This window comes from Sciurus carolinensis, chromosome 8 (assembly GCF_902686445.1).
Source record: "Sciurus carolinensis chromosome 8, mSciCar1.2, whole genome shotgun sequence".
Classification (NCBI taxonomy): domain Eukaryota; kingdom Metazoa; phylum Chordata; class Mammalia; order Rodentia; family Sciuridae; genus Sciurus; species Sciurus carolinensis.
The window spans coordinates 5,746,260-5,817,827 of NC_062220.1; the positions used below are offsets into that span (position 1 = coordinate 5,746,260).

General features: G+C 43.5%; 2 protein-coding genes across 2 annotated transcripts; one reads left to right on the plus strand and one right to left on the minus strand.

Annotated features, from left to right (window-relative positions):
• The first annotated feature begins 6,774 nt into the window (after nt 1-6,774).
• On the plus strand, nt 6,775-55,048 carry Rheb (Ras homolog, mTORC1 binding). The gene is made up of 8 exons (XM_047560972.1): nt 6,775-7,214; nt 29,486-29,557; nt 35,915-35,982; nt 43,650-43,732; nt 50,496-50,552; nt 50,672-50,719; nt 51,398-51,479; nt 54,533-55,048. The coding sequence occupies exons 1-8, from the start codon at nt 7,163-7,165 to the stop codon at nt 54,623-54,625; spliced, it is 555 nt and encodes a 184-aa protein (XP_047416928.1). The 5' UTR covers nt 6,775-7,162; the 3' UTR covers nt 54,626-55,048.
• Nucleotides 55,049-69,035: 13,987 nt separating this feature from the next.
• LOC124991711 (cytochrome c, somatic-like) lies at nt 69,036-69,403 on the minus strand. The gene has a single exon (XM_047562463.1). The coding sequence runs from the start codon at nt 69,348-69,350 to the stop codon at nt 69,036-69,038; it is 315 nt and encodes a 104-aa protein (XP_047418419.1). The 5' UTR covers nt 69,351-69,403.
• Between the last annotated feature and the right edge of the window lie 2,165 nt (nt 69,404-71,568).

Genomic DNA, 71,568 nt, shown 5'->3' on the forward strand with positions numbered 1-71,568 from the left:
GGAGGAGAGAGAAAGAAAGTGAGTAGGAGAGAGAAAAGCAAGAGAAAAGATGGCACTGTAGCTATCCTTAAGCAGTCGAATTCCGCAGGCTAACAGGGGACCAATAACGGAGAAGGATACTTGCAAGCTGACTGATGAACCAATAGCTGGCTAGGATGTTCACAGACTGACAGTAGTTGGGAGGCGGGGAAATGGCTGCAGTGGAAAGGGTGGGGCGAGCAGCTTTCAGACTGACAAGCTAGGTTGTGATGCAGTGTAAAGGGCGGGAGAGCAGCTTTATGTTACACCTAGGGCATTATCAAACTATCTAAGATACATGGCGTTAGAGTCTCCCAGTGAGAGAAGAGAGTATGGACGGAGAAAGCACTTGGAGAAATATTGACTGGAAAATTTTCTAAACTACATTAAAACCAGCAATTCAAATTTAGAAACTCAGTAAAACTCAAACAGCATAAAAGCAAAGAAAACCACAGATATATCACAGTCAGACTGCTGAGCACCAAAGATAAAGAGGCAGCCTGGAAAGCAGAGGGGGAGAAACACAAGAAAGAACAACAGCAAGATGTTAGCTGGCCTCACATCAGAGGGAAAAGATACCAGAAGAAATAGAACATCTTTAAAGTACAAAAAGAAAGCGCACAGAGACACATATGACCACCACTGTCTACACAAAATTCTCTGTCCAGGGCTGGGGGTGTAGCTCAGTGGTAGATGGTGTGGTTAGCATGATCCAAGCTTTGGGTTCTATCTCCAGTACTGAAAAAAATTCTATATTCAGTCAGAACATCTTTCAAAATTGAAAAGAAATAAAAAGGATAGCATGAGAGAAGATTGTATAATGATGCAAGAACTCTATCTGGATGGTAGGTTTGGTTACACAAATCTACGCAAACAAGCACATGTGAAACTGACGCCATCTGAATAAGGTCTGTGGAGTTCTTAGTTTTAATATTATCCATGTTTACGTAAGATGTTACCATTGGGAGAATGGAACCTTTCTGTCCTATTTTTTGAACCCTCTGTTAATCTATAATCTTCAAAATTAAACTGAATATAAAAGATAACTTCAAATAAGTAAAGGCTGGGAGAATTTATTTCCGGGGGAGTGGAAGACATGCTAAAGGAAATTCTTCGGGTAGAAGGGAATGGGGTAAAGCATTAGTCCCCACTCCTCATGGGGCGGAGCAGCATGACTTCCTCCCAAAGAGCGCAGTATGGAAAAGCAGAGGAAAAGATTTTTGTACTTTACAGTAGAAAAACTTAATGCACTACTTCAGTCAGGTGATCAAGGTATCATGTTGACAGTAAGTACCCTTGAGATAGTGTGATGAAAATGGTCCCATACCTCTGAGGTTGTCCTCCTCAAACTCCGTACGTCCGTACGGATTATGGTGAGGGTGCACAGTCAATTCACACATCACATAAGCATTATGGTGATGGTGCCATGGTCAATCCATGTGTCCCATATGGATTATGGTGAGGAAGCCATGGTCAATCTGTATATCCCAGTCTAAACCTGACAGAAACAGAGAAGTCTCAACTGAGGAAAATTCTTACAAAACACCTACCAAATACTTACAGAGACAGACACTATCAGAGTCTAAAGGAGCCGCAGGAGACAAAAGCAATATACAACATTCTGAATACTAATTAGTGAGGGCCACACTGCAAATGCCTCCCTGCTGTGAAACCTCAGTACATCATAACACGCCACAATCACACACCGAGATTGTGCCTCAGTCAATCCACGTTATATGGGTACTATGCCAAGGGTGCCACAGCCAATCCACTTATAAGGACTATGGTGAGGGTGCCACAGTTAATCTGTGTACCACATACAGATTACAGTGAGGGCGTATTGAGGTTTGGATGTGAGGTGTCCCCCAAAAGCGCATGTGTGAGATAATGCAAAAAGGTTTAAAGGTGGAATTATTGGATGATGAGAACCTTAACCCAGTCAGTGAATTAATCTCCTAATGGGGACTAACTGGGTGGACACTGAAAGGCAGGTAGTGTGTGGCTGAAGGAGGTAGGCATTGGGGGCCTGCCTTTGGGGCATATATTTTGTAACTGGCGAGTGGTACAAAACTTTTTGAGGGGCTCTCTGCTTCCTGATCATGCCCTCAGCCACTTTTCTTCACCACACTCTTCTACCATGATATTCTGTCTCATCTCGAGTTCCAAGTCAGTCTATGAACTGAGATCTCTGAAATTGTGAGACCCCCCCAAATAATTTTTTCCTCTTCTAAAATTGTTCTCGTCAGTCTTTTAGTCACAGCAGCAAAGAAGCTGACTAAAACAAGGTACCATGGTCAATCAGTGTATCACAAAGAGATTATGGTGAGCACACCATGGTCAACCACGTACCACACACAGACTATGGTGAGGGTGCCAGGGTCAGTTCCTACATCGCATGTGGGTTATGGTGAGGGGACCACAATCAATCCCTATGTCACATATGTGTTCTGGTGAGAGTGCCAATGTCAATTCATATAATATGTATTAGCAAAGTTCAATTATTTTACTTAACAAAAATGTTTAGAAAAATAGTTGTTTTTCTTTCTGCATACCAACCAAAGAAACTCCCTGCAGCAATCCAACACTGAGACAACGCTTCACATAAGCTGAACCAATGGTGAATGTGTCCCTCAAATGTTAATTATAGCTTTCAGTGGCTTTATAAACACTGTAACTAAAATTCCACATCTAAGACACATTTGAAGAACATATGTAATCCAAGCTAGACTGGCACAAGTTGTCACCTGTTTTATTGCAAGGAATCAAGCCCTTTCTGAGCATCCCCCTGGTGTCTTCTCACAGGTCCTTAGGAATAAACCCCACAAGTTCTGCTCCAGTCACCTTGCCTGGTCACTGGACTTGTTTTGCAGGGCACTGCAGACTTCTGCTGGCAAAATTCCTACTGCAAACATTGTCCTAGGGGTTGTGGGGAGGAGTCCAATAGAAACCACAGCCCAGCAGAAACCAGATTTGAACTTTTAATAAAACTTTATTGACCAGTTGAGGATATCTGTATATTAGTATTCTGTGGCTGTTGTGACAAACTACTACAAATTGGGTGGTTTACAATAACAAATTTTTTTCTCAGTTATGGACACTGGAAGTCTAAAATCAAGGTGTTGGCAGGGCCCCACTCCTTCAAGGATAGGATACATTTTTGCCTCTTCCAGCTTCAGGTATCCCCAGAAGTTCCTGGGCTTGTGGTAGCATACTCCAGTCTCTGTCACCTTGACTCTCTTCCTTCTGTTTCTTCTAAGCTCACCAGTTATATTGTCTTAGGTTCCATCCTACCCCAATATGACTTCATCTTAACTACATCTGCAGCAGCCCTATTTCCAGATCATGTTCTGATAGGGATGGGACTTCAACATATCCTTTTTGGAGGGGTACAATTCAACCCACAATAGTTGAGAATAATTTAAAACAACTGCACAGTCCCAAACCTTTCCTCAGAGTGCCTTGTTAGGCCAGCTTCCTCACACATGGCTGCCTCTGTGGATTGGGGCTGGCTCACTCCGCTTTCCCTCCTCTTGGAGAACCCCTTGCAATTCCATGCTTCAGAGGGTAGATCGGGCTGAGCCCCTGCCTTGGAGAGGGAAGGATTTTCTTTCATCCTGATGAAAGTCAGAGGAGTTGCCTTCCCCCAGATGACTCTCATCCTAAAATGCTGAGGACAGGACCAATTCCCTGCAGAGGAAGCCCCTCCCACCCACAAGTAAAAGCTGACTTTTTGACTCAACAACTTGATCCCATAATAGAATGACAGAATGTTTTCCCAAATCTGCAGTTGGATTTTGAACACCTTACGTGAGACATAATAGATTGATCTGATTTGGCTTAAGTCAAGATTAAGATGAGTCTAGTACTTTTCCAGTCTTCCCTCATCAAGTATTCAAACAATAGCAAACCTCCTTAATGTGTATTTTAATTACGGCCATCCTTTCCCATGCAAAATAATTTTTTTTTTTTTCCAGTGCTGGGGATTGAACCCAGGGTCTTGTGCTTGCGAGGCAAGCACCCTACCAACTGAGCTATCTCCCCAGCCCCCAAAATAATTTTTGAAATGTCCATTTGGTAAAAACGAAAACAGTAGTGATTCGTACTTAGTTAGATCCAATGATAGCAAAAAATGTTTTGAATGTTATCTCTGAAAATTAAATATATATATATATATATTTTTAAACACATTTATGTGCGTATATGCTCACAGAGGGTAATAAAAATATGACAATAGCAGACAGGTTAAATTTCAAATAACTTCCATAGACACCAACATCAGAGGCTAGCAGAGACCTACCTGGCCAACCACATGTTTAACATGAGCTCCTCACTCAAGGGATGATGGTAATTAATTGAAGCAATTATGTCTTCTCTCTGGGAATTTAAATAGGAGACCTCAAGTTCTTAGCTCATAGGAAAAAGGAACAAAGTGGAAGAACACACAAAGAGAAGACATTAAGCAGAGACCACAGGACAGAGCAGAACCTGCAGAGAAGTTGACTGGGGACAGATTGATCTTCCAGCTGGTTAAGGCATTATTTCAATTGATAGAGTTACTTTGGATATAAAAACAAATCCCTTGGGCTGAGGCTGTAGCTCAGTCGTAGACGCTTACCTAGCACGTGTGAGGTACTGGGTTCGATTCTCAGCACCACATTAAAAAAAAAAATTAAAATAAAGCCTGCTATCCATCTACAACTACAAAAAAAAAAAAAAAAAAAAAAAAAAGTCCCTTTCAACCAACCAAGTTCCTGTCTGACTGCAGTCAGGTCTCTATATGACTCTGGATCATTGATTCCTATTATTTTAGGTAATCTAAGTCATTTCTTGTACCAAATTCTCTCAACTATGGAATAAAGGAATCTTCTGAATTCTTGAGTCTGACATAAAAGGGCTTTAAGATAGCAACTGGAAAACTTGAATGAATTTGTCCTTTACAATTGTTCTTCTCTAGATTAATATTAATATTCCCAGGCTTGGGCAGTGCTTTCAAGCTTTTTGAGGCAACTCAAGGTAAAAAATATATATTAAAATGGATCCCAGTGCCAAACACACACACACAAAGTACATATACACAACACATTCTTACCCTTACAATACATAGTGTATCCTTTTCTAATCTTTTTTTTTTTTTTTCCTTTCAGGTAACACCCATTAAATGAATTTTACAATCCACCAAGGAATGTGGTGCCATCAGTTCAAAAAGAGTTAGGAAGGTTCATCCAAACCCATAGGATAAACATGATACGGTTTTCTGGAGAGTCCATTTTAAGACCCGATGTTTTAAAATATTTAAATGGAACTGGAGATGCAGCTCTGTGGTACGGTGAAGGCCCTGGGTTCAATTCCCAACCCCACAAAAAAATAATGAAATGTGTCAACAAATTAAACAGCAGAATGCAAAATTTCATTAAGCTAAAAGATAGAACTTCGAAGATATTTGTCGCTTCCCACTGGTCGCCCAGGGCCTCAATCTGTGGACCTCTGAGGAGGCAAACGTCCACATCTCCTCTGCTAGTTGGACTGGGGAGGAGTCTTCCTCACTCAGTGTTTCAACTGCACAAGGTCATCTACAGAGCAGACCCGCCAATCCCAGGCGCTCACTAGGCACGGGAGGGGCCCTGACTTCTGGTGGGGCGGGGGCGCTCGGAAGGGTGACCTCCACTCAGAACCTTGCAGGTAACACGCTGTCAAAAAGGCCAAAAATGAGGGTAGATTCGCATTAGCCGTAGGTCGTTTGCATGTTCAGCAACCACCAAGGTCAAGAACGTCCACCATGAAGGACAAGCAAGCGGACGTCCAGGTCTCTTAACGGCATCCCCACGCCTCGGGCCCGGCTTTCCACTTGACTTCCACCACCAAGGGCCGGGTGGGCGACCCTTCCTGCGCGCCACCTGGGGCGGCGCCGACTCCTCCCCGCCACTTCCCCAGGGACCAGGGTCTGCCAGCGTCCCGCCCCGGAGCGGCCCACCCGCACCAGAGGCAGCAGCCTCCTGCCTTCGCCGTTCCCGATCAGAGTCGGAAGCCGCCCGGGCCCTGGAGACAGGGCTCCCACGCGGGCGCTATCTCGCGGGAGGCGCGCCGCGCCCCGCGTGTCCCAGCGGATGACTCCACAACCCGCCGGGCTCGCGCTGATTTTAATGACATTCCTGACATTTTCAATGATCGCAGATTCCATTCTTCCCACAGTCCTTCAGCCACGATGACGCTTAGTCACCACCTACAGCAAGCCCAGACTAACTAACGCTAATACAGCAAGACGGTAATTAAAAAAAAAAGAAAGAAAAAAAATTAAAAAGGAACACAGAGAACCAGGGCGGTGCCAGCCAACCCACAGCCAGCCCGCAACCGCCACGCACCTCACGCCTTTTAAGGGCTCAGGAGGCGCGAGTCTGCCAATCGCTCAGCATTTCGCCAATTACTTCGTTTCCCGCCCCTTGCCCCGCCCCCGCTTCCCACTTCAGCCAATCGCTGGAAAGACACCTTCTCTTTTCCCCTCCCTTCAGGCGCCCGCCCTCTCCCGCTGGTAGTTCGAAGCCTTCAAACCTCGCCAGTGATCAGCAGTGCTTTCGCAGCCGGGGTATATTTTTAACTCTCAGGCCAGCAGCCCCGCCCCCCGTTCCGCCTTCTGTCCGCCCCCAATGGGAAACGGAGTTTCCGTCGCGTCATCTCGCGGGCAGGCTGAAGCTGTCCAATCACCGCTCGAGTAGAACTGGCGTAATTAAAAAGCGGCGGAAGAAGGTGGGAGGGTCGTGACGCAGCGACTTTCAGTCGTGACTTTTCCGGGGCATTTCGGCGTTCCCTTTTTTTCCCTTTAAAGTAAAACGTCGCCCCGACGCACCCCCCGCGCGTTTTGGCGGGCGGAGGCGGTGGCCGCGGCGGCGGGAGGGGCGCGACGCTGACGCGGGCCGGGAGCCGACCGCCGCGCGGGGTCACGTGGGCGTGTTGTGGGGGGAGGGGCGCCGTCGCGCGGTCGGTTCCGGGCGGTTGGGCGCGCGAGCGAAGGAGCGAGAGGCAGCCGCGCCCGCCGCCGCCCCTGCTCTGTATGCCGCTCTCCCCCGGCGCTGCCGCCGCGGATCGCAGCAGCAGGAGTCGCCGCCGTCGCGGTTGATGTGGTTGGGCCGGGGCTGAGGAGGCCGCCAAGATGCCGCAGTCCAAGTCCCGGAAGATCGCGATCCTGGGCTACCGGTCTGTGGGTGAGTGGCGGTCGCCGCGCGGCCTCCTCGCGCCCCCGGGTCGGGGCCGGCGCCTCGGCCTCGCCTGGGCGCCGGACGCGGCCGGGCCTGCGAAGTTTGGGGCCGGCGCAGCCATGTGGCTGGCGGGCGGGCGGGCGCCGCGCGTTTCGTAACCACCATTTTGAGCGGAGGTGGCGGCCCGGGCGGCGGCCGCCGGGGCAGCGCTGCGGGAGCGGGGCCGGCGGCGGGGGCCGCGCGCTCCGAGCGCCTGTCGCGCCCGTCCCCGCCTTCGCCGCTCGCGGTGGCGGCCGGGGTGCAGCCGCCCCCGCCCCGAGTGAGAGTCCTGGGATCTTAACAAAGGCGACGGCGCCCGGGGCTCCTTCCGTCTGCGGCCAAGTTCGGCCTCGTACGGGAGGCCGGGCGGCCGAAGGCGGTCGGGCCGCCGGGACCAAGTTTCCTACCGGAGACCGGTTCGCAGGCCCGCCAGGTGACGGCCACCGAGGAAGGGCGAGAAGAAGGCGTTGCTGGTCGCTCGCTGCCCTATTTTTCTTAGGGGAGGAATAAGGTCAGGTCCTTGCCAGGCTGGCGAAGTAACTCAAAAGTCTTTGTTGTCTTCTTATCGGAAGCGTTGGGCGTATTCATTCTCAAGTGCTGCTGGCCAGTGGCCTTTTCGCTGGACAGAGGTGGTCCGGGTCGGGCTGGGCGGTGGACCCGGGGTCAGAGGAGTGAGTTCCTTCTGTCCTACGCGGAACGGTGGAACTTGGCCGCGCTGCGGGGCGAGTCTTCATTGTCTCGGGCCCGCGGGCGCCTGGAGAAGTGGCGTCCAGCCGCCGAGCCGGCGTCAGGAAGTAGCGCAGCGCGCGCCTGGCCACAGGGGCAGGGCTGGTGAGGGCCGGGCGATTGCGGACAGCTCGCCGCTGCCGGCCGGGTGGACCCACTTTCCGCCGCCCGTGCCAGGGTCTGTGCTCTTTGACCGAGAAGTGCCGCCGCCGCTTACTCATCCTTTTACCGTCTCCCTGAGTGCCGGGGAAGTGCTGGCGGGGGCACCCAAGGCTGAGAGGCGTGTTGGAGATTCGGAGAGCCAGGAGTCATGGGGGTAACCACACCAGTCACAGGTGTGTGGAGGGGCAGAGTAACCACGCATGGAATTGAGGCTTCCAATGTCACCAACTTCCACTTCCCAGTTGCCCGAATCCGGCAGCCTTGGCAGCCTGAGTCACCATGCTGTTGCTCCTCTGTTCTCTGAATTTCTTCCCCCTGGTTTTGGAGAGTGGAATCATGATATGTACTGTCGCTTGTCGCTTGAGAGAACCTGACCTAATCAGATATATAGTACCAAGTAATGGAAGATACTCCTGAATGTCCTAAAGATCCTGACTTTTTAAATTTTTTAAAGTGTTGTAGTGCATTCTTGTAATCCTAGTGACTCAGGAAGCTGATGCAGAAGGACCACAAGTTCCAGGAGACCAAATTTAGTAGACCCTGTCTCAACATAAAAAGGGCTGGGGGTGTGGATTAAGGGTACAGTGCTTCCTCAGCTGCAGAAGTCCCTAGGTTCAGTACCTAGTACTGAGGGGCGGGGGTGGGGGGAGAGTTGTTGATTCTAGTCTTTAGTGAGCAAAGTCTGTTTTATCACTGTTTGCTAAAGAATTTCCTAACGTCCAATAGAAATTCATTGTTATATCTTCCTTTTAGTCAGCATTCTCCTAAAAACCAAGGTGTGACCTGCTGCCCTTAAGAATTTTCTTCATAAACATTTAAACTGTGCTTTGTTAAATGCTGTGCTAACTTAACATGCAGTGGGATACACAATAACTTTTAGGCCCTTTTTTCTGTGTCCTGGGTATGTCACATTTGTACAACCTACTCAGTTTTCTCCATATTTATTTTCAAATGTAATGGTGATTAAAAAGATATTTTGGAGAGGTTAAGTTTACTTCCAATCCTGCATGTGATTATAAAGTTGTTGACCTTTGTTATGAACCGGGATATTTTGTAGTTTGTGGGTTCTCTTTAGGGGGAAGTAAGGTTGGTCTTTTGCCAACACAGTTCCATGGACTAGCCACTCTTGAGAGTGTTAGTATTCAGACTTCCTGGAGCTTACAGTGGTGGCACAGTGGAGAAATTTTAGTATGTGTGTTTCTGGGTTGTGATGCTAAGCTGTTGTGTTGACTGACTGGCAAGAAAGCACAGTAATAGGCTCGTCTAGAAATTATACCTTTCTTAGAATATTCTCTTGATTAAATGTCTTATGTTAGTTTGATCTGAATATTTGTCACTGTAACTTGGCCGTGTCACAAACTTTTAAAAGTTTGTCTTAAAACTATGAAGGGCTGGGGATATAGCTCAGTTGGTAGAGTGCCTGCCTCGCAAGCACAAGGCCCTGGGTTCAATCCCCAGCACTGCAAAAAAAAAAAACTGAAATGCCATGATTGTTTTACTGCTTGACTTTTAAAATTTGTGGGTATTTTTGGAAACATTGATAACACTACCAGTACAGAAAATATAATTCTTGGGTAATTTTTTTTTCTCCTGCAGTAATTTTCCTGTTATTTACAATGGTAGAGCATTTAAGGATACGTCACCTATAATTCACTCTGGCTTTTAGGGAAGTGCTTTAGGGTGTTTTGGTGGTGGCTGCATCTACCAGCTCCCTCCTAGTCCATTGTTTCGAATACAGCTGAGTAGTCTTATAAATAGAGGTAACTAAATTAAGTTATACTTGTACCAGGTAAACTGTTTTCAGCCGGGTACATCTTATATCGAAATCTTACACAGAGAGCTGTTTAACATTAGACCCTAATTAAAAGCTTGTTTGTCATGTATAAGCTTCTTATATGTGGTTAATAAAGAGGATGCTGTCAGAGGAATGTAAAAGATGATAAAGTGACACAACTGTGTGGTCTGACAAGGCAGTTCATCAAAACTGCTCAAATTATTACCTGTGGAAATGTTTCAGGTAGAATTTGCATATTTCATAGGAAAAGATGTCATTAGATATTTTGTTCCTAGTAGAACACAGACCGTTTTTGAGCTATTTTTAAATTATCTTGTCCTTTTTTGACATACTCTTGAAAAAATTGAAAGGTAAAAACATTATTTTTCATGTATAAAATATACCATTTTGTGAAATGGTATATGCAGCTGCTTAATAACCTGCAGGTGTCGAGTGCCTGGGTTGGGGTAATCCCTCGGGGTAGTCCTGGAATGGCCAATTCTTACTGAAGTTTGTGGCTACTTTTTTTTTTTTTTTTCTTTTAATCTCATTTGTTATTCTGTACAAGAGAATAATCAAAGCTCACATTTATGATTATGATTTTTCCAGTGCCAAGTGTTATTTTGATGTCTATGTTTGTTACATCTTTCCACATGTATATAACCTTTATCACCCCCCTAGTTAGCCATCACTCCCCCGTTTTCCTCCCTTCAACCCCGGGCAACCACTAATATACTTTGTTTCTGTGGTTTTACTTTATTCTGAACATTTCATAGAAATGGAATCATATATATGACTTTTTGTGACTGGTCTCTTCCACTTAGTTGCATTTTCCAACTTCATCCATTATTGTAGCATGTGCCTATACTTCATTCTTGTTTATGGCTGAGTAGTATTCCATTTTGTGAGTGAGTTTACCATATTTTGTTTATTCACTTATTGGTTGGTACATGGTTTGTTTCTACTTTTTGGCTATTGTAAATAATACTGTTTTGGACATTCTGTATGCACTTTATGTAGACATGTGTCTTTATATCTTTTGTTTTTATTCCTTAGAAGTGTAATTGATGAGCCATATGAACTCTATATTTAACGTTTTGAGCAACTGTCCAAAACTTTTCCAAAACAGTTGTACTGTATTGCATTCCTAGTAATGAAGTATTAGGGCTTCATTTTCTCTGTATCTTCTCCAGTATTTGTTACTGTCTGGTTTTAGTTACTCTGATGGGTTGAAGTGGTATTATATGATTTTCAAGCAATTTCTTCCAACTGTGGGTTCTCTGTCCATCTGTCCATGCATGCTAGGTATTGACTCCAGGGCCCTTGTACGTGCCAGACAACTGCTTACCACTGAGGTACATCCCCAGCCCCTTTTCACTTCCCTGATGGTGTCCCTTGAAGCAGAAGTTTATAATTTTGAGGTCCCACTTTACCATTTTTCCCTCTTTTCTTTTGTCTCTTGTACCTCTGTTTTGAGACAGAGGTCTTGCTAAGTTGCCACATCAGAATCAAATTCTTGATTCTCCTGCCTCAGCCTCCCCCAGTAGCTGGGATTACAGTCATGCTCCATCTCCTTTGTGCTTTTGGTGTCAGATCTAGGAAATGATCGTCTTATGCAGATTCACGTAGGTTTACTGCGATGTTTTCTTTCAGAGGTTATACCTTTTCTCTTTTATTTAGGCCTATGTTTATGCATGGAATGAGGGAAGGGTATAGCTTCCTTCTTTTTCATGTAGATGTCAAGTTGTCGTAGCCCCTTTTCTCACGAGACTTTCTTTCCTTATGGAATTCCCTTGTGGAAAGTTAAGTAACCCATAAATTAAAGGGATTATTTTTGGAATCTCCCATTCTTTTGACCTGTATATTTGGCCTTATATCAGAATCACACAAGTGCTTTAGTATCATAGTCAGTTTTGAAATAGGGACATGGGAATCTTTCTTAACTTTATTCTTTTTCAGGATTGTTTGGGCTATTCTGAATCCCTGTTTGTTTTCATATGAATTTTAATATACAGTTACTTTTAAATTACATTTGCTAATATTGCCACCAATCTCAGAAAGTATTAAGATGGTGTTAAAAGCTTTAAAAAATTATTGTTTTCCTCTTACGATTTCAAATTTTTCTTTTGGGGGTGTACTATCAATTTTTACTTGGATTTACATTTAATTTCCAGAAAAAATATCTGCTAGATACCTGCATTTGAAATATTAGTTTGTTACCATTCTTGCAAGTAAAAAAGAAGTGTGTCATGATAAAAGTGGCTAGTGTGGACCACTACTCAAAAACAATTGCCCGAGTGCTGCTTCTTGGTAACAGCTGTCACTTCAGTATGCAGCAGAGGCACTTTTTGTACATCCCGTTTTGTCATGCAGAATGTTAAAAAGACGTGTACCGAAGGATCAATATTTGATTAACTTGTCATATTTACTGAATTCCAAAGGGCATTGTTAAGTGAAAATGGCCTTTTTTCCCTTCTGTGTGGTAGTGAAGAATAAAATGGTTTACCACTCAGTTTGTAGCCACTGTCTTGATTCATGCTAAGAGGTGCCAACCTAGCAGTTTTACTACCATTCCATTTGCACTGTTAGCACAAGTGTGAACATAATAGAAAAGGCAGATAGATATGTTAGTTTGAACCTCTGGAGGTTCACAGACCACCCTTCTGAGAACTGTGTTAGACCAGGATCTTAGGACCCACTGTTGTGGGAAGTAAATTGAGTGCAGCTGCATCCTAGGTGCTGTTGAATGGGATGCGTATAACTCCATCTTGAAAGAGCCTACTGGGAGTGGCTCTTGCAAGAGCCCAGGATGGTGAGGCAGGAAAGAACTTGGTGTGATTGAGAATGAAAGGAGGTACGGGGGTGGCAAGAGCATAATGAGGTGGGAGTAGGAAATGAAGTTGAGAAGGTAGTCAGGAGCTGCGTTACGCAGGGCTTTGCTGGGACTTTGGAAAACTGTTTATTGGGTAGTAAGCAGTGAGTTAGAAAATGGTTAGGAAGATTAGGATGTCTGTGCCTGTTAGCTTGACTTCCGGTTGTGGTGCACTTTTAGTCGCGTTGTCATCTTGGACCCAGTAATAGTGAGGCTTCAAAGATTTTAATAAAATTTCCAAGGTGCTGTCATACCAGGTCTCATGATTCTAACAGTAAATTTTTTTGTTTATGAATATACACTGCTTTTCTTAGTTGGAGGTCCAGAATAACAAGTTAACAGCTATGATATTGCCTGTGAGTGTATTGTACTTATTTATTTTAATGTCAGAACAGAACTTGGACATGATTCTGCAAGTGAAAGCATTATGAAATCTTTAGTGATCACACTCAGAAGAACCTTTATTCTTAGTTCTAGTTTATTAGGAAGTACCAAATTAAATCTGAACAGTTTATCTAGTACTCTCAGACAATACTTTCATTTTTTTTTTTTTTTTTTTTTAAAGGGCAGGGTCTTGCTGAGTTGCCCAGACTGGCATCTGATTTAATCCTCCCTGAGATTACAGGCATGTGTCACTGTGCCTTGCCTCACAAACTGTCTCAAAGTCAAACTGTTAACTGGCAGTAAACTGCTGGGTAATTTTATCATAAATTGCTTGATTGGTTTAGAAATAATATCTCAAGCATAAAGGTCCTAGAATACTATTTCAGTATTTTAATATTCTTAAATGTATATTGTCTTCTGATAAGAGTTCCTTGTAGGGCATTGTGATTTTAAACATAAATTAGTTTAGCACGGGAAGCTCTGAAACTTTTGTGTTTTGCCCTGCTTTGCTCTGTGGACCAGGCAGAGCAGGGCGGTTTAAGGGTATTGATGAAATTAACTCCTACATGCCCTTGCTTGGCTTGTGTCTTAACTGTAATATAATTGAGTCTCTTGCCACCAAGTCTCTCTTTGCTGTGCTTGTTTACAGAAAGATTCCTGGGAGGCTTTTTGAAACAAATTGATACTTTAACAGGATATGTAATCCTGCTTTTTGCAAGATGAGCTGAATGTTAACTACACAATGGAATAAAAATACTGGCTTTTACAGTCAGTATAGTTTTTTCATTATTTAGAGAATGTTTTATTAGTTTCTGTAATCAAACCCGTGTAGATAAGATCTTACATAAAGACCAATAATAGCAGTATGTTATACATCAGTAGCAGCAGCAGCCTTTCCGGGTTCTACAGTCAACTGAAAAAAATTGTAGAGACATCCGGCACACTCCATTAAAAAAGGGAAAAAAAGATAAACTAAACCCAAGAAAACAGCAAAGTTCTGTTTGGTTACTGTTGTGATACCTGGCACCATTTTTCAAGTAGCTTCTTAATTATTACCCAGAAAGATGATGTTCTAAAGCAAACTTAAATACAGCTTTGAAACCAGGCATAGTAATGCTTGCCGGTAATTCCAGTGGTTGGGGAGGCTGAAGCAGGAGGATCAAGAGTTCAGAGCCAGCCTCAGCAATTTAGCAAGACCCTAGGCAACTAAGCCAGAGACCCTGTCTCTAAATAGAATACAGAAAGGGCTGGGGGTGTGGCTCCATGGTTAAGTGCCCCTAGGTTCAATCTGGAGTGCCCCCCCCAAATAAAATAAACAGCTCTGATAAAGCACTATCACTACTAAAGCAGGTACAAGAGGTTTTACATTCAGAGTATTCACAGTACTGTTCTGCATGACGTTTATAAAATGAAAATGCTTTTCTCAGGTTTGTATGTCTTGATATATGGCTGATATTTTGCTGGTTTTAAGATCTAAATTACATTTGATACTTTTAAAAGACTTTTAAAATACAGGTTCTTTTTGTTGATTATGATTTGCATGAGTGCCTGAATATAAACAGGTGGCAAAGGTTCTCTTGGGATGACTAGCCTTCATGGTGTGAGTGGAAGTAGGAACACCTATGGAATTTTCATTTTCTCTGCTTGAATATGATGAGGGGAATTTTTGCCCTGGTTCATATGACCCTACATACGCCAGGGGCAGGAATACCTGGCACTGAATGTAAGAGCTATGCAGAGATTTTGGACCAGAGCATCCTTATGTTTGCTTCTGGAGAGAAAGACCACAAACTTCAAGATGGAAATGTAAAGTCTTATGTTTATATTTCACAAAAAAGTTTCATTGTGATCAATATTTATAGCAGCTCCATTCATAATAGCTAGATGGAACCAACCTAGATGTCCTTCAACAGATGAATGGATAAAGAAACTGTGATTGGTATATATACACAATGGAATATTATTCAGCCATAAAGAAGAATAATATTATGGCATTTGCAACTAAATGGATGGAATTGGAGAATATCATGCTAAGTGAAATAAGCCAATCCCAAAAAACCAGAGGCCAAATGTTTTCCCTGATAAGTGGATGATGATGATATATAACGGGAGTGAGGGGGGTGGGGAGTGAGAAGAATGGAGGAATTTTATATTATGTAGAAGGAAATGAGAGGGGGTGGGTATGAAAAATGGTGGCTGAGACAGATATCATTACTCTACGTACATGTATGATTACATGAATGGTATAAATCTACATCGTGTACAACCATAGAAACGAAATGATGTGCCCCATTTGTGTACAATGAATCAAAATGCAGTCTGTTTTTAAAAAAAAAAAAAAAAGTGTTCTGTGTGCATCCAGGTTGAGGGATCTGGCCTAGTTTTGCAGGGATTTTAGCAGGTTGTGAATCAGCTCAGCCAGACTGAACCATAGATAAGAGCATTCTCCTCAGTTCTGGGTATCAACTGCCAACCTAGAGTAGAGGCTTTTCCCTTGGAACTGCTGAGTGCTCCTTGGAATTGTTTTTCTGGGGAAGAGTTCAGGGCTTTTATCAACTATCCAAAAGAATTTCAGTTCCTCCAAAAGACTGAATCACTGGTATTGTTGGTTGAAGAATGTGTGAGTTTTAAAGTTTTACATGTTATTCAAACAGGTATTTGTTAAATGCTTGAATAAATTAAGTCTCTACATGTACCAGGCACATGGTAAGTTCTTAGTCTTTAAGGCTAGGGCAGTCATGATCCTTGCCTCATGGAGCTTCAATCTAGTGAGGGTGCCACAAGGGAAAAAGTGATTACTGTGATACTAACAATAATTGTTGGTGTTTTGAAGCCATTGATTGATACGAGGCACCATTTAAAATACCATCCGTGTTTAACTAACTCTCTTAATAGCCCTTAAACTCTGTGAGGTAGGTGCAGTTATTATGCTTATTTTGCTGATAAGGAAACGGATACAAAAGTGACTTGCCCAAGGTTAAACAGTTGTACAAAAAAGTTAAGTGACTTGCCCAAGTTTAAACAGTTAAGTGGCAAAACCACTATCTGAAACTAGAACTGGACTTTTTTTTTTTTAAAGTGGAACTGGGATTGAACCCAGGAGTGTTTTACCACTGAGCTACAGTCCCAGCCTTTTTTTTTTTTTTTTTTTTTTTGGTATTGGATCTCGCTAAGTTGCTGAGACTGGCCTTGGAGTTTGCAATCCTTCTGCTTGAACCTCCTGAGTCCCTGGGTTTATAGGCATGCACCACCATGCCCATTTATCCAAGCTGGCCTTGAACTTGTGATCCTCCTGTCTAAGCTTCCTCAGTGGCTAGGATTACAGGTGGTACTGTGCCTGGCTTACAACTGACACTCTTTAGCCAGCTGCTACAAAAACATACTTATATACAGTTGGGGTAAGTACTTGAGAGGGGGGAGCTCACTTAACTATGGATGGGAATGGGGGTGAGGGGTGTCTCCAAAGAAAAGGTAGTTTGGCTCCACCAGTGAATGTAGTCAGGGTGAAGAAGGAATGGAAAGGAAGGCTGGACTTAACTGTGCCACCTGTCTGTGAGGAAAAACTTCATAGTCTCTATTACGTTTTTATGCTTTTTTCCTAGAAACAGAAGTCACTGAAGGATTTTAAGCAACAAGTGAGATAATGATCTATACCCTTAATTGGCAGACTTTTTTTCTGCAAAGTGCCGGAAAGTAAATTTTCCAATCTTTGCTGCCCAAGTGGCCTCTGTTGGAATTATTCACCTTTGCCTTTGTAGCATGAAAGCAGCCAAAGACAATGCATTGAGTGATTGTAACTTTGTGCTACAGTAAAACTTTATTCATAGATGTAATGTTGGCATTTCATCTGATTTTTTTTTTTCACATTTTATGAAATACTGTTGATTTTTTTTTTTTTTTTTTTTTTTTTTTAACCCAACCACTTACCAAAGATGAAAAAGGGAAAAAAAAAAAAAAATACTTAGCTCATAGGCTATACAAAAACAAAACAGACTCTGGGCCAAATTTGGCTCCTTATCCACAGTTTGCTGATCCTGTCTTCCTCCAAAAGATGCCTCCTGTGCTCTGGGAAGTGAGAAAGAGTGGAAATGGGAAGACCAGCCAAGGTGTCATGGACTGGTGTGGGTGGCATTGGTGGAAGGGACACACACACACTTAAGATTTCATTAGAATGGGCAAGAAGCTTTCGTGATACGGGAACTGTTAAGGATAACCTTCTGATTTTTAGTGTGAGAGGGAAATTTGCTACTGGCTAAAATGAGAAGTAGTAGAACAGGCCAGGTTTGGGGGTTGGAACCGATTGACTTATGCAACCGTAATGTCCCCATACCTACCTTGCTTTCTGTCCTGAGGCCTTAGCAACAGACCTGCACAGTTCCTGTGGTCCTAGAGACGAGTGAATCTGTCTCTCACTGTGGTTTGGGAGGTTTGCTAGTCCTGGATCCTTGTATCACTCAAGGTTATGATCCAGCATCCCCTCTCCCTGCAGGTTTTTTCTGTCATCTCAGAGAAAAATGAGGTTGCAGAATCCAGGTGGGCATGGGCACTGCCCGCACACTCACAGCCCGTCCAGCTAGGCAGGGTGTCTGAAGGCCCCTTTCTAGCAGTAGAATAGGATGCTTTCATCATTCCTGCTTGGGAGGAGGGGAGTTGAGCTCCATCTCTAGACCTTTTATTCTGCATAATTGTATTATGCAAACTTGTGAATACATTTTATAGTAATAAATTGCTTCCTTACTCTAGTTTCTGGATGTGCAGTACCCTAAAAAATTGCATAAATTGAGCCTACCTTCAATTTTTTTTTTAGACCTCTATGAAAGTCTTTCTAGAGCATAACATTTAGGTTCATGTAAATAGGATGCTCCTATTCCTTTAAACCTATGGCATAGAGCAACATTGTCCAATAGAAACAGAATGTAAGTCACATGTAACTAGGTTTTCCAGTGCCCACGTTGACATAAACAAGTGAAACTAATTTAATTTATTTAACTTAGCCCAAGATGTCCAAAATATTGTCATTTCAGTTTTGGGTTTTTTTGGTGGTTGTTGTTTTGTGGTGCTGGGGATTGTGCTTGACAGGAAAGCACTCTACCAACTGAGCTATATCCCCAGTCCTGTCATTTCTACATATAACAGATACTGTTGATACTTTTGTTTTTCCATACTAAATCTTCAGCCTCATATGTATTTTACACAATGACACATCTCAGGATAGATACATTACAGGTGCTAATAACTGTCCAGGTGTGGTGACTCCAGACTAATATTGGACAGCAGCATAGTGAGAAGTGACTTGGTATTGGGACGTAGTGCAGATTTTTAAGGACTTGTGAAGAAATTATGAATTTGACTAAGCCATTCATGCTGGCTAGTGAAAATACTTTTTAAAAAATCTTGTACTTTGTTACTGCCAGTTTTGATCAGTATTAAATTTCATGCTCTTTAATATGTTAAAGATTTTGAGAATTTATCTTTCTGCTTTTCTCTCTTTCCTACCCTTACCATCTCCTCCAACGTACTCCCCAGTTTTGGCCCAAAGGTAGAAAAATTCATTCTGTGTCATATAATATTCTGTAGTCCTACCAGGTCTGTTTCCTTGTCTGCCAGCTAACTTCACCTCTAAGTCATCATATAGAGATCAATATTCTATTTAAAACATGTTTAAAATGTTCAAACATCTAGTTTTCTGGGCCAGTTGGGGAGTACTCTTTCTTTTTAGAGTAATAACCTTGACAATTAATAAAATTCTTCTCTTACATAACTCAGTCATTCATGTTAAAATACATATAAACTTGTTTCTTTCCTCAATGGAATATTTTCGGGTAACTTAGTGCTTGGCAGTAATAGGCACACAATACATGTTTGAGTGAGTAATAATTTTATGAGCCACTTTTACTTGGTTATTGTGCCTTGTCTTTGTCATAATAATTGCACCTTAATTTTTTTCCCCTCATTTTTTCTCTCCCAGCATCTAAAATTGGGAAATGAGTGTGAGAGAGAGCAAAATGATGTCAACCCTGCTTAATTCATAGGAACAAGTGAGATAATTATGTGAAAAAATGCTTTGCAGATCTAAAACAGTGCCTTGTGTGAAGTGTTGAATATTGTGTTGCCTGCACCAGGTGCCCTCATCTGACAGTGCGCTGACCACAGGGGCGGGTGTTCACATTAGAGCCATGATAAACATCCTCTTAAGATTAGCATGCTGGGGGCAGTAGCTATGCCCTTTAAGAACAGATACGTAGTCACCCCTTCCCCTCAAAAAAGCAGCAACCAATCCATTGATAGAACTACATTTTTTTTTCTAAAGTGGGTACATGTAATTGTTAAGGAAGTAATCATAACATGAGGAACATTGTTAAACCTTTTTATAATCCATTGTGATTCTAGCCCTTATAGCAGTAGGTTCTAGTCCATTTATAACCACAAGTGATTCTGCAGTCTTTCCTGCTGTTTGCAAACCCAGTCTGTGTTATTGGTGTCCTTCTTATAGCTGGCATAGCGAAGCCCTTGATGTACCTTTCCTGAGCCTGTAGAATGCAGTAGAGAAGATCATGTGCTAGTTTGAGACTTTCAGTCTAAAGAAGTTAACAGCCTCTGCTTTTGTGTTCTTGGGAGCCTCAGGGAACATGCCAGAGATCTTAGGAGAGGGAGGACGCAGGTGAGGGCCAGGACCTTTTCCTCCTAATGAATCTAGCCCCCTCCAGCTGCCCACAAGGAGCCAGAGGAATGACCCAGGTGAGACTCAGAACCAGTTCAGTCTTGGCTATAGAAACACTAGCAAGTGAATAAAGCTTTGAGCTGGTTTGAAATGTAGCAGTGGATAGCCGAAATAGTAATTTACTGCTTTAGGTGGGTATATGTGTGCTTGTATTTAATGAGGTTTTTATCATGTTATTTTGAAATTTTAGCTAAAATAGTTAACTGTAAATCATCTTTAGTTTCAAATTAATGTTAGATGTAGTTATGAAAATGCTTTTTTTCACTAAACTGATTTCTGTCTTATGAGGAGTTAATAGTAGTACTAATAGTGCTGACATTTATTGAGCATGTAAAATACATCCTGGGTAGTCTACATGTCTTTTTATTTACTCTGCACAATAATTCTAGAACCTCCATTTTACATATGAGGAAACAATTCAGAAAAACTGTGGAAAGTCAAAATAGTAGTCACCATCCTCTCCTACTTAGTAAAAAAGGTAAATGCCGTGTCTCCACTTGCCCCATGCTTGATCTTTTTTCCTAAATCAAGTAAATATTGAGTTGTAATTTACATATAATAAGTATCCTTTCTAAGTGTAGAGTTGGATGATACATTCACCTGAATAACCACCATCCCAGTCAAATATAGAACATCTGCATCATCTCAGAAAGTTCCTTTGTACCCTTTTAGGTCAGTCCCTCACACCCCCCTCCCAGGCAAGTGCTGATTTCCTTTCCATCCCAGTGAATTAGTTTTATTTGTTGTGAAATTTCACAAGTTGAATAATGTGGTAAGTTTTTATTGTATTGTGGATAGTATTCCATTGTATGGTTGTACCTTAGTTTGTTTTTCCGTCCACCTGTTGGTTGTTTCCTGTATTTAATTGTTGGAGAATAAAGTTGTTACAAGCATTTGTATATGTCTTTGGATGTACAGTCTTTTACTTTTTTTTTTTGCGTTGCTGGGGAGGGAACCCAGGACTTTGTGCTTGCAAGGCAAGCAAGTGCTCTACCAACTGAGCTATCTCCTCAGCCCTCTTACATATTCTTTAAGAGTCCTTTCTTGTTACATATTCTGAGTAAAAGTTCTTTTTCAGGGATTATTGTAAATATTTTGTTTATGATTTATTCATTTTGTATCACATGTGGAATCTTTGCCTACCTAAAGATCATAAAGATTTTCTCAGAAGTTTTCCTATAGAAGTTTTCTGGTTTTGTAGTGGGTTTACGACTCATTTCAGATTTTTGTTGATGGGTAAGGGTAAAGATTTTCTGAAACTCGAGGTATAATTTACATACAGAACTTACTCTCTTTGATGTAGGGTTCAGTGAGTTTTGACAAATGTAACCACAATCAGGATATGGAATAGTATGAACCCAAAGAATGATCTGTGCCTCTTTCTAGTTGCCCCCCACCCCACCCCACCCCACCCCACCCCCGTTTTCCATCCTTGTAATTTTTGAATTGTTTTGTTTGCAGTGCTGGGAATGGAACCCAGGGACTCACACATCATAGGCAAGTTCTCTACCACTGAGCTACACCCGCAGCCCCATCCCTGTAATTTTGTGCTCACCAGAATGCTTGATAAATGGTGGCACACACCTGTAATCACGGCTCCTTGGGAGGCGGAGGCAGGAGGATTGCAAGTTTGAGGCCAGCTTGGGCAACTTAATGAGACCCCGTTTCAAAATTTAAAAAAAGGGCTGGGGAAGTAGCTCATTAATAAAATGTTGCCTGGCATTCACAAGGCCCTGAATTTGATCCCCAGCACCAAGAAAAAACATGGTTCCATACTTGTTCAGCTACTTTCTTTTAGATTTATGACTCTGGCATTTTCCTATGATGATCACTTAAACCAGTTATTAGAAGGCAGCACTGATGCCTGTTTCTTTTAGAGAACTAAGAGTCCATGGAGGAATTTTACTTCCAGACTGTCAAGAGTGTATGTTGAGTCAAAGTGATAAAATTCCGTAAAGTAGAGAAGTGGCTGAAGGTGCTTATCACTGTGAAATACAAATTTATGAGCAAGGTAAGCAAGTTGAGTGATCCTCCTAAGAAGATACTACATACATTTTTTTCGGTTCTATTTTAATGCAGTCAATATTGCAATTAGGATGTTTTTGACTGCAAATTAAATCATTTTGGTTACACAGTAAGGAGAGTTAACTCACGTGGGTAGACTAGAGGTTGATTGAGTGAACAGTGAACTGAAAAACACGTTCTTTCCATCCTTTTTTTCTGCCTTCCTTGATGATGTTAATTCTGAGGTGATGTGGAATATTAGAATCATCTTCAGGGAGGAGCTTTTAAAAGTTCCAGCACCTGACCCATACCCTAGACCAGTCAGATCAGAATCAGTGGATGTGAGATCCAAGCAGTAGTTTTGGAAACTCTAGGTGGTTCCTGGTGCAGCCAAGTTTGAGTACCAGTGTTCTAGAGTCTCTAGAGCTTTGCCTTTCCAAGTGTGGTCTTGAGAGCTTGATAGAATCCCATACTTCACCTCAGAGCTATGAAGTTAAAATCTGCACTGTAGCAGGGTGCCGAGATGAACTCTTTGTGTTAATTTTGGGCAACACTGCTTTAGGAATCAACTTTTCAAACTTGGCTGCGGATGGGAATCACTGAATAGATTTTTTTTTAAAATTTAAATACTGAAGCATAGGTTCAGCTCTAGAAATTCTGATTTGTGGGGGGTCTTGAAGTATTACTGGGATCCAGGTTTGGTTACTGTCCCCATATATACTTAGCACTTTCATTTGTTTGCTGTAAATTGGTAGTTAGATACAGCAATGTGATCAGGTTTGGTTACTTTCTGCCCTCACTCCCTTGCTTCCAGAGTGTGGTGGTCTATGTTTCCAACAGAAGTCACATAAAATCTAATTATTTCTCTCCTTATGGTGTTGATAATGCTGCTACATTTGTTGATTAATTTAAAAAACCATGGTAACTGCTTAAGCTATATCCTTGTCATTAAAGGGAATAATCAGATTTTCTCCCATTTATTGCACTTATTTTGAGTGTGTTTCTCCTGATTGAATTTTTTTTGTACCTTGGAAGGAGTTTCGACTCTTCACTGTATTCCAATGCCTGAAATTGTGCCTGCCTGGCATATAATAGCTGCTTAAAATATTTGGGTTAGATGAATGCATTAATGCATAGAGCATGGAGAATTGGGGATTCAAAATGAAATTATAAAAATTAGAGCTGGTAGGAGGTAGAAGCGGGAGAAAAACAGATTGGGGAGCTGGTCTTGTTTTACAAAAGCATTTCTGCCTTTATCTGACGAAATGAGAAGTTCAAGTGAATGCATAACTCAATTTAGCTCCAGGGAATTGGAGAGGTGAATAAACGAAATCTGTCTTCTGTGGAAATGTCATAATTTAGCTTTAAGGAGATAAACATCCAGAAATCACAGCTTGCCTCTGGCCAGTAGTTTTTCAATTGATCCTTTCAATTCAGTTGTATTTTTTTGGTTCTCTGCTGCAGGTTTTTTTGATGTCTGATTTCCTTTGTAAAATTAGAGAACTCGTTCTTAATTGCTTCCAGAGCTTTCACCTCAATTTTGACCTGTTGTTAAATACTCCTCAAACTATAATCTACACACCTTTTGTCAAGTATTGTGGTCAGTTTTCTGTAGGACACACAGGTGTACTTGCATCCCTGTGGGTGTATTTAACTTTGGGTGATGGGATGGAGCTGTAATTGACTGAGATCATTTTCTGTAGGCTGCACTGATTGTGTGGAAAAGCATGCAACACCTAACTGCTGCAGCACCCATTTGAGATATTTCTCTGATCGTACAGCAAAAAGGAGCACAAATCAGTGCAAAATCTTGGGTTTTTGAATATATTTAAATATTTCAGAGGCAGGGTTATAACAATCACATGGAATGGAGTTAACCAATAATGAGACTGTTAAACTATTTTAGGAAAAAGTTTAGAGGACACCAGAAGGGAGCAGGTAGGGAACAAGGGGATAGAAGAGCTATGGTAAGGACTGTTGCCAGCCTTTGTTTGAGTTGGTGGTGATTAATAACAGGCCTGCACCACAGGATTCAGTCTCCTTTCAGAGTCCCAGGTCCACCATGGCCTGAGGCTTGGGTGGATGGGTGGGTAGAGGATAGCAGTCAGGAGTGGAGAGTGCCTCCTGTATGTATCTTAATCATGGCTGGCCCGTATTATGTATTCTTTAAATGCTGGTGATCTGAGCTGCTGGTGTGAACTGGAGTATTAGGGAACACCCTGGAGGCTGAGGTCACTGATGATATTACTTGAACTTATTGCCTGAGGGCAGTGGTTCTCAAACTTCCATCTCTGGGGCTTGCTAATATTCCCCCTAGAGTTTTCCATCCTGGAGGTTTAAGTAGGCTCAATAATTTGCATTTATAACAAGTACCCTGAGCTGATGCTGGACCTCTGGGCCCACACTTAAAGCTTGTAGAACTGCTAGTATAGGAGGAAAAGGAACCACCTGTAGAGGATCCCTACAGAGATTGGGGGCAGCGGGAAGACCTGGCTTGTTAAGGGTCACCAGCCCACACAGGTGCGGGGGATCTTTCCTACGAGCACACAGTAGCATTCAATTAGATTTTAAGAATACAGAAGGCTCAAAAATAGGGAAATTGGAGGCTTCTGACAAAAGGGTAGTGGGAAATTATTTATCATGGGGCTTAAGCTACATAGAGAAGGAGGTGAAACTCGCAGAATTGGTGATTCAGGGTCATGGTTTAATGTATTTATTTCTAAGCTTTTTGACTGCAGCCCAGTACAAAATGCACTTTTACATTGTCACTCAGTCATAAATGTGTATAGCTAAGACAAGTTTCGTGACACCTTTATTTGCAACCCAGTGTTCTTGTCATAGCTCATTAAGTTAATCTCATGACCCAGTGGTTTTAAAACATCGCTTCAGAGTTGGTCTGGATGCTGTGGTAAGGATCAGGAAGTGAGAGCAGGAAGTGATAGAGCCAGAGTACTTGGGTCTATCGATTGGGCAACGCTGGGCACTGTGTCCAAGGTGTAGCAGCCTGGGTGGTGACCATTGCTTCTCACACTTGGGAGGTAGCCTACTGAAGTAGCGTGAACATGAAGACCACTGGACTTTGAGGCTAAGTTGTTCAAAAGTGTACTAGTGTGAACATCAAAGTCCCTTGAAACAAAATGTTAAGAATTTGAGCTGGGGACTGTGGCTGTAGCTCAGTGGCAGAGCCCTTGCCTAGCATACCTGAAGTCTGGGTTCAATCCCCCACAGCATAATAAATAAATAATGAAGAAGAACTAGGGGTGAAGAGGGCAGTCCTGAAAATCAGTTGTGCCCCAGATCCATTATGTAGGTGACTCTGCCAGATGACTTGAAAGACTAATTAGTAGAGGAAAACCTATTCTCCGTATGTAAACTGTTCTAGAGGCTACTAGGGGAGAAAGCGGGTGGGCAGGGCAGATAATACAGATAGTTTTTCTTTTTGAGAACAAACATGAAAACAAGTTCAAAATTAATCTGAAAACTATTGAAGTAGTTGTGTAACAGTGCCTGTTTTGCAGTAATCACAAAGTATGAGATTTGGCCAACAACCTTTTCTGTAGTGAAAATACTGGGTGAGAAACTTGTTGGGTACTGTTTATCATTGCAAAAAAGAAAAAAAGACTGCCACTTTTATCTGTTAAAAGTTCAGAAGAGTGCTTTACAAACTTTGGGTTTTTGATTTTGGTATTTTTTGCAGTACTAGGGATCAAACCAAGGAGCTTCTACCACTAAGCTACATCTTCAGCCCTTTTTATTTTATTTTGACCCAGGATCTAGCTATGTTGCCCAGGCTGGCAACGTTGAATTTACCATGCCCCTGCCTCAGCCTCTAGAGTAGCTGAGATTACAGGTGTGTACCACCATCCCTAGTTTAAATGCTATTTTATGGTTTGTATAGTTGAGGTGATTTTTCTTTGGAGGAAGAATATGTGGAAATTAGTTGTGGGAATTGGGATGTATTATTCTTTTTAAACCTTTTGTAACATACACTAGGAAATGAGTGATTTGTGTCTGTTTCTGTGCAGATATGCCCACATTTGGACACGTGCTGCTTTTCTGTTTTCAGCTCTCTCGGGTTCTTGTCACATAACTTTTTTCTCCCAAGAGTTGATGTGGAGTTTGAGATTCTCCTTCAGTTGTATATATTTATAAGCCTTCTAAGAGCAATTCATCTTCAGGAAATAGCTGGTGTTTCAGAACCTGGGTTTGCTAAGTACAAAAGCCAAATAAATGCGTGGAAAGTATGAGGAAGGACTTTAAAAGGTGATCACAGCAAAGCACATAATTTGCTGTAGATCAGCAACCTGCACAGAATTGGACTGCAGTTTCTGAACTGCTTCCTCAGAGGCATCCCCTAGAGCTAGAAAGTTTGATATCCAGAGCTGAGGACACTTGAAAATGAGTGGGGGGTTTGCTTACAAAGATTATCATTCAGTGCTGACTAAGATAATTCCCCTTTTTAATGAAAATGGAATAAAACAACTATGTCTTGTCAGCAAATACAGCCTTTCTGTTCATTTTTTTAGTTGTAGATGGACACAATACCCTTATTTATGTGGTGCTGAGGATCTAACCCAGTGCCTCACGCGTGCGAGACAAGTGCTCTACCACTGAGCTACAGCACCAGCCCCCTCTGTCCATTTTTAAATTATCAGTAATTAATGATCTCCCTTAGGGGGAGACTCCAAGGGAGGAGAGACCCAAGGGAAACCTTTTTCTTTTCAGTTCCACTTGTGCTAATGAATAATAACTCTCCCAGGAATAGTCTGATTGAGAAATCCAGTTTATGCCCTAAGGAATAAGGTATATAAATTCTGGTATCCCAGTTTACTGCTCAAGATGGACTATCATCATTTGGTCAAGATTTTAATTAGACACCTCATCTGCTTTTGCCAGAGTGGTTACTTAGGTTCTCAAGTAAAATGTTAATATTGTCTGTCAAATTATTCCTTTTATGATACAAATGGAGAACTCTGAATGTGTAACAATAATTGTATTTTTTAAATGTAATTCACTTGTTTTCCGTTTTTGCACTCTGTCATGCCCAGCCTGTCTCTCATGCTTTCTTGTGTATTGTATGTAACTTGAATGTATTTTGCTTGAATGTGACTTTCTGCATTTCATGTGGTAGCTCTAGAGGCCATTCACTTCCTCACCCTTGCAGGCAAGATGGTAAATCTTGCCAGGACCGGTATAGAGGCCAATGCAGAGAAAGTCTACTGGGGGGTTTCTGTTAGTTTCCCACCTTTTGGGGATCTTACATATCATACTTCACCCCCTTCTTTTGTTGTTTTGTTTGTTGACTGACTGGTTGATTGATTGCAGTACCAGGACTTGAACCCTGGGGTGCTCTACCTCTGAGCTACATCTCCAACCCTTTTTGTTTTTTATTTTGAGACAGTCTTGCTAAGTTGCTCAGACTGGCCTCAAATTTGTGATTCTCCTGCCTCAGTTTCCCCAGTAGCTGGGATTGAAGGTATGTGCCATTATGTTTAGCTCTTCCACTACTTTTAATCCAGTCCTACTTTGAGAAACATTAAAGAAATCTTTTTAATCCCCTTCTTTCCTTTATTCTTTGTAACTCAACCTTTTATCATTAGGATAAATTTTATCCTCTGCTTTCTTCCTTTCCTTCTTTTCATTTGTAAGTGTATACACACAGCTCCTCATCCTACCCACATAAGGTTATCAAGTTTTTCTTGCTTCAGGCAATAACATTAGATACACACGAGTAAGAATTTTTTAACTCCCTTTTCAGTTTCACTAACAAGGTTTTTCCCTCTGTTCACTCTATAAAATATTGTTATATTTTGAGTTAAATTCTTTCTGGGCTTGCATGTACAGCATGGTTTTTTTTTTTTTTTCCGTTGTAGATGGACACATTACTTTTTTTTTTACTTATTTTTATGTGGTACTGAGAATTGACCCAGTGCCTCACATGTGCTCAGCAAGTGTTCTGCCACTGAGCTACAGCCCCAGCCCCATACAACGTGGCTTCTTTTGAACACCATCTAGTTGAAATTTATGGAGTTCCTAAACTACTATTGCATCCCTATGTCATAGACAGTCCCATGATTGGATGCCAGTGAATACTAGTTGAATTGTTCCTTCATTGCTACGAAATGTGTTTTCTGTTTATATCAAGTTGACATCTTTTTTAGTATCTGAATGGAAGAGTGGGGTCTGAGCTTTAATCTCTTTCATGTATTTGGAAATGAGTGTCTACATTGTGTCAGGTAGTACACTGATTTGGTGAACAATGAGAGGATAATTTCAGATAACTTCAAGTAGAAAGAAAAAGTGAAACAGGATAGATGAGACTGACTGTTAAGGTGGTCCTCTAGACGGCTTCTCTGTAGAACTGACATTGGAGCTCAGACCAGAGTGACAAAAGTGAGTCATACACTCAGATCTGGGGGGATGGTGTCGAGAGTAAAGAGGCTAAGGCAGCAGGAACTTTGCAGAAACACAAGGGATGTGACTGGAGCCTGGGGGCTGAAGGGGCCAGAGAGGCAGCCAGAGCCTGTAGGTTGTGGTCAGAGATGAGAATTCTTTCTGACTGCAGCAGGGGTCAATGGGTCTGCTGGTTTCTTGATTTTTCTAGCTGTTTCCCAGCAGATCTTGCTTTTATTACAACTTTTTAATGAATCAATTTAATTTTTGAGTCTGTGAGGAATGCCTTGGTGTGAAAACCTTTCACAGTCTTCGAGCCTGCCTCCCCATGGTTTTGCACAAGCCAGACCCCAGCAGTGCTAGGTGTGATTGACATACCTTTTGAGATGGAAGTGAATATGGCAAGCATGTGGAGCATGTGTTTAGTGTTCTGAGGATATGAAAGAGAAAGGTTTAGAAGTGACATGAGGAAGGAACACCTTTGTACTTCTTGGTGATAACATAATTAACTGAGTTCTCCATGTTTCTTTACAAAACAGTTCCATACCCTGTTCTGAAGTCCTACAGTAGAAATTTCAGAAAACAAATAGAGGAGTGGGAAGTTAGGGCTCTAGTTCTTGTGTTAGTAGGCCCAGTTAGTACTGCTAATTTTGTGAAATCCAAAACATTTCTTAATTTTCTAGACACTCCTAGGCAGGCCATTAATGCTGAATGATTGTAACAGGACTTCTATCTTAAGGAGTTTTTTAAATAAAAGACTTGTGTTACATGTTTTCTTATTATTGTTTTTGAAAACTATACCTTGTAACACTTAACAGCCACATAAAAGTACATGGAAACTACATTTTTAAAATTTGCGTAATAAAATTAAATAGCTAGATTTCAAGGACACCAAAGGAAATTAGCCTAGTTTAGACCTTGAAGAGTTTGCATTTAACAAGATTTGTGATGTGCTTGTTGGTCAATTGTTTCGTCTTGGCTTAATTGCTTAAAATTTTCTCATATAAAACAAACTAAGGAAATGTATTTTGCTTTTTGAAATTGCTCAAATGATAATTAAAGATATGTTTTCTGATCATGGTACCTTTAGTTTTTTCATCTTTAGAGTTTTTTTTTGTTTGTTTTGGTTTTTTTTGTAAAGCAGAATTTGTTTTTCTACCTTAACATTCCAGTACTTGCTGAGATCTTGTTCTCTTCCCTAGGGAAGTCCTCATTGACGATTCAGTTTGTTGAAGGCCAGTTTGTGGACTCCTATGATCCAACCATAGAAAACAGTAAGTATTGTTTTGAGTACTTACAAGTGGAGAAGTCTTCTTTTGCATACAAATGGTCATTGTGTATTCCTGGAGGCCTTGATTGCAGGGGAATGTTCAGTTAAATCTGTTTCTCCAACTAGGATAAAAGAAAGCTTCCAGAAACTTTACCTACTTTACACTGAATGATTTTTTTTCATTCAGTGCCCAGATTCCCTGCCATGTAGAAATTGTTACTCGAGTCACTAGTAATCTGGTCCTCTCCTCGAATGTTCATACCCAGAATATGCTTCAAGAAAACAGGAATAGAGAGCACTTTTTTTTTCCCACCCTTTCCTCTTTCCTCTCTGAAGTAGCCTTTTTAGAGAGTTCAAGCTTAAAAAATTACTGTAAATACTCCATACCCTATCTCCTGCTCTTGCAGAAGCTTAGCCACCCCCAACCACTTGTAGCCCTAACTACTTGAAAGAAGCTGCAGAGAAACGAGCTGTTCTGGGGTTGGAGTGAACAGTTGTAGCATTAAAAAGAAGTTGGCTCAGGGAGCCTGTTGGCATTTCAGGCCATGTGCAGAAAAAAGCACAGACGACCAGAATCAGCCACAACCTTTACTTTGTTCAGCTTTAATCCGTGATTTCAAAATCTTCCATAAGAATTCTAAGGACCACAGAGGATATTCTAAATAATGGCATCCAGGTAAGCTGAGTTGGAAGTGAAGCTGGTCTTATTTCAGGCTATTTTAGAATCCTAGGTAAACCCTGGAACCAGTCTTCTCAGATTCTTGAGATCAGGACTTATCTAAGATTTGTCACCAGGAACACACATATTTAAACGTGGAATATATCAAAACCTCCTGGCATGGTAGACATAAAGCGGACTGAACAGCTGGGTTCATGCCTGCATCTTGCAAGAGAAATACTTCAGTGCTTTGCTTTATAACAGGCTTTGCAGAGTGCAGCCTGCACGCACGTCAGAAAGGCCCCTGTTTGTTTTTGTACAGCTCAAGCTAAGAATGAAATTTATTATTTTTTTTAACATTCAAAGAATGATGTATGTGACATGTGAAAAGTATATGAAATTCAAGTTTCAGCATCCATAAGTAAAGTTTTATTGGAGCATTCATTTTATTGCCATTCTCATTCCTTTACTATATTATCTTTGACTGTTCTTGTTCTACAATGGCCAAATTTCAAATGGCAAAGTTATAACAGAGCCAGTGTGGCCTTCAAAGCCTGAAATATTTACTCTCCAACCCTTTACAGGAAAAGTTTGCCCAACTGCTGGCTTAAAATTGTCTTTTGTCAATCTGTAAATCCCAATAAAGTGAGTGGTAATACCACCCTTCTATCTTTATACACAGTCTAAGATAATAAATCTTTTATGACTTCTTCAAAAAAAAAATTTTTTTTTTTCTTTTGTGCCCTGCTATCCTGGTGGCAGAGAAGGAAATCTGTCCTTTGCTAAACTTACTCTTCAGAAGACTCACTTTTGGAAATAACCCCTGCTGGTACCTGCAGAGAGAAGTCCTGAAAGCGACCTGTGTTGCATTTAGCTGGGTACTTAAGAGAATAGTGAACATGTTTAATGAACACATTAATTTGAAAACTACAAGGAGTGGTTTGGTTATCTATCCACTGGAATAAGAACATAAGAAAACAAAGATCTTAACTTTAATATTTGCTAAATATAGCAAATTGGGATTTTATCGTCTTAAAAAGATACGGTTCATTTGGGAATTTTGTTCATAGAACAATAGAAGGTCATTTTATTGGTAACTCTGCCTGTAACACTGGTTTTTCTAATTCTGGATCTGTGCTATGTAAAATTGAGTTGGTGGGCTGGGGTTGTAGGTCAGTGGTAATGCACCTGCCTAGCACATGTGAGGCACTGGGTTCAATCCTAAGCACCACATAAAAATAAATAAATAAAATCAAGGTATTGTGTCCATCTACAACTAAAAAATATTTTAAAAAATAAAATTGAATTGGAAGGAAAGTTATGGTGTCATACATAAATACAACTTACATAACTTGATTGAATTATCTGAGAAACAGAATGGTATGACCCTACCTTTTTTGAGATAGGTCTTGCTGTGTCATCCAAGCTAGTCTCCAGTTATTGGGCTCAAGCAGTCCTCCCAAGTAGCTGGGACTATAGACAACACACCACCTTACTTGACTAGACTGACTTCTTAATGGTGTCAACATCATCTTTAATTATGTTTTTAAATTTTTTCCTATAATGCTCAATAGTGAAGGCTTTTTAAAAAAAATCTCAAAGATGAATTCATGTTATTTATTAAAGTCTTTTTAGGAAAGAGCAGATTAATGTCAAATTACTTGTCTCCCTTGAGAGTTCATGAGGCATATGCTAGCATGAAATTCTGTTCACTTTCTGTCCACTCTTTGTGTTAGTCAGCTTTTCATCACTATGACCTGACAAGAACAACTTAGAAGAAGAAAAGTTTATTTTAGGCTCATGATTTCAGAGGTTCAGTCCATGGTTAGCCAACTCTATTACTCTGAGCCAGAGGTGAGGCAGAGGGAGCATCATAGCAGGCATGACAGAAAGCTGCTCACCTCCGAGTAACCAGGCACCTGAGGAGCCAAAGATTGAAATATATAATCCCCAAGCACTTCCCCTGACCACTTTCTCCAACCATGTCCCACCCACCTATTGTTACCACCCACTAATCTTTTCAGATTATTAACTTACCAAATGAATGAATTCACTGGTTAGGTTATCGCTTTCCCAATCATTTCACCGATCAATGTTCCTGCATTGTCTCACATGAGCTCTCCAGGGTCCACCTCATACTTAAACAGTAATACCATGCTTCTGTTAGACTACCAAAGGGAAAGTCCTCTGTTTTACCCTTTCCCTATTTGGTAGAAAAACAGTTTAGCAATAACAGGGAATTCTAAAGAAAGGAAAAGGTTATTGCGAACTTATTGCTAGTAACGAATATGTGGATGGTTTTCTGATTTTTAAAAATGCAGTAGTTCCTAGGTCGGAAAATTGTCCAGCTGTTTATTTTACAGTTATCTTTATAATGGGAGAACAGGCTATTGATAGCAGGCATTCAGTGATGACAGAGTTCGGTGAAGTATCACTGTAAAAGCAGAAATTTGGGGACCCTCTCATCTTTAACAATAGGGGTATAAGAAAATGATTTGAATAAAACCACATATTTTCTAGTTTGGGGAAACTTTTAGGCCAGAAATACTGCGTATGCAGATGTTCTTTGTCATCTACTATAACTTTAATCTAACAAAATACAGAATTAATTGATACTGTGAAATCAAACAAGTGAGAGCTTATCATTTAAAAGCAAAAATGGCAGTAGTTTATAACCTCTGCTATCTCAAGGTAGCATTATTGATGAATGAGAAAGCTCCTGTCAGAAATTGGAAATTCCAGCTAGGAATTTTGCAGCATTATCAAGTTTGCCTGCTGCTAGACTTTTCAGTGGGACATGGATTAAAATAGTACTGAGCACACTTCGGTAACACAAATCTTACTTTGTAAATGCCACGTTTCAGCAACCTCTATTAGCTTGCTTAGTAGCCTCAACTGGTAAATAGCGATTAGTCTGCTTAATGGAATTTGAAAGTTTTAGAATGGAGTAGAATAATTTCACTAGTAATTGAAAAAGGAGGGGAGAGAAGGCTCGAGAAGAGTGATATCAAGAGAGAGCCAGCTTTCTGCTTCCATGTATTCGTTACTCCTGGCGGGGATTAGTGAGCAGAATAGGACTCGCTGCTGGTCTGGCCTGTCTTCGTGCTCTTCCATTTTTTTCTACAGCACCAGTAGAGCCCCTTTCCCATGACAAGATGGAAGGACTTCGGTTTCATTTTATGCTTTGTGTAGGGGAATTTAAATCCTTTATATGTGACGACCTACTTGAATGTTAGTATTTTCTTTCTTTTATTCACATCTCCTGCCCTCTTGCTCTTAGCTTACTGGCCAGTACCTCACCAGGCTCCTTGACTGGTCTTGTGCAGTATAGGTTGCCTTGCGCTCAGGCCTTTCTGTGCTCTTTCTCTTTGATGACCTTCCCCCTGCAGTTTGCTGTGGACCCACAAAAGTGCATCCCCTGCCTTGTCTTCTCCACTGGGCTCTTGAATTCTTGATTTAACTGCCCTTGTTTCTTGATTATTTAATAAGCATCACAAGCTTACAAACCAACCCTTCATTCCCTTCTTCTCCCAGCCCCTATTTTCTTCCTAGTCTTTTCCTGGATCAAGCAAAAGCTCTTTACCTTATTGTTAAAGCCAAACATTTTAGAATCATCCCGACTCTGTTGTCCCACAGCTCACTTCGAATCAGTCAAAATCCTTTTGGTTCTGCACCTGAGCACATCCAGAATTTCTGCCCCTGATCCAGACCACTGTCATCTTTTAGAGATCAGTGACAGTCTGTTTAGTCAGAATTATTGGTCACTATGTTGTGGGCTCCTGCCTGACTATTCCTGTGTCTGTTTTTACCTGTTATTCAGTGTTACCAGAGTGATCTCTTAAGGATATAAATCAGATCAGGTTACTCCCCTACTCAAAACCCTTGGTTTCTCATCACATAGAGAATAAAGATCCAGTGTCTCCTAAGGTTACCTTGTACTCTTCCAACCTGTATTACTCTGCAGCTAGCTACCTGCCTAGCTGCCTTCTTTTTTAACTTTAGATACTTTGACTTTTTTTTTTTTTTTTTTTAACTTGCTATGTGACCTCTCAGGTGATCTTGTCCCAGACAGAATACCAGGCCTGATGGGTAGGTATGTGAGTCTCTTCATGGCATGTCAGCTCACAGTCAGGAACCTGTAGCATCCCAAGCACACAGAATAGTGCTGCTGGTAGTCACAGCACTCTCAGAAGTAGGTTTTTGAATGCATGAATGAACGAATGATATTTGTTTCAGAAGTTTGTACTGATACTTATTTACACATCATAACCATCTGTGCTGAGTTCTAATTGAGGATCACTGGTTCTGTTACTCACCAGTGTTTTTCATAATTTTCATCAACACACTTGTGCGGAGGGTGGGGTGGCACTGGGGGATTGAACCCAGAGGCTTGGTACCATTGAGCCCCTTTTATTTTACTTTAGACGGGTCTTGCTAAATTGTCGATTCTGGCCTCAAATTTGGAATCCTGCCACAGCTTCCCGAGTCTCTGGGATTACAGGCAGATACCACCGTGCCTGGCAATGTACACTTTTTGACTACCTGACTGAAAGGTCTCTAACAGACTGCCCACTGACTGACAGTGACCTAAACGTCATGCAGTGCCAAATGATCCCAAGTTGGAAAAGTTACAATGCAAAAAATACCTTATAATTCTTTCTTAGAATCAGTGAACAGGGCATTTCCCATCTTGAATACTGTAGTTTTCATGTGGTTTACCTGGTTCCTCAACATGATCATTTTAGAAAAGGTTGGAGGATTGCGTGTGATGATGTTGGCTACCATCTCTCCCTGCGAAACTCCTATAGTTCAGATAGGATCTCCTGTCTTGCTCCTTGTAACTTAGTTTTCTTGAATCATTTCTTCTTTTGGCTGTGAGACGAAGTGGGACCTCTCTGAGCTGTGCAAGGGGTATATTCTGCTGCCTGGCTCTGATCACAGGGAATGACCAGCCAGGAGATAGGTTGGGACTGGGTATACAACTTCCTTTTAGGGTTTCAGGTGGTTACTTTCTAATATTCAGTTACTGTTGATGGTTTTCCCCTCTCCTTTGTGAATATTTGTTTGGAGCCTGTCTCCTTAGAATTCTGGACTTCCCGAAGTTATTAAAATCTGATCCCCACCACCCTTGATAGGGTAAAGTAGTTGATGATGAATTGCTTTGATCTTGAAGAGGGAATGGTGGCTTCAGTACAGAACATCTGTTCCATTGCTGCTGTATCTGTTGATAAAATTGTTTAAAAATTTTTATGTACTCAAAATTCTTAGCACTTCAATTAATATTAGTTATTTGTGCTCTGACACCAGATTACCTATAAATTAATGGAGAAATTTTGTGGTTTTGATTCATTCCAGACCTCAGACTTTATGAAGTACATTTCAGTTATTCACAAGAGGAAAGACTCATCACAGAGTGTTTAAATTATTTTTTCTAGGATATCAATTGTCTAATTACAGTTTCTTTTGAAAGACTCAGGGTTTACCCAAGTTGAACAATGGTCAGCCAGAGTGATTCTTAGTTAAATAATGGAAGTAGGGGAGAATCTGTATAACTCCAAAGGCTCGTTCCTTTTGATTTCATGGAACCTTTTTTTAAGATTGATTATTGGGGACCCTCTGCTTGATGAGTTGCCATTATTCAAACTTTAAGTGGTCTAGAGTTAATTTATTTAAACTAATACATAATTCCCTTTTTCCCTGTAGCTTTCACAAAGTTGATCACAGTAAATGGACAAGAATATCATCTTCAACTTGTAGACACAGCTGGGCAAGTAAGTGACCTTTGGAGCCTCAGAATCCCGCACAGCATGTCCGACAGCCCCAGCCTAGTAGTGTTCCAAACACGGCAGTGATGCTAAGAAAACCCCCCATGCTCTGTGTATAACAGAATGTTAATATGCTGTCTGCTTTTTCTTTTTCTTTTTTTTTTTCTTCTTTTTTTTTTTTTTTGCGGTGCTGGGATTGAACCCAGAGCCTTGTGCTTGCAAAGCAAGCACTCTACGAACTGAGCTATCTCTCCAGCCCTGCTTTGTCTTTTCTAAGACATGTGTGGCAGGTTTCCAAGTTGCTTGGTTTTCTACTTTAGGATTGTGTGTTCTTGGCATCGTGAGGGTTGACACTTCTGCAGGATGGTGGTTTTCTGTTCTGAACCTCTCAGTTCTGTATTAGGAAATTGCATCAGTGATCCCTCCATTATATGTCTTCCCCTGCATTAGGAGCAAAAGCACAGGGGTCCAGCATGGGAAGGGTAAGGAGCAAAAAGAGTTAGTCACACTTATAGACTTAGGCCCTGAAAAACTGGTTTAATCGGAGCCCAAAATCCAGTTTGAGTCCTCTTTAGTTTATGTAGTTAGATTATATGATGAGAACAGATTTGAAAGTGATTACTAGATTAGAGAGGATCAGTTGAGTTGTTAGACAGTAGGTAATTGCCCAAGTTTAATTATACCCCCAAAAGGATGCTCACAGGTTAATCATTGTAGCAGTGATGTGTAAAATGGATCACCAGGACAACTGACTTGGGAGCAAGGGGAAAGAAAGAAGAATACTGCAGGAAACAAAAAAAAGTTCTTTTGACAACTTAGCTGCCTGGTTTCCGTGGCACCCAGGACCGCTTTTACTAGAAACCATTCTGTTAGATTAAATCTGTCCCTGTTTGCTGGAGGATGGGGAGTTTAAAGAAGCTGAGATTTCAGTGCCTCACTCTCCTGCCCCTGCATCTTATAATCACAAAGGATCAGGCTAGCGGTAAGGTGAGTGGTATAATCTGGTCTGCCATGTTGAATAAAAACTTCTTTCTGAAACCTGGGGAAGTTGGAGTATACCCAGAATAATGTGACGTGTCCTGTGGGCTGGGAATGCATTCCCTCCTCTTTATGTTCTGAAGTGAATATAGAAGGAAATGTGTCCCCCTCATTAAACAAGAAATAGCTATACTGAGTGGTGTTGGCCCTGGAGAAACCCTGGAGTTTGCATTCTGGAAGCTTAGACAAAAATAAATCAAATGTGTCCATCTCTGAGCTGATACATAGTGCCGTGGGATGCAGCTCCCTCGCTTACCCCACGTGGCCATACTGAGTGGTGGATATGATGCACTTTAGTAATCAGACATTCTGGCAGTCCTGTTCAAGCAGAGCCATTGTGGGCTCTGCCCTACAAGGTACGGGTTCTATGACAGAATGTAAACTAGGGCTAACTGGAACGGAGCAGTATTAGCCTCTGTGCAGGAGCAGTATCTTAAATGACAAGACTTCCCTTAGAACTAGTGGAAATGAGTCTCTGGGTAGGGAGTTGTATGGGACTCTGTGTCTGTCTTTATGATTAAGGTACTAGATCATTTATTACCTGAAGTAAGATACATTTAGTGTGAGAGGGTGCTGCTAGTAATGACAACAGGTGTAAACTTATAGTATCCTGGGCCAATAAGTGTGGCCTTTCTATTTATAGTGGGATTCTGGCTTTAAGATTCTGGTTTGCTTTTATATCCTTAATTAAAATCTTCTTTAAGATCGTATTTAAGCTTCTGAAAAGTACGTGTGAGGATGTAAATTGATAAATTGTGTCCTTGCATATTGAACTCATATCAGGCCATTAGGGATCTAGGGCTTCCCAGGTGTCTAGAGTATGGGATCTGGAGTTTCACTGCCTGACTTGGAGATGCATTTCTTTTCCAATGACCTCAACAAAGTGAGTGAGCCTTGCTGGGCCCTCATCTTCCTCTTTAAAGGGGCAGAGACAGTGGCATCTGCCTTTGTGGACAATTAGGCTGAGACCGGAAGGGGTCTAGGTGATAGCAGTTGATGTTGACAGCCATGAGTGGGGTAGTACAGTTTTCTAGACACTGCAGAGCTAGAGAGGAAATTTTTTTTTTTTTTGGCGGTGCTGGGTATCGAACCCAGGGCCTTGTGCTTGCAAGGCAAGAACTCTACCAACTGAGCTATCTCCCCAGCCCCCAGAAAATGTCTTGATACTGGTTCTCCTTATCAACTTAGAAGACATGTTACTCAAAGGTACTGTTCTACCCTAGAGTCTGTCTCTAGAGTCTATGCTTGAAACATTTTCAAGCGTTTTCATGATAAAGTAATGTGGATAATGAAACTGAAAGAATCACACTTCAGGAGGTAAGGATATGATATGTGATAGGACAGGAGCAGTGGTTAGATTACAGCTGTGTTTGGGTTCTGTTATTACTGGAAAACAGTATTTAAATAATGTTTACACAAAGTATACCCATATTTGCCTACTTTGAATAATTTGTTCTCGCTGCAGCTAATAGTTCTTAACGGTTATATTCATTTGGGAGGTAAAAATAAAAAGATATGCTGCTGCTTTTTTATGATTCATGAGGGTGAAATAACTGACTTCTTCTGCCATGGTTCTACCCCACATTCTGTAGAAAGCCTGGTGAAAATGAAACTCCTCCATTTATATTTATACTGAGCTAGTTCTGGGGTTAAGACTGATAATAGTAGGGAGAAATGATGAAAGGGCAAATTCTTTTTAAAGTAGTATGTAGCCTGGTGTAGTGGTGTCCACTTATCATCCCAACTTCTCAGGAGGTGCACAGGAGAATCTCTCAAGTCTAGGAGTTCCTAACTAGCCTGGGCAACACAGTCAGATTCCATCCACCTCAAAAGAAAAACACGTAATCCATAGAAAACTTGTTCAGTAGTTACTCATTTTAGGAGTAAAATTACATTTAATACATTGTTAAATTGCAGCACAGATAGCAAGTGGTATTTAATCAGTACGAGATAGGGACACATTCTGAAAAACTCAATATTAGGCCATTTGCCATTGTGTGGACATCATAGAGTACACTTCACTTGTATAGTCTACTTCAGCCTATGGTGTGTGGGTGTGTGGGTGTGTGCAGCATAGACTCGTTTCTAGGGCTATGAACAAAACAACCCAAGAGAAAAATGACAGAGACACAGTAAACATGAGATACATGAGGCTGCTGCAGTGTAATAGGGAATATTGTTTTAGAGTTTTCTTTCTCTTGTATGTGTGTGTGGGGGGAGGAGGAGTACTGGAGTTTGAACTCAGACCCTGGAACATACTGGGCAAATGCTCTACCTCTGAGCTACACCCGAACCCTCTTTTAAAATAAATAGGAGTATACTCTAAATTTTCAGTTAAAAATCATATTATAGTAAGCATAGAAACCAGTAACCATTGTCATCTTCATCAATGATTATGAGACTGTGCTGTATATCTTTATACAACAGCATTCGAAGTGCAGTCATGTAAAACCACCTGTATCACCACAGATACGAGTAGTGTGTTGTACTGTGTTAAGATGGCTGCATCTATAGCACCATAAAGGGGTCAGAATTTTTCAGCTCAGTTATGATCTTCACAGCACCACCATTACATATGTGATTCATTGTTGATCAAAACATTGTCACTTGGTACATGACTGTATAGCACTGTGGTTTCATTGCCCAGCTAGGGATAATGATGAGATTATTTAAATATAGGACTTTTTAGTTTGTATATTTTGTCTTGACTTCATTTTGAGGTGAAAGCATATACCTTAAATGATTTTTTAAGTAAGAATGTGAGCCTATCATCCTAGCTACTTGGGAGGCGAAGGTAGGAGGATTGCAAATTCACAGCCACCCCAGGCAACTTGGACCCTGTCTCAAAAATAAAGTAACTCTTCCATCTCAACCACTCTAGGAGCAGTGGCTTACAGTGCAGACATGACCAAGTTCAAGAACCACACCATTCACAACCTAGAAACCCAGATCACAAAGATGTGAATCTCTTAAGGGGTAGACCCCAGGTTCCTGAGAAATATGCTTTTTGCCAAGAAGCACAAGAAGGGCCTGCAAAAGATGCAGGCAAACATCACCAAGACCATGAGTGCCAGTGCTGAGGCCGTCAAGGCCCTGCTAAAGCCTGAGGAGATTAAGCCCAAGATGCCAAAGAGCGCCAGCCTCAAGCTTGCGGCCTTGCCTTGCTTGCCCGTCCCAAACTCGGGAAGTGTGCTCGTGCCCTTGTGGCCACGGAGCGCAGGCTCTGCCAGCCAAAGCCCAAGCCAAGACTCAGGCTGCAACTCCAGCTCCTGCTTCTGCTTCCGCTTCCGCTTCGCTCCCAAGGGCGCCCAGGTCCTGAAAAGGCTCCGTAGTAAAAACCTCTGTGAATGAGAGGACAGAGGACTGGTGTGACCCCTGAGCCCCGGTCAGTGGGGACTGGTGTCCTCCTGTGCTTTTGTATAAATAAGTCCAGAGGCAGTATCTGTTAAAAAAAATAATAATAATAAAATAGAATAAATTTTAAAAGGACCAGGCAAGTGGCTCAAAATAAAAGTTTTTTAAAGGGCTGGGGATGTGACCCAATTGTAAAGCACTTTCTTAGCATGTGTGAAGCCCTGGGTTCAATCCCCACTTCTGAGGAGAAAAAGTTCTATTTTAGTAATTGAAATAATTCAATGACAAGCCAATGAGTAACGGTCAAATTTAAAATGGAAACAAATTCGCCTTTTTAAAATTTTTAAAAATCAGTTTAAATGCACATGGTACAAAACTAAAATTTGCACAAAAATTAAATAGAAAACTTAAGACTTTTCCACTCTTAACTGTTCCCACAACCCCTGTTCTTTGTTTTTGGTATGTGCTTCTAAAGTATTTTATACATGAATATGCAAATTAGTATTGTTAGGTTTTTCTTTTTTTTTTTTTTTTTTTTTTTTTTTAAGCACAAGGTCTCCTTTTACATTATTCCATCTATTTATGGCATCTCCCCCACATGACTATGTAATATCCAGTTGTTTGTATATAAATTAATTAGTGATCAACAGATAAGTTGTTGCCAGTATTGCCACCACCAACAGTGCTGCCGTAAACATCTCAGGTGTCACACCAGGTGTCTTTTTAGATTAGAAAGAGTTATATGTAATGTAAGAAAACTACTGGGTGTGAGATTGCATAAGGCCAGTTTACATTCTGCCATCAGCAAATGAAAGTGCCTGCTTCCCAGCCCCCCACAGCACCATGTGTTACCAAATCTTTAAATGTTTGACAATTTAATAGAGGAAAATAGCACCTCAGTGTAATTTTAATTTTTTTTTTAACAGAAGGGACTTTGATGCTATTTTCTTATGTCTGAGGATATTTGTATTTCACTTTCTGTAAGTTATCCTGTTTTATCTGGGTGTTTTGCCTTTTTTTTTTTTTTTTTTTTTTTTTTTTTTAAATTGGATGCTTAGTCTTTCCTTATTGACTTTAGAGATCCCTTACTAGGCTAAAGAAAATTAGCAGTTCGTCTGGAATCTGACATGTAAGGTTTGTTTTGTTTTCAGTTTCTTTTTGTTTTGGGGTTTTTTTGTTTGTTTGTTTGGTTGGTTGGTTTGGTCTGGTTTTGGTTTTGTTCTTTTTGACAGTGCTGGGGATTGAAACAAGGACCTTACACAGGCTTAATTAGCAGGTGCTCTACCACTGAGTTATATCCCCTGCCCCTTAGTTTGTCTTTTTATGGCCTCTGTTTGAGATTTCAGCCATGAAGAACATTTTCACACTGCAGTTTGTTAATTTTCATTTATTTGATTTTTTTAATAAATCTCTCATCTCTGCATTTACACTAAATTTTCATCTTTAAATATTTGATAGCTCTCAACTACATTTTTGCCAAAGTGCATATTACGGATTCAACATAACCATCCATCCCAAGACAGCTCTGTACTTGTACCTATACATTTTTATCCTTACTGATTTGAAATGCCAATATTAAGTGGGGCATCGTGGCACACCCTTATATTCCCACTACTTTGTAGGTTGAAACAGGATTGCAAATTCAAGGATAGCCCAGGCAATTTAATGAGGTCCTGTCTCAAAATAAAAATTTAAAAAGGCTGGTGTGGGCGGGGGTGCTGGGCACAGTGGTGTATACACCTGTAAGCCCAGTGGTTCGGGAGGCTGAGGCAGGGAGGATCTGAGTCCAAAGCCAGCTTCAGCAACTTAGTGAAACCCTGAGCAACTCAGTGAGACCCTGTCTCTAAATAAAATACAAAAAAGGGCTGGGGTTGTGTCTCAGTGGTTAAGTGTCTCAGGGTTTAATCCGAAGTACCTAAAAAAGGGGAAGGAGATGGGTTTAGGGGCTTAGCTCAATGGTAGGTTCAGTCTTCAGTACTGGATTAATTAAAGTGCTGATAATGATAATAGAGGTTTAATTTTGCATACATAGTAAGTTCTGTGAAGTAGAAAAACCATATTCTGATTAACAGCTACTGTTTTTTTAATCAAAGAAGAAAAATTTTTTTCTTTTCTTTTTTTGGGGGGGTGGAGGGTGATGCTAGGGATTGAACCCAGGGCCTTGCTTATGCCAGGCAAGTGCTCTACCACTGAACTACATCCCCAGCCCTTTTTAACTTTTATTTTGAGATAGGGTCTCCGTAAGTTGCCCAGGCTAACTTTGCACTTGGGATCCTCCTACCTCAGTCTCCTTGGTAACTGGGATTACAGATGTGTGGCACCACACCCATAATTCTGGGCGAGCATGAACAGTAGTTGTGACCATACTGTGGGTTTGCAAAGTTAGCAGACACTGCTTGATCTGATGGTGGCATGAGGTGAGTTTTCTCTGATAGTGCTTAGGTGCGTGTTATATGTGGTACGATGACAATTATATTCAACTGAGAATGAAATGTTGGTACCTGTGCCTCCTGCTGATGAAAATATGTTACATCACAACTTTTTATACACTTCACAATTCAGTATCTACAGCAAAGTTTTGTGAAACTGCTTCATAAGTGTAGAGATTAATACATTGTTGAGAGTGTGTACTTTTGTTTTTAACTCCTGAACTTGTTCAGAAATACTTTTTTTTTAATTATTTATTTATTTATTTATTTAAATTTTCAATTCTTTTGGTCTTTAAAAGTCTGGTTACACTGATTGGTTCTAGTAGTTCTTTTCTCTCCTCTTCCTCCCTCAAAGGGTGGCAGCAGCTTTCAAACAACCCATAAAATGTTGTCCTGGCCACTTGACATGCAGAGAATAGGACAAGCTATAATTTGACAGGTTAAAATGTGAAAATACAAACAGATGGAATAAACCAGCAGCCTTGTAATTTCCTATGAGGTCTAAGAAATTCTGGACTTCCCATTCATAAGAGAGATGTGGCAGTGCTTGTCCTTCGATAGGCGAACATAGAGCCAGCCATCTGCATTCCTTCCATCCTCTTCTCCCAGGAACTAATGGTGCTGTCAGCCTTCTATTAATGTAGAACAGCCAGTCTTTAGGAATGAATGCGTGAAGCACTTTGTCACCTCTAAACCATTCTTAAATCTTCAGTATGCAGACTGTATTTCTAGGATGATAATAAACTTTGTGTTTATTTATATTTCTTTGATTTTGTTTGATTTCTGTAATATGTGAAAAACTGGGTAATGATGTTTATTATGATCTGTGAAAACTATTTTTTTCTTCCACAGGATGAATATTCCATTTTTCCTCAGACATATTCCATAGATATTAATGGTTATATTCTTGTGTATTCTGTTACATCAATCAAAAGGTAAGACTTCAGTTTATTTGCTCCACATAGATAGCATGAATCCTTTTAAAAGATTATGCTAAATTAGTAGTAGTAACAATTAGACTAAATTATTAGACTAAATGTATTTTAGTGCTTTTTTTTTTTCCCCCTTTTAGAACAGTCAGGTTATTAAGGGGAAATTTTAATGTCCTCCTTACATGTTCTGTTAAACTAATACAATAAAATCTTTATTTTCTTAGTTTAGGCTGCTTCGATAATGATAGAACATGACTTGAGGTTTTCTTCTAATTAAAATGGGAAGAAATACAGTTGGGTACAGTGGCACACATCTGTAATTGCAGTGATTCAGGAGGCTCGAAAGTTTGAGGCCAGCCTGGGCAATTTAGTGAGACCCTGGCCCAATCCCAGTACCACAGAAAAGTTGTGTTGGGGGCGGGCGCTGGGCATGGAGGTGCACACTTGTAATCCCAATACCTCAGGAGGCATGAGGCAAGAGGATGATGAGTTCAAAGCCAGCATACGCAACTTAATGAGACCCTGCTCAAAATAAAAAATAACAACAGGCTGGGGATATTGCCCAGTTGTTAGGCACTCCTGAGTTCAATCTCCAGTACCAAAAAAAGAGAAAAGGTAGGGGGTATATGTAAATCGGTTTTACATTTTGTGTTTTCACCATATTCATGTGGAATAGATTATCCAATATAATTTGGGCAGTTGAATTTGTTGAATACTTTATCCTTTGAATTTGTGAAATAAGGCTTTATGTAATAGGGTCACATGTATATAAAATGAAGCCACTGTTTCTGTTGCCAAAATGGATTTAGTTTCCTCTACTTATATATTTATTGTGTTATCTCCCATTGCCAAAACTGGCACATATTGTCACTAGTAGTAACCTGTGGCTTTGAACAGAAGTAGATTGTGTAGCAGCAGACATCAGCGCTCTAGGAATAGCTTGTCTTCTACGACTTGATGGAAGTGTCGTCTGTGGAGGGAGTTTGCTAGGCAGTCTGCTTTATTAATAACACATTATTTGTTACCTTAAACAATCTTTGATCAGAAATGTTTTGTTTCTACCTTTAGTAGAAAGAAACGAATGGCAAAGAGGTAAAGTAACTTGCCCAGGGGGGCATAGACCATATGTGACAGTTGTGATTCATATCCATGTCTACAATGCCACAGTCAAGGCCAGCACAATGCAGTAGAACTTCCTGCAGTGATGGAAGTCGGGTGTGCTGCACGTGGCTATTTAGCTACAATTAAAAATTCATTTCCTCAGTTATGCTCAGTAGCCACTTGTGACTGACAGCTGCCATGTTGGACAGTGTCTAGGCTCCTCGTCACTGCACACTGTCCTGCCAGTGAAAATTGTAGTCTCCTTTTCTCTATGAATGTGTTACTTAACATTTTTCTCCATAGCAGGGAAACATACTTTGAGGTGTTAAGATTTAACTGTAAGCTGTTTGGATATTGTGGCCACTCATGTAAATAGACCCCACGCTGCCAATCCCTGAGAAAGTCTTCAAGTGAAACAAAATTGAGGATTAGCACCATGTGTTCCTTAGAGAGAACTGGGAAATTCAAGAAACGGGAAGTGGTAGGACACCGAAGCAGATATTATTAGCCTTTGGAGTGTTTCTTTCCAGTCTTTGTTTTACACTGTAGATCATTCTCTTGTTTATGGTTTTATATTTTTACTTATACATTTTCCCATATTTCTTACTATTTGAAAACAGTAAGTGGTTGTATAAGATTCCTTGTTCAATAATAGGAGGACACTTTTTCACCTATGTTTTATTTTTTTCTCTATAAACAAAGCTTGGATTGGATTTCATACATAAAATCACTGCCTACTTTTTAATTTGGTACCACATAATTTACTTTTTGACTTGGATGCCTTAAATAGTAAAGCAGTCAGTCTTTTTTTCATACTACTTAAAATTTTTTTCTAATCTGAGTTATGCATTTTTAGAATTTATATATTATACACAAAATTCTTGTTCAGACTTCATTTGTTGAGTTTACAGTTTTCAGTTTATATACCTACCACATAATGTCTAGACCAGAACAAATTTAATATACCAATAATCTGATGAATGCTACAAGATCAAATTTGTTTGTGTGTTCCCATTATTTCTCTGATTTACTTGGGAAAACACTATTCAGGTATTTTCATTGTTCGTAAATACAGTTAAAAAAAAAATAATGTTGATTACTTTACCAGTTGTCACTCTGAGGAGTTCAAATAGTGAATAGAAAATGTTCTTAATATGTCTCTTTCTTTTTTTTTTTTTTTTTTTTTTTAACTCTCCCTTTTTTGGTGGCCACAGAATAAATGACATGCAAGTTGAAAACTCAGTATTTGTTGCTGGGGAAAATTCATTGAACTAGATTTTAAAATATGAAAACTTGCTCACTAAGGATCTTGTATGTTTAAGGAAAGTTTGACCTAATCCAAAGCAGAGGACAAAAGTGTCCCATGTCAAAAAAGTGGTATACCTTTGCAAGTTCTGACCATGTTTCTTGTGAAGTAGGAATGTTCTCTTTTAAGTCATGCTTTCCATGGTTTAATGAGCATTCTCAGTACATCTCAAACATGAGAAAATAAGAGTGCTGTTTATTTTTTTTCTAAAGAAGCCTGTATACAACCTTATGGAAATGTCAACTTGTTAATCAGAACTATTGTCTTTATTGAATTCAGCCTTTACCTAAATTATAATGATTGTTCATTATTTTGTGAAACAAAATAGAAGTCTCAAGTTATTCCTTTTTATCTTGAAGTCCCTGTAGAATTGTTTCTTCTGACCAAGTATAAAGGAAGAACACATTCCATTTTATAATTTCTAGAAATGGAGCCAGGTGTGGTGGCACACAACCTGTAATCCCAGCAATTTAGGAAGCTGAGGCTGAAGGATGGAAAGTTCAAAGCCAGCCTCAGGAAAACAATAAAAAATGTACTGGGGGTAAAAGAACCCAGATTTGGAAAATAGAATGTTCGGGTTTTCTTTTATCCCCTCTGACAATGTTGGATGGGTCACCTTTGTAAACTATTAATTAGGTCTGTTTAAAGAGAAGACTTCTCCTGTCTGAGGCATTCGGGATACATACTTACAACATTGGTTAGTGGGACTTGACAATGCCCGACTGCAATCCCAGGAGTAGGGCAAGTTTGAGACCAACCTCAGGAACTTGGCAAGACCTTGTCTCAACATAAAAAATAAAAAGGGCTGGGTAATGTGGCTCTGTTTTTAAATGCCCCTGGGTTCAATCACTAGTACCCCCCCAAAAAACAAACAAACACAATTTGGTTAATGGTCCAGGAGTGGTAGCACACTCCTGGAATCCCACTTACTTTCAAAACTGAGGCTAAGGCAGCAGAATTGCAAGTTCAAGTCAAGGCCAGCTTGAGCAACTTACTGACCCTGTCTCAAAAAATAAAAAGAACTGGAGTACAGTTCAGTTGGTAGAGCACCTCTGGGTTCAGTTCCTACACACACACAAGTGGTTAATGGGGAAAAAATCAAAAAGGTGATCGTGAATCTTACTTTTTTTTTTTTTATCTAATTTGTTGCACATGACAGTAGAATGTGTTTATACATTTTGATAGATAATACATAAATGGGGTATAATCTTTTAAAGCATAAATATATATTTAACCATTAATCTTCTGAAATCATTGCTTTTGAGTCTGATTTTGCTCATTTGATGGTCTGTGTCTCCCTTTTAATCATCTGTACAGAATGTGTGTCAGTTGTGATCTCCAGTCCAGTTTATTAAGAGTGAGATACTTGTGAAACAGTCTAATTCTGGACTGTTTACAGATTTGTACAATTTTCTCCCCGTTTTTTTTTTTTTTTTCCCCCAGTTTTGGCACACTTTCTTGCCTTTTTTTTTTTTTTTTAATTGTACCTTCTTGCCTTCTTAAGGAGCACTGTCTTGTCTCTTTTTCTTTTGTGTGTGCAGGGGGGGTGGTTACCACAGAACTACACCTCCAGCCCTTTAGAGACAGCGTCTCGTCTTGCTAGGTTGCTGAGGCTGACCTTGAAGTTGTGATGCTCCTGCTTCAGCTTCCTGAGTAGCTGGGATTTCAGGCATGCACCACTGCGTCCACCAAGGAGCAATATCTCTAGTAAATCCGTCCACAGTATTTGGCTTTTAGTTTTCAGGGAAACAAAAAACTTTGCTCATGTTTCAAAAGTTTATTGTATAAATTATGACTTTATGATGAATTTAACTGGAATGGACAGGTGTTGGGGAGTAAGTGGACCTTCTATAATGTTTTTTGACTAGAGGCAGCTGTGGTGCACTGACAGTGTTTCTCAGAATGGTCCAGCTGCAGCACACAATTAGGAAAGTACTGTTACCTTGAAAACTCAGACAGGTGGACAGGTGTATATTACTGAGTGCTTTCTCATGTGCAAGGCATTATGTAATTCTTTTAATGCAGCTTTTCAAAAACCCACTGAGTTGATAATGTCCTAATTCAAAACCATCTCACCTATTGTCAGCCTTGCAGTCATTTAAACAGGGGTCGATTGAGAGGTATACGTGCCTGTGAAACTTCCAGTCAAGATCTGCAGCGAGGTTGAAGTGAATCCATGGGACTCGTAGGATTACTGGAGTGGACTAGGGAGTTCTTGGCTTGCTGTGCACACGCGGTCTGTGCCAGGATAGCTTTTTGCCTTGTGTTGACGGACTCTGAGTCTCCCCTTCTGTGGGCTTCTCCTATCGCCCTAACTTGGTCTTTTAAGACCTACAGAGAACCATTGCTGTTTTACTTTCACAAAACAAAATAGCAATATTTGGAGACAAGTAGAGATTACTTGCCTTTAAAAGATTGTCTGTATGAGGGTGTCTGTTGATGCATAATAAATTATCCAAAAATTTTGCAGCTTAAAACAACACACACTTATCTCTCTGTTTTGGTGGATCTGGAACACTGATGTGGCTTAGCTCAGTTCTCTACTGCAGAGTCAGGGGTTGGAATCTGCTAGGACTTTGTCCTATGCAGATGACTGTCTAGGGAACAGTGTTTTCAAGCTCATTGGTGTGGCCATTGTTGGGTTTCAGTTCCTTGAGAGTTGTTGGACTGAGTTCTCAGTTCTTTGCTGGTCAGAGGCCACCCTCAGTACTTTGCCAGGTGGTACTTTGTATCAGGACACAAGAAGTGACAGAGAATGTCTAACAAGATAAAAACCACAGTCTCCAATAACCTAAACCTAGAAGTGGCTTCCTGCTACTTATACCATATTCTTTGTATTAGAATCAAGTGGCTCGGCCCTGCCCTTACCCTAGGACAATGCACAGAGTGTAGCTGCCGGAGCAGGGCAGCCCCACACTACCACTGCCTACCATCCATCCTTTCACCTGCCTCTCGCATGACTGGCCACCATCTTCCTTCCAAGAACTCATGCTACTTTAGATGCAGGCAAATGGAGCACATTCTGAGGGAACCAGGGTTCTGTAGTGCAGCGTACAGTGCTTGGGATACTGTCCGTTGTTGACCTGTGGTGGGGGAAGGGCGATTAAGTTTATTTTAGTTTTTACCTAAATAACAATGTGCATAGGTTAAAATAGCACTGTCGAATGCATTCACCAGGCATACTTGTTCCAAAGCTCAAGACAACAGTGAACAAAGCCAGCAAATCCCTTCCTTCATGGAGCTTATTATTTCTATTTCTATTTGTGACTCGCTAGCAAGATACAGAAAGCAGAAGGGCATGAGAAGTATGGGGAAATTTGTGAATTCATGTAGGGTGAGCAGAAGAGTTCTAAGTGACCCTGGAGTGGAGAGTTGGAAAGAAATGAGGGGATCTCAAGGGAAAGAGCATTCCAAGTATTGGGAAGGTACCTAGAGGTTTTGGCAGTGCTAGAGGAATGGCAGGAGGGGAAGAGGTAGAAGGAAGTAGAGTCAGAGGTCAATGGGCTGAGGTTCAGAGCCCATTGGAGGCTGCTGCTGCAGATCCCACTGGCTGCTGTGCTGAGCATGGCCTGGAAGGGAGGGGCGGCTCTCGAGTGATGCAGGCTGCCGTAGGGGAGGCTCAGAGCTGGGCCAGGTGAGGAAAGGGACTCTGGGTCTTACTCGGCGTTGTCTGACTCTGGACAGCTGTGAAGGTAGATTGTGGTATGCTGGCTAATGCTGATGACTGTCTTTCTGGGTGAGGGTAAGATTGGTTTGTGGCCGATTGCCAGCAGTTAATGGTACAAATAATCCCACAGACAGATTTTAAGTTTTCCTTGTTTCATTGTAGAATACATAGTTGTGTCTGAGAGATGTGTGAGAGCCAACTCCAGCCTAGAACCATCAGCACATTGATTATATTCAAAAATCAAGGATTACTATCACCAGGAGAATGACTGTGCTTAGTAAACAAAAGGACGTGTCAGGACTGAGTGCCAAGACACAGCAGCCCAGAAAGTGCTTGCAGTTTTTATTTAAATACTTCGTTCTTTACTAGATGAGTTGAGGTTAAAGTTTGGTATCCTGGCATGTTGTTAAACTTGCCCATTTAATGTCTCACCTGTTTCCCTTTGAATATTCTCAGTAAGGATTACTGACTGGGCAAGAGAGAGAGCACTTGCCTAGCATGCACAGGGCCCTGGGTTCCATCCCCAAGACTACAAAGAAAGAGCATCAAATACATGTGGAAAGGATTGGTAGGGCAAATAGTTCTATGTTCAGCTTATGTTAAAATAGTGAGTTGATTTTTTTTTTCCCACTATAAACATTATACATTTGAAAACATTATAGATGTCTGATTTCATGCTTTTTGTCTTATAGTTTTGAAGTGATTAAAGTTATCCATGGCAAATTATTGGATATGGTGGGGAAAGTACAGTAAGTAGCACTGTTTTATCTTTTTGTTTATATACTCTTCACTGTAGCATCTTCTGAGCAATGAAATCTGTCACTAATTAGTTTGTTTTTTGTTGTTTTAATTTTTTTATTATAAATAGAATACCTATTATGTTGGTTGGAAATAAGAAAGACCTGCATATGGAAAGGTATGTTGCTTTTAAATCATCGTTGATTTATAAGATCAAGTCCAAGGTGATTTAGTCTTTGAGGTGCCATTTTTATTGTTAGGATGAGAAGAATATTTTTAGCTGTAGTGTTTCTCTTTGTTCAGAAGTGTTGCAGTCATACACAGCAGAAGCAAAACTACAATGTAAATACCACATTTCTCTGGAGTAGAGAGCAGACTGTGTAGAACACTCTGTGTAGATTATCTGTTGTGACAAAGGTAGCATTCATTGTTTCCACCAAATACTTTAAGTACTGAGGCTGGGATTGCAGTGATGACAGGGGAACAGGGTCCACACGCCTAGGGAGCTCAGTGGCAGGGAGGAGGCCCTGTGTGCAGCCTATGCTCAGCGCAAGTGAACTGCAAGCCCTCAGGTCTCCGCTGTGAAGTAGGCAGTTGTAGGAGATACTGGAGTATTGGGAAATGTCATTGTGTTCTCTGAACCCAGAGCTTGTTGGAGAGTGGGTAACCCCCATAAGGCAAGGTCTTTTCTGTTCCCCAACCCAGGCATAATCAATGCCCTTCTGTTTCTTCTTGGCGGTATCTAGCAGAATATGGTTCTGCCTCACAAGAAAATTGATCAAAGTGGAGCCTGTTTCATAAATTAATGATTTATGTTTTATCCAATAAAGAATTGTAATGTTCTTTTTCCTGTTAGGGTGATCAGTTACGAAGAAGGGAAAGCTTTGGCAGAATCTTGGAATGCAGCTTTTTTGGAATCTTCTGCTAAGGAAAATCAGGTAGGTAGTTTCCAAAACTCATTTTGTGCTACCTTCTCAGTCCCTGTCTTGGTTGAACCCTTTTAAACTTTAGCCTTCTGCCATTTATTTTTCTTTGATTTTGTGTGTGTGTGGTACTGGGGATTGAATCCAGGAGAGTTCTCTACTGAGCTATATCCCCAGCTCTTTGTCTTTTTTGAGACAGGGTCTCTCAAAGTCGCCCAGGCTGGCCTTGAACTTACAGTTCTCCTGCCTTAGCCTCCTGAATAGCTAGGATCATAGGCACACAATTTGCACTTTACATCATTTCTAATAACCAAGCTTTCTTTGGTTCGCTTTAGAAAGATACTAATGTTTTTATAAGTTCAGTGGGTAGTCTACTTCTTATAGGACCTAGAATATAGGGTCAACAGAATAGTAGAGGAAATGTTCACCTTTTGTGAACATATTAATGTTGTTCCTTATCATGAGTTAGTACAGAAATAAGACAAATGCAGTGAGAACTAAATCACTTTGGCACTAATTTTGTAATTCTTCCCTCCCCCCTTTTTCTGTAGAATGAAAGTAAGTCATATATTTGCTATTTTTAACACAAAAATGACTAGAAGCCCTGTTGTTACCAGTTTAGGCTGCAGCATGTCCTAGGGAGGATGCTGGTTCTATTCTCTGGGCTCCACATACTTGCCTTTGTCTCTTCCCCATGGCTCTAGTGTGGACTCGTTCTTCAGTGCATACGCATGGTGGTGGCCGAGCTTATCTCCTGCCCTCCATTTTCTCACCACTTCTCTGCTCCCTGAACTTGTTAAACCTGAAAACCAGTGATGTCACCCCTGCTGGCAAGCTGCCAGCTCCTGCCATTGTGTGTGGAGCAGCCCTCGGGCCCCCAGTACCCAGTTCTGTACTTCTCTCTAGGGTCTCTCACATGTCCCTGTGCTTCTTAGTCACTCCCTACTTCTCTTGTGCCCTTAAACCCAGCAGGTACTTGTCTATGGCATCAAATGCCCTTGTTTCCTATCTTCCTCATTTGAGGTGTTGACTAGTTTATAAAGTGCTTTCTACATATGATCTTGTTTTATCTTCCAGTAAAATAAATAGGTTTTCGTTTTCTGAGGAAACTCCAATCCAGCAAGAGTGGCTGACTGCTACTGCTCAGCGAGGCCAGCAGAGTGACAGTTGGCTGACAACCTTGGGTCCTGTTCCTCTGTTCCCCATGATGAAATTTCTAGCCCTCAAGGCTCTGTGTAGGTCTCATCTTCTCATTGGCCCCTTCCAGATTCATCCACCGAAATACATTGTCATTTCTTCTCTTAACCCCTTAATTCACTCTGAGATCCAAGAGGGTCTTACTCACCTTTACATTCTCTGTACTGTTGAGTACAATGTTTTCATGTCTGGTAGGTTTTTCATCAACCCAGGTATCCTTTGATCACTATGTCTTCCATTCCTATGTTCCTGGAGGATATTCAATTTGTATAATTAGTTTCCAAGTTCAGTAGCAGGCGATTTATCTGAATCAGTTCTGTTCTGGAGTATAGATAGTAAAAAATTTTTATAACAAATATTGAGATTAGTAAATGAGAGATGGCTACATTTTTTAAATAGAATTAAACATTGGGTGCCTGCTCTGTCTTTAAGATTATGTACTTGAATTATCTCATTTTAGAAATGAGAAAATTAAGATCCAGAGACGTTAAATAACTTCTCAAGATCTCTCTGTATGATGAGAGAACTAGGACTAAATTTAAATCTGACCCAGATCTCATCTTTGTCCTCACACAGTGCTTTCTGATACTGAGGTGATCTTAAAGCCAGTGACCTTGATTAGATGAGAGGGATGGGTCCAGTTCCTGCTTGAGATCCGTCAGGAGCACAAATACCTCATTCATGCCAACAGGCTGGAAGGCAGAGTGTGTGGGTGGGTCCATTTGGTGTCCGGAGGATGCAGAGTCCTCTCATGAATGGAGCTTCTGTTGCCAGTGAAATGTCAAGCAGGTTATCAGCCGAAGCTGAGAGCGGGGGAGTCTGGAAAAAACCAGGCCCAGAACCTGCCTCTGGGAGACTGATGAGTGTGGGGCTATGGTTGGGTTGCTGGGCAGCGCCCAGGGTGCCCCAGGTTCCTGCTCGCAGATGTGGAGTGAGCAGCCCTTCTGTGTGTTCCCCTGGGCCGTGTCTGCGCACTCTGCAGGTGGACACTTGAAGGGAAGGGAGATGAGTACAGCGACCACAAGGGTGAACTGCGGAATCTAAGCTGGCCCTGGGGGAAAGTAAGAATAGGCAGCAGCTGCAGGACAAGGAGATGGCTGTAGGATCAGGACATCAGGTGCCTGTGGGGTGAGAATCTGGGAGTTCAGGAGAAAAGGGACCAGGAAATGGTGTGGTGAGGTGCCTGAAGTAGGGTGACGGGAGGGTGGTGTGCTGATGATGGCCACTGGGCTGGGCCCTCCTGTGGCCTTTGCAGCAGCAGCATTTTCTTCATCGTCACGGTGCATTTGAAGAAAGGGACTGGCAGTTTACCTAGCCCATGCAAGCTGGGACTGCCTTCTCATAGGACCAGTGGGGTTCACAAGGCTGGGATAGAGATGGCGGTCATTAAAGAGGAGACCCAGGACTGAAAGGAGTCAGGAGGGTGACGTGCTGGTGCTGCCAGCAGGACTGCAGGGAGGCAGGTTGGGGTGCAGGGCTGTAGAAGCCGACCGGAAGGTGAGAGAGGGGGGTCCATGCTGGGAGTTCTGGACGGTGCAGGAGAGAGGGTCTGAGGGAGCAGGGAGAACAAGAGTGCCTCCCTTCCCGGAGTCCTGGGTGCTTGGACAGGAAGGAAAAGCTGCAGGGAAAGCAAGGTCTACGAAGGGAATTAGAGCCAGCAGTGAAGAGGGGTCCTGAGGGTCCAGAGGCCCCTGAGGAAGGTGTGGGGCCGGCCATACAGGATGGGAGTCCAAATGAGGAGGCCCTGAAGTCCTGGGGCGTCTTTGAACCCTGCAGCCGTGGCGGTAGGTAGCTACTTCCTCGTCCTATCCACAGTGAAAGGACTGTCTGCTTGAAACTAGCTCTGTAACTGGTCTTCTCTTTCTTTTCAGACTGCTGTTGATGTATTTAGAAGGATAATATTGGAGGCAGAAAAAATTGATGGGGCAGCTTCACAAGGAAAGTCTTCATGCTCGGTGATGTAATGATTCTACTGCAAAACCTGAGGACACTGGGAATACATTCTACCTGAAGAAGCAAACTGCCCCGATATCCTTTAAGATAAACTATGCTTCTTTTTTCTTCTGTTAACCTGAAAGATATCATTTGGGTCAGAGCCCTCCCCCACCCTCAGATTATGTTAAACTCTGACTCTGTCCAAATGAGTTCACTTCCATGTTCAAATTTTAAGCAATCATATTTTCAATTTATATATTGTATTTCTTAATAATATTATGACCAAGAATTTTATCGGCATTAATTTTTCAGTGTAGTTTGTTGTTTAAAATAATGTAATCATCCAAATGATACATATTGTTACACTACTATTAACTAGGAGGCTTCAATATATCAGTGTTTATTTCATTGTGTTAAATGTATACTTGTAAATAAATAGCTGCAAACCTTAATCTTCTGTGCTACTTGATGCGACTTTTGAAGGAAAACCTTGACTTCCTGAGTTTCTTTCCTGGTGTTCAGGAGGACTCAGGGATCCCAGAAATGAGTGGAAGACATGACCCAGAACCTTCTCAGGTGCCTGCTATGCACAGGGCAAGCTGTGGGCCAGGGGCTGCATGGTCGTTGCCCAGGCGGTGATGGGATGGATTGCTGACCAGAGCTGACAGGCCTTGGAGGTTTGCAAGCAGAGGTAGCTCCCTAGTACTGACTCTCAACTCCAGCCCTGAACTGTGACTTTATGCTGAGAGCAGAGAGGGAGGGCCGTGGAGGTCATGGGTGGAGCATGCTTGTTAGTTCTTGTTACCTTTTTTGTGTGAACTGAAGAAAAGCCATTTAGAGACACCTCAGGTTTGCCCGCTTCAGGACCTCTATGGGGCGTGTGCCCAGCGGGTGTCCTGTGCTGGTGCTCAGCCTCACTTGGCTGCAGGTAGTCCTCTCCTGGTCTGTTGAGTCAAGCCTGGAGTTGAGCTGTGGTTTTTAAATTAGAATCCTTTCCAGTTAAAATTTCTTTTTTCTTTGTTTTTTGTTTCATTTTTGGTGACCCAGTAAAAATTTCTCAGGATTGTTTTTTAGCACTAGCAAATGCTACCATTGACTCTATTCATTTACTTTTACTTTGCAATTGATTTTTTTTTTTTTTTGTAACTGGGAATTGAACTCAGGAGTGCCGTAACACTGAACTATATTCCCAGTCCTTTTATTTTTTTGGTTTGAGACACGACCTCCCTAAATGACTGAGACTGGCTTTGAACTTGTGATCCTCCTGTCTCAGCCTCCTGAGTTGGTGGAATTACAGGCATATGCCACCACTCCTGTCTTACAACTGATTTTTAACTAAAAATTGTGTTTTTAGAGCATGCCGTTGAGTCTTTCAAGTTTTTATGTCATTTGTCATCCTAAGGATGAAATTCACGCCTTAGAAGAACTCTACCAAATACATAACTTCGGAAGTATTAATTTGTACAACACTAATGTGGTTTAATCTTAGGACTAAAAGTATTGGTACCAAATATAGGGGTCCACATTAAGTGTGGATCCAATTCATCCCATCAGCCCTTGCATCTGAAAAGTTACTTCTTTGTAAAGAAAACTCAGCATCTTGTACTAGAAGGTAGTACAAATGAGAAACTAGTTAGAAACTAGTTCTGTTCTTAGAAAGTGAATCTTGGAGCACCGGCTGTCCTGGCTGCAGAGAGCACAGGATCATTGCATGGGGTGGTCCACCTGTTCTTCAGATGGTTCCTAACACCTACAGTGTGCCAGGAACTGTTCGAGTGCTAGCAGCTCTGCAGCCCTGTGGGGCTTACATTCTACAGTGGGCCCAGGAGTGATCCTTCCCTCAGTTGAGTCACTTACTAACATGTGCCAAACACCTTGCTGGGTTTGGGGGACTCGAACATGTCGTGATCATGACAGCAGGCACCAGTAGTGCAAATCCATGTTCATGTCCTGGTTTGCTTCATTAATCACTGACCTGTGAAGTAGGCAATGCCTACTAATGCGTGAGGAAACCGTCTCAGAGTGTTAAGTGATTATTTAAGATACACAAGTAGAAATGGGAATGACAGCCAGGCACAGTGGTACTTGCCTGTAATCCCAGCACCTCAGGAGACTGAGGCAGGAGGATCACAAGTTCCAGGCCAGCCTCAGCAAGTTAACATGTCCCTAAACAATTTAGCAAAGCCCTGTCTCAAAAAGAAGCTGAGAATGTAGCTTAGTAAAGCACCCCTGGGTTTACCCCCAACAAAAAAAAAAAAAAAAAAAAAGGGAAAGAAAAAAAAAAACGCTATAATCAAGTTCACCCCATCCCTGTAAGCTGATTGGGTCATCTAAGCTCCTAAAACAATGCTTGGGACTGCCAGCCTTGTGCTTAACATTCTTTTTATTTAAATACCATATTCCAGTAAGACGTGTTCTCATTTTAACATTTCTGATCTCAAGTCTTCAATTCATTCTCAAAGGGCAATGTTTTTCTCAGTAACAAAAATCTTAGATTCATTGAAATACAGAAAGTGTAAAAATTAGGTATATATTTAAAACTACTTTGCAACTCAAACTTTAAAATACTTATAAAATCACATTACAAAACAAGGTGGATTTTCGCTGAAAACTGCCCATCCACTCCTAGCCCCTGGTCTTACATCTCCCCGGTCTTAAATCACCCCCAGAACCCCAGAGGTGTTCCTGACCAGGTTGCATGTCACTTCCTTGGCACCAAATCCAGTAAGTGTTTTCTGGTTTCGTTCTTGACCTCAGTCACATTCCACACGGTTGGACACTTGTCTTTGTGTCTTCTGTGGCACATTGGTCTCCTCAACTATTCTTTGTCAAAACGGCTCAACTACCTTTTTCCTGCCCACATGCTCTTGCTTGATTCTGTCCAGTCACGGCTTTAACACCATTGCTTGATGAATGTGAAATTTGTCCCCACCCTGATCTCTGGGCTCCAGCTTATAACCCAAGACTCTTGGATGTCTCCTGGTCACCTCATGTGTACTATGTGGAAAGCTAAATTCTTGTCTTTCTTCAAAACCCCTGGACTTGACCATAGCTCTGTAAGCTAATGACTTGGGACCTTCCCTCATGTCCCTGGCCCAGCCCCGACCACACGTGCACACACCTTGTCTACTTCTCTGTCTCACCTGCATCCCAGGCTGCGGTAGCACGCCCTCCAGACATTACCCTGGAGCCAAAGCCATGTTGTCCAGCAAACCGTGTCATGTTCCTCCTGTTTAGAACCCTTTGAATAATAGTGCCAAATCCATGATTCCTCTATCCAAAGCTAGACATGATCTTGCTGCTGCTCCATGCAGTCCATCTGCTGCCCTGACTGACCCAGGAACCGGCATGGCCCCTTCCAAGAAGCAGGGGCTCTCGACATTACTCTTCCCTCTGCCTGGGAGCAGGCTTCTGAGGCTCCCATCATCTCGTCCCAGGGCCTTCCAAGCTCCCCTGAAGAGCCCCTTTCTGCGAATCTGAGCCTCTATTTTATCAGTATACCTGATCATCTTCTGGGTCCTTGCATCTGTGGAGTTACTAGGCCACAGCAGGAACAGCAACTGTCCCACAGCCCTCTGATCCCAACTCCTCCTTCCATAGGGCTGGCACTCTTCCATAGGGTTCCCCAACCCCATCACTGAGGATTGAACTCCGGGGCACTCAACCACTAAGCCACATCCCAGCCCTATTTTGTATTTTATTTAGAGACAGGATCTCATTGAGTTGCTTAGCACCTCACCATTGCTGAGGCTGCCTTTTGAATTCATCCTCCTGCCTCAGCCTCCCGAGCTGCCTTGTTTCTTTTACTATGTGTCTGTAGTTCTTAGTGATCCCCCTGGGAATTAACATCCTAATTTATAACTCTAGTTCAGAGGAATACCAACTTAATTTTAATTGTATTCAAAAGCTTGGCTGTGTACAGCTGTTTCCTCCCGTCATTTCTGCTGCTGTGTCATACAGATGGTGTTTTTATATGTTGTGTACCCATCAATAGACATGTAATTGCTTTATAAAGTTGCCTTTGAAATCAAATAGAAGAGAAAAAGTCTCAGTTCATTACCTTTGTGGGTGCCCTTTGTTTCTCAGGTGGAGTCCAGGTCCGATCTAGTGTCCCTTGGTTTGAGCCTACAGGATTCCTTGAGTTGGGGAAAGCAGGTGTGCTTGGGGCGACTCCCTTTGTGGTGGTTTGTCTGGGAGTGTCTTCATTTCTTCTTCATTTTTAAAGGATAATCTTATTGGCTATAGACGTTTTGGTGAACAGTGTCACTTTTCTTTGCCAACCTTGACACTCCCCAGACTTGCAAAGTTAACTTCCAGAATTCTGATTAAGCTGGGTTTGGGGACAGTTTTTGCCAGGTTCTCATTGTGTTCTGAGGTCCCTGTGCACCGTTCCTGACCCCCACCTGTAGGATGAGTAGGACACTTTCCCTAGCCCTGCCTCTGGACAGGTTCTTGTGGATTTGACCTGCACCTGCTGCCCTGGGAAGCCCCCTGCCATTTGCATGGTGCATGGTGATGCCATTGGCCTTCAGTTACATGCTGGTCCCTCTCTTAGGCCTCCTAAGAAGGAAGGACCTGACTACCTAGTGCCCACTGCCGAGTGAGGGTCGTACAAAGACTCAGAATTAGATTACAGCAGAAACAGGTGATCAGGAAGCCATTCAGATGACCCAGAACAAGCTGCTGCTTTTTAGGTTAATGTCTAGTAACAATCCCAAGAAAACCACTGTGGTGCACAGGGGAGATGTGTGTGCTCCTGCTGCCAGGACCACCCTCCACACCCAGAGCCACGTGACACAACCTAATCGCCTCAGGAGGAGCATGTGCAGGCAGCGGTGACTCCCTCTGGCCAGGTCTGTTGTGCACACTAAGAGGATTCCCTTCAGGCCTGGCTGGCTGGACGCCTTCCGAAGCATTGCCGTGGAAATTCCAGAGCTGCTTCAACACCAAGAGGGCACAGTTTTACATGAAGCAAAACGGCCATCCTTGCCAATCCCGCTTCTCAGGAGGCTAAAGTAGGATTGCAAGTTCAGGGTCAGCCTCAGCATCTTAGCAAGACCCTGTCAAAATATTTTAAAAGGGCTGGGGATGTAGCTCAGGGGTAGCATGCCCCTGGGTTCAGTTCTCAGTACTACTAAATAAATAAGGTCAACTTAACACCCCTGTTCCCCAGCCTCAATAAGTTCCTGGAGGTCAATCACACCAACTAAAACCTACTGCGGAAATCAAACTGAGAAGAATCCAAGGTCTCCTTCAACATCCTTGTTTCCAGAGGAGGGACCTGAAGTTGCTCTCAAGGGGCAACTGGCAAGGTCTCCCCCTTACACTACCCACTGTGCTACATGAGCCTGACCCCCAGTACTCTCAGGGGACCCGTTAAACAGCATTGGCCCACCCCGGTTCTGGCTCCACTCTGCAACTGATTGTGTCTTTGGGCAGTTCCCTTGAACTCTGGTCTTCCTCTGTCCAGGGAACTGCCCTGTGCAAGGGGGTTGCTGTGATGGCCGGAGTCTGCAAGCAGGGGTGCTCCCAGAGCTCTGTGGGAACAGTGTCACTGTCCTGAGGAGGCAAGTGACCTCCACCACATCCTGAGATCTGTCTGGAGCCGCCTGGGTTTCTCCAGCAGCGGCCGGCACCGCGGGTGACTCCGGAATTCCTGCAGAGCTGCATCTCATTCCCACCCCGGGCTCAAGTGACATCCAAAAAGGCAAAGTGAAGCGTCACAGTGGCCTCTCTCAGCAAGTTCACAGATCTGAGCAGAATGTTCCATTCCAGCTGACCGACGCATCCAGGCTTGGGATTGAGGAGCGGGCCTGCCGGGCGGACTCTCGGGGCCGCTGGCTGGGCCTTGGAGCTCAGTCCCACACCCGCTGGACTCAACCCAGCTGCACAGCGGAGTGTCCCCGCAAGGAGACTGACAACTCACATGGATCGTGAGTGGCGGGACCTAAGCTCTTCACTGAAGGGGGGTCACATGGGAAATGATACCAACGGCCCCTCCTCTGCTGCCACCTAGGCGAGGTCTTGGTTTATTTCTTTTTCTTTTCTTTTTTCTTTTTTTTTTTTTTTTTTGTTCTAGGGATTGAACCCAGGGGTGCTTAACCACTGAGTCACATTCCCAGCCCTATTTTGTATTTTATTCAGAGACAGAGTCTCACTGAGCTGCTTAGCATCCTGCTTTTACTGAGACTGGCTTTGAACTCAAGATCCTCCTGCCTCAGCCTCCTGAGCTGCTGGGATCACAGGCCTGCACCATGGTGCCTGGCTCCCCAGCCTTTTTTTATATTTTATTTTGAGACGGGTTCTCACTGCATTGCTAAGGACCTCCCTAAATTGCTGAGGCTGGTTTTTGAACTCCTGGACTCAAGTGATCCTCCTGCTTCAGCCTCCCCAATAGTAGGGATTACAGGCACAGCCACCGGGCCCAGCTCTATGCTTTTTAAGATATGTAGTTTAAAACTGGCAGAGATTCTGGAAATATTGTGACCTCAATGATCAAGACCTTTCGCCCAGTTCTTCTGCTGCCCAAGAAAGGCCCAGGTGGCGCCGTGTCTCCTGGAAGCAAAGCTGCCCAGCTCCTGTTCCAGCGGGGAGAGGCCCTGTGTGCTGGGCGGCCGGCGGCCTGGGCTTCTGCTTTATCATTTTACCCCTCTTATCCTCATCAGTGTCAGACTAGCAAAGAACTGAAACAAAGGGACAGTGCTCTGCAGCTTTTGCGTGTGGCATGGCTGGTGAGGCAGATGTGTCTTGAACTTTACCCTAAAAGGCTGACGCAGGACAGCCGCCGCTGACAGCTGGAGCTGGGAAGGCCGCATTCCTCCGCACTGACTGTATCGTCACTGCGCGTGGCAGATCCTGAGAGGCGCAGCCCTTTCTGTGCCTGGCCGGAGCAGCTGCAAAATGCTGAAGTGATGGTCGCAGCTCGAAATCAGGCTGCCTCTGCCCCTTGACTTCCCAGAGCGCCTGGTTTGGCGGTCCCTAGTGAGAGCGTGCATGTCACCTGCAGGGCTTGTTGAGTCTCCCGCAGAGTCTCAGCGCCTGCAGGCCCAAGGGGCACTCAGACCTCTGCCTTCCTCCCAGGGTCCCTGGCTGCCCTGCTGCCGGGAGCTCAAGGACTGTATTCTGAGAACCACTGACTTGGAGAGTACTGGGATAGAATGCAGGAGTTCACGGGTGGGAATCTTAAGACTGAAGGATTTGAAAGTGTCGTAGGGTGTAGCTAGCACATGGCACACGCCTGTGTTCCCCGGGGACTCGGGAGACTGAGGCAGGAAGATCGTAAATTTAGGCCCGCCTGGGCAAGTCAGTGAGACCCTGTCTCAAAGTGAAAAATAAAATAAAAAGGGTCTGGAGACATAGCTCCATGGTAAAACACCCCTGGGTTCAATCCGTGGTGCCAGGAAAAAGCACATTCGAGTGACCCACCATCCTGCTTAGCCCGGGACTGTGCAGGCGTTAACAGGTAGAATCCAGTTTAATCCCTAATCCCTGGTACCTGTGCTACAAATGTGACCATAGTTGGGAAGCAGGTCTTTATAATGAGAAGTTAAGACGAACGCACACAGGACGAGGGTGAGCCCAGGTCTAGTGACTAGTGTCCTTAGGGGAACCAAGTTTTGAACCAGGCACAGTGGCCAGAGCTTGTAATCCCAGCTGCTCAGGAGGGGGAGGCAGAAGGACTGAGTTCGAGGCCCAGCCTGAGCAATTAGTGGGACTGTCTCAAAATACAAAGAAGGCTGGGGCTGGTGGGAGGCGTGCACAGGAAACCCAGCTCCTCGGGACTGGACTGCGGTGACAGACTTGCAAGCTGAAGCCAGCCTGGGAAACTGGGTGAAATCCTGTCTAAACGTCAAAATCGAAAAGGGCTGAGGATGCAGCTCAGTCGTAAAGCACTCCCGGATTTAATCCAGTACAAAACAAAAGGAGTGGGGGTGTGGGGCGATAGCTCAGTTGGGGGGGTGTTGGCTTAGCACATGCCAGGTCCTGGGTTCTGCCCACCTCGCAAAATAAGAACAACAATGGTAGTAAGATAAAAGAAAGGAAGGATACATTTGGACACAGAAAGACAGACAGCCCCAGGGGGAAAGCTGCTTGACAATGGAAGCAGAGGTTGGAGGATACATACACATGCCAGGAGCTGCCGACGGTCCGCGGCCCACCAGAAGCTGGGAAAGAAGCCTGGACAGTTCTTCCTTGAGCCGTCACCTGGATCTCAGACTTCAGACCTCCCAAACTGAAGAGAGTAAAATTCTCCTTTTCTAAGCCCCCCTGTCTGCGGTAACTTCTTAAGGCCACACTAGTCCAAGTGGGACTTCCCTTTTTATCTATTTATATGTGGTGCTGAGGATCGAACCCTGTGCCTCACCCATGCAAGGCAAGCGCTCTACCACTGAGCCACAACCCCAGCGCTAGGGACTTCCCTTTTTAAAACCAGACAGTGGCTGGGCAGAGTGGCACACGCCTGTAATCCCAGCCATTCAGGCGGCCGAGGCAGGAGAATTGAGAGTTCAAAGCCAGCCTCAGCAACAGCGAGGCGCCAAGCAACTCAGTGAGAACCTGTCTCTAAGTAAAAAATACACACCAAAAAAGGGCCGGGGAAGTGGCCCAGTGGCTGAGTGCCCCTGAGTTCAATCCCTGGTTAAAAACAAAACAAAACAGAAAAGACAATCCCTGGCAAACCAGGAAAAGGGAAAGAACTTCAGCGTGAAGAACCCAAACTACAGGTGGCCAGAACTTGAACCATCACACAGGAGGACGCTGATGCCTGGAGAAGCGGTGGCCTACCAACATCGCGCAAATGTGTCTCAGACACAAGCCTCCCAGGGTGGCCCTGACCCGGGTGACCCAGGCACACATGCGCATGCTCTTGTGAGCAGCCCCAAGGTGGCCCGTGGGGGCCGTGTCCTTTAGAGCTCGGTTCAGCAGGGCGGGTCGGAGCCTAGCTGGTAACACTCCTGAGGAGGTCAAGCAACGCTGGGGCCCCAACTGCTGCCCCCCAGTGGCCGGCTTCAGAGCAGAGGGGAGAAAGGGGAAGGGTCCAGGGCCAGTGCCGTCTTGGGGACCTGGTCTGGCCGACACTGAGGCCCAGGCTCTGCACTTCTGGACTCACCTTTGCTTCTCCATCTGCTGAGTAAAGACGCAGTCGAACCCAGTTGGTTGTCCCCCGTTGCGCGTGTTCTTGCACTGGGTTAAGGTGTTCCACTGCAAAAATGTTAATTTTCCAATTTTCAGCCAAAAGAATTTTCTCCTTCAGTTTTAAAGGTTCCAGTCATTTTTGTTAAACATGAAACACCTCACCCATTGGTCCACCCGCGTTCACCGAGGCAGACATCTGCAGTTGCTGCTGTCAGTGCCTGGTGGCCTTCTGCCCCTGCTGCATGGTGGCTCAGCGACAAGCCACGAACGGCGGAGGCAGGCCCACAGCGTGGCCACGTCCACTGGTCACCCTGGTGAGCGGCCCGCTCTTCCCACGTCTGCCTGCTGCTCTCCCTCCCCCCCGCTCCTCCCTAGTCTCCTCTGGTTTTCCAGACCTGAGTGGAGGGAGATCTGAAAATGGGGCTTCCCAGGGGTGGGGACATCGAGAACCTTGAGAGCCCCAACATCCAGGGCGTCTGTGCTGCTGGTACCCAGGTGCCAATCATCCGCACAGCTGCAGCAGGCCACAGGCGGACGTGCCAAGGCCGCCCAGCAGCAGGAGGGCCCAGACTGGCGGCAGGGCGGTGGCACTCACCTGTGGTCCTCACCACTTGGGAGGCCGAGGCTAGAGGATCACTTGAACCCAGGAGTTCAAGCCCAGTCTGGGGAACATAGCAAGACCCCATCTCAAAATAAATAAATAGTTAAAAAAGAAAGGAAAGAAAAGAACAGGTCTTGGGATGCCAAGCCAGCGTGCTCGGCCACGACTGGAAATGGCCCCTGTGTCGTGGGGTTGAGTCCTTCATGCTGGGGTCTGTTCTCCATTCGCAGATGGTAGTTTGGGTTTTTTTTAGGGGAGGGTACTGGGGATTGAACCCAGGGGTGCTTTACCACTGAGCTACATCCCCAACCCTATTCGTTTTTTATTTTGAGACAGGGTCTCACCAAATTGCTCAGGCTGACCTCGAACTTGTGACCATCTCTTGCTCTGGTCCTCTGATCCTCCTGCCTCAGCCTCCCAAGTGGTGGGATTCCTGGCTCACGGATGGCAGTTCTGTGGAGGGCTGTAGGCTGCATCTTGCTTCAGGACCCGGCTCTGCCAGCCTCCCTCAGGCGAGGTGATGGCGAGGGCTGCAACTCGCTGGGCTCTGCAGGGGCTAGCAGCTGGCCCGCGCTCGCACACCCCTAGGAAGAGCGTTCCTCTGGGCTTGTCCCGTCTGCGGCGTCAGGCACGAGTGCTTTCTGGGTGGGTGTCTTCTGCGTTCAGCAGGGGGTGCTCCTGCCGCAGCCTAGTTTTGATTTGAAAGCACAAACCCTTCCCAGTGTGAGCCCACAGACGTGGCATCTGCCCGGGGCACTGCTAGGGAACTGTGTGCCTGCTGAGCTCACTGCCCTCCTCTCTCCTCCTGCCTCTGCTCCTTTCCAGCCTCATCCTAAGCCAGCTGGCCTTCCCTGGGACTAAAGTGATGCAAACGGACAGCAGTCCACCAGCAAAGGCTTGGCTCCTGGCCTGGCAGTGTGGCCTGGCTCTGCCTGGGGACCTCCCCATCCCAGCGCTTTCTGCCCTCTGCCCCCCAAGCCCTCCCTCCCTCCCCATCCCCTGCTGCCATGTGGCCAGGTGACCCACCCCCTGCTGTGGACAGTCCAGCGATGAGCTGGGGCTGGGACCCCACTCAGTCCCACATGAACCAAACAGGGTTCCCTTGCTCAAGAATTTGGGTTAGGAAATATGAAGGCCAGAGACTCTGACCTGGAAGGCGATGGTGTCCAGAGGCAGAAAGAAAGAGTGGTCACACAGTGCCAGAGTGTCTGGAAGCCAGGTGCAGTGGCACACCGTAATCTCCGAGGCTTGGAAGCCTGAGGCAGAAGGATCAGAAGTTGGAGACAAGCCTCAGCAGTTTAGTGAAACCCTGTCTCAAAAATAAAAAGGTGGGGGGGAAGGGAAAAAAAAATAAACATCATTGCCCTATGTAAACGTATGATTACACAAATGGTATGCCTTGACTCTATGTACAAATAGAGAAACAACATGTATCCCATTTGTATACAATTAAAAAAAATAAATAAATATATAAAAAAATAAATAAAAAATAAAAAGGGGCTGGGTTGTGGCTCAGTGGTAGAGCTTGCCTCGCATGTGTGAGGCGCTGGCGCTGGGTTCGATCCTCAGCAGCACATCAAAATGAACAGATCAATAAAGATATTGTGTCCATCTACAACTAAAAAATATTTTTAAAAATAAAAAAGGAGGGGCTGGGGATACAGCTCAGTTGGCAGGGTGCTTGCCTCACAAGCACAAGGCCCTGGGTTCAATCCCCAGCACCACGAAAATAAATGAATGAATGAATGAATGAATAAATAAACAAGGGTTAGGGATGTAGCTCTGTAGTAAAATGCTCCTGGGTTCAATCCCCAGTACCAAACACAAAATCAAAAAACCTGCTGCTGTCTTTGGACCAGGCAGCCTCTGCTCTGCCATCTGTCACAAAGATCCGTTGATCTTGTCCAGTTTCATACGCTTAGCACGTCCAATATGTAGCCCTCCGGGTTTGGTTCCTTGGGCTCCGCTTAACGTTCCTGAGATCTAAGTGAGTCACCCATGTGGGATAAGCAGCTGGTTCCTTCTTCCTGTTGAGTAGTATTCCATTGTACAATGTAGTTATTCCACTGTCGGAAGACACCTGTGTTGCTGGGGACCCGGCTGCTGTGAAGAAAGCTGCTGTGAGCAGCGACGGCAAGGTTTGCCGCTTTGACGCCTCTTGGCGAAACCGCGGGAGCAGAATTTCCAGGTGGGATCTTAACCTTATGAATAACTGGGGTAACTACCCTACTCCCCGCTCCTCTACAGCACGCCAGCACTTGCCCTTGCCGCCGCTTTCCATTTCTGTCACTCTAATGGATGCACGGTGATGCACGGCGATGTCTCGTTGCGCTTTCAGTTCGCACACTGAGGTACAGTTTTTGAAGGCTGGGCGTATGTTCCCCTTGAGTCATTCTCACGAGGAAGTGCTAAGGCTTAGGCGGAGGAGAGGTGCATCACCGTGCATAGCTGTGCACCACTGTGCTTCGCCGTACATCCATTAGAGTGACAGAAATGGACAACGGTGGCAAGGGCAAGTGCTGGCGTGCTGTAGAGGAGCGGGGAGTGGGGTAGTTACCCCAGTTATTCATAAGGATAAGATCCCACCTGGAAATTCTGCTCCTGCGGTTTCCCCAAGAGGCGTCAAAGCGGCAAACCTTGCCGTCGCTGCTCACAGCAGCTTTCTTCACAGCAGCCGGGTCCCCAGCAACATAGGAGGAGATTTTTTTTTTTTTTTTTTTTTTTTTTTTTTTTTTTTGCGGTACTGGGGATGGAACTCAGGGCCGTGTGCTTACGAGGCAAGCACTCTACCAGCTGAGCTATCTCCCCAGCCCAGGAGATGGTTAAAGTAAGAACATGGGATGGGGACTTGGCTCAGTGGCAGAGTGCGGCCCTGGGTTCCATCCCCAGCACGCAAAAAGAAATAATGAATCCTCCCAACGGTGCCGCAGACTGAAGAGGTGCCGTGACCAGCCCTGGGCGGGGGGCATGAATTCTGGACTTGAACCCCGGTTCCACGGCTTACTCGACAGTGCCTTGGGCCCTCTGCGCCTGACTGCCCACATCTAGGCAGAGAGGGGTGGTGATGGCGCCCACCTCCTAGAGCTGCTGAGAGAAGCACTGACGAGATACATGCCAAGGCCGGGTTGGCACCTGGCCGCACTAAACGCCACGGAGTCACTGTCACTCCTGGCCCCGTTCCTTACTGTCATTCCAGAATCCTCCCAGCCATTTCCGGGGGCTGTAGCGATTGTGCCCCCATCCGAGGTCAGGCTCGGCACCTTTCCCCTCCCCAAACCGCGCCGTACGGGGGAGACGCGGACCCAGGGCGCACCCACCGGGCGCCCCGGGCCGCCGCCGCCAGAGACCTCGGGCGCTCGGGGGAAGACAAGAGCTGTCTCCCAAGGTCGGCTCGACCCAGCCGGAGCCGGAGCTGGGGCGGGCGGGTCGCCGTCCCCGCTGGCAGGGCGCACGTTCTGGCTCAGGGTCTCTTCCTCTCGGTCCCCGAGGCCTGGGCGTGCGGTCGGCGCGCGTTGCCCCTCGACCTCTTCCCGGGCGCCCGCGGGGCGCGGGAGCGGCGGCTGCGGGCCGTGCGGGTCGCCGAGGCCCTTGACCCGCGCACGCCGCCCGCGCGACCTCGGTGAGCGCCAGGATCCAGGCAGGCCACTGCTGCGGCTGAGCCGCGGCCGTCGGGTCTGCCCTGGCCGGGACTCTGCGCCTCCCGCCTCCGGCCTCGGTGTGCACAGCAACTCCAGCGTGGTATTCCGATTGCCCCGCGGAGGCCGGCGGCTCGGTGGCAGGAAGCCTCCCCGCCCTTAGCGCCACAGGCAGGCGCCCCTAGCGCGGTTCAGAGAGCGGCGCGGTGCAGCTCGCCCAGCGCGTGGCCGCCTGTGCAGGACTCTGGACTTAACCCAGGTCTGGGCAGGGAGGTGCTGAGCACGGTGCGTCAGGAGGCACTGTGCTCAGGATGTGGTGGGCTTGGTACTCTGACGCCCCCAGCCGGCACGAGAAGCCACTCAGGGGCTTCAGGCAGGAAGGTGGCAGAGTCGGATTGTTTTCTGGGGCCCGAAGTGCACCTCGATCCTTTTAATGTTTTATTATGACACAGGGTCTCACTGTATTGCTCAGGTTGGCCTCGAATTTGCCAGTCTCCCGGGTCTCCTACTGCAGTCTCTCCATTCCCTGGGATTCCAGGGCTGGTCAAGATTTTAGGTTTTAAAAGGTTATTCAGATTAGGGAGAGGCACCCGGGATCCCCCACTGTTGGTGAGGTTTTCTTCCTTTCTTTTTTTTTTTTTTTTTTTTATCTTCAACCATTGCCTTTAATAGGCTAACAAACACAAATTGAAACACATGTGAATCATGCTTGGTCCTGAGAGTGAAGGGATTTCCTCCATATTTAAGCATATTCACATAATTAGTTATATAAACCTAAATATAAACCAGTTTTGAGATGTCATTCACCATTTTTTGAAATACTGAATATTACTAATGAAGTCCAACCATAACTGAAAAAGGGGAAAGTGATAGAATTTACTGAAGTGGGAGTAGAACCAAAATATTAATTTAACTACAAGTCAATTTTACTTATATCAGGACTGTCCAACAAAAATAATTTTGTCAGTCATTCATGATCTGAATTCTGGTGTATCACATCACTTAAATTATGGTGCACATAAAAAAAGCCATGAGATATTTGTTTGGTAATAAACAAGGCAGTGGCTATTACTCATTAGTAGCTTTTTTGAGGAAAGCTATTAAGTCTGCCCTTCCTCCCTTCTTGATGACAGCGAAGATCACTTTTGTTCCAGGGATGTACTTTTTGGGATTCTCCAAATACTCCATCAGTGTACCCTCTCCCCAGGCGATGCCTTTGTCCTTGTTGGCATCTGTGTAAGAGAATCCAGCAGCCTGACCTGTCTTCCGCCCAAACAGTCCATGGAGATTTGGCCCAGTCTGGTGTTTGCCTCCCTTTTCCACAGTGTAGCACTGGGCACACTTCTGAACAAAGATCTTCTTGCCTTTCTCAACATCACCCATTTTTAATTCGTTTTTTCGTCGCTAGTGCAAAGAAGTTTCCCGCTCAGAAGCCGGACGTCCCACTCTCTACGAGGTTTTATTTCTTAATCTGGAAGGCAGATTGACTGGCGTTGATCATTTTGTCTGCCTGAAATAATTCATAATTTTGAAAAAGAGAAGAGAGGAGGGAACACCCAGCAGGGGCAGGGGCAGGGACTGGGGTGGCCAGAACAGATGTCCATTCCTGAGAAATCCGCTCAGGGGTTCTGCCTAGGTGGCACACAGAAAGAAAGGACAACAGGTTAGCACATTGCAACAGACAGAGGGTTTATACTAATGCTCTGAAGGATCCAGTGAGCAGCACGTCAGAGAAACCCTTTATGAAGGAGGGAATTTGAGTGGACAGATGTGGAGCAGGGGGGCCTGGGGGTGGCAGGGCCCTTTGAGCTGCTGCTGTGGCTTCTGATGGGTGGGGTTCAGTCGTGCTTCCAGGTGTGCACCCCTGAAGGGCCTTTGGAACTTGCCTCCCTGTGTCCGAGTGCGGGGGATTGGCAGATTCACAAAGGGCAGGACCAGGACGCTGGACACCTGCAACACCCAGGCCCAAGGAAGAGTCTAGAGAATCCGCTTTAGCAAAAGCAGCCTCCCATCCCTGTTACAGTCCCCGTGTCACACTCCATAGAGCCTTGTTGAAGCACCTTGAGGAGTGGAGTGTGGGGCACATGACTGCAATCCCAGAGACTCAGGAGCTGGAGGCTGGGGAATCAGGATCACAAGTTCAAGGCTAGCCTGGGCAGTTTAGCAAGATCCTGTCTCAAAATTTAAAAACCACAGGGAAAAAATTTTTTAAAGATTGGGGGCTGTAGCTCAGTCCAAAGCAACCTTGAGTTCAATCCCCTTACCCCCACAAAAAAAGTACCTAAAGGGAGAATGCTCGATGTCCCACCACATGAACTTGTGTGTTCCCTAGAAACACACAGTATTTTTCTTTCTTTCTTTCTTTCTTTTTTTTTTGGGGGGGGGGTGGTGGTGCTGGGGATCGAACCCAGGGCCTTGTGCTTACAAGGCAAGGAAACACACAGTATTTTTCCATTGTTTAAATACACATTGAAGAGTGTGCAATTTTCTTGTTTTTGTTTTTGTTTTTGGTACTGGGGATGAAACCCGGGAGCACTTTACCTCTAAGCCACATCCCCACCCAGCCCTTTTTATTTATTTTTTAATTTTTTATTTTGGGTTTTGCTGAGTTGCTTAGGGCCTTGCTAAATTGCTGAGGCTCGATTTGCACTTTCAATCCTCCTGCCTCAGTCTCCCAAATCGCTGGGATTATAGGCATGAGCCACCCCAACTGCAAGAGTGCAATTTTTGAAACAAGCAGATGGAATATGTTACTGAGTTTTCTAGGAAATTTTACCAAGAATTGTTCATATCATTTCAGAAAATCTTGTCGCTACTAACAACAAAAACAAAGTGTTGCCAGGTGCAGTGGTGTAGCTTGTAATCCCAGCTCCTTGGGAGGCTGAGGCGGGAGATCTCGGGTTTGAAGCCAGCCTTGGCAACACAGCTAGACCCTATCTTGAATTTATTTTTAAAAAAGTGCATTCTAGGGATTTAACCCAGGGCCACTCTACCACTCATATATGTTCCCAGTCCTCTTTAATTTTAATTTTAGACAGGGTCTCACTAAATTGCTGAGGCTGGCCTCAAACCTGCAATCCTCCTGCCTCAGCTTCTCCACCCCTGAGTCACTGGGATTACAGGCATTGTACCACCATGCCTGGCTTCAAAATAAAAAAAAAATTGGAAAACGACTGGTGATATAGTTCAGTGGTAAAGCACCCTTGGTTTTAATCCGAGTCGGGGAGGGGGGGGTCCACCCTTTTTTTTTTTTTTTTGTACTGGAGATTAAACCTAGGGACGCTTAACCACTGAGTCACATCCCAGCCCTTTTTTTGTATTTTATTTAGAGACAGGGTCTTGCTGAGTTACTTAGGTCCTCCTTAATTTCTGAGACTGGCTTTGAACTCTCGATCCTTTTGCCTTAGCCTCCCAAACTGCTGGGATTACAGGCGTGTGCCACTGTAACCAGCTCCACATTTTTAAAAAATTTGTTCTAATTAGTTACATATGACAGTAGAATGCACTTTGACACATCATTCATAAATGGAGCATAACTTCTCATTCTTCTGGTTTTATATGATATAGAATCTCACTGATCATGTAGTCATATATGCACACA

What these genes read in the sequence shown, in the direction of transcription:
- LOC124991711 (XM_047562463.1), bottom strand. Translation starts at nt 69,350, where the DNA reads ATGGGTGATGTTGAGAAAGGCAAGAAGATCTTTGTTCAGAAGTGTGCC.
- Rheb (XM_047560972.1), top strand. Translation starts at nt 7,163, where the DNA reads ATGCCGCAGTCCAAGTCCCGGAAGATCGCGATCCTGGGCTACCGGTCT. An exon ending in CCTGGGCTACCGGTCTGTGG is followed by an intron (nt 7,215 to 29,485) that starts GTGAGTGGCGGT and finishes TCTCTTCCCTAG; the next exon opens with GGAAGTCCTCATTGACGATT. An exon ending in TTGTAGACACAGCTGGGCAA is followed by an intron (nt 35,983 to 43,649) that starts GTAAGTGACCTT and finishes TTTCTTCCACAG; the next exon opens with GATGAATATTCCATTTTTCC.